This window comes from Trichomycterus rosablanca, chromosome 19, assembly GCF_030014385.1.
Source record: "Trichomycterus rosablanca isolate fTriRos1 chromosome 19, fTriRos1.hap1, whole genome shotgun sequence".
Classification (NCBI taxonomy): domain Eukaryota; kingdom Metazoa; phylum Chordata; class Actinopteri; order Siluriformes; family Trichomycteridae; genus Trichomycterus; species Trichomycterus rosablanca.
In genome coordinates this window covers 9,496,628-9,568,716 of record NC_086006.1, presented here as the reverse complement: position 1 = coordinate 9,568,716, position 72,089 = coordinate 9,496,628, and the positions used below count along the sequence as shown (strand labels likewise).

The 72,089-nt window shown below is 38.8% G+C and overlaps 2 protein-coding genes and 1 pseudogene across 7 annotated transcripts in view; 2 read left to right on the top strand and 1 right to left on the bottom strand.

Moving 5' to 3' along the window:
• Positions 1–14,815: 14,815 nt before the first annotated feature.
• On the bottom strand, positions 14,816–52,187 carry bcas1 (brain enriched myelin associated protein 1). Of its 6 annotated transcripts, XR_010015395.1 has the most exons (10): positions 52,076–52,187; positions 49,106–49,258; positions 48,160–48,219; positions 43,111–43,302; positions 39,599–39,637; positions 37,738–37,863; positions 37,565–37,648; positions 35,020–35,238; positions 27,079–27,256; positions 14,816–14,968 (listed from the first exon to the last, which is right to left on the bottom strand). XR_010015395.1 is itself a non-coding variant. In XM_063015751.1 (9 exons), exons 1-9 carry the CDS (start codon positions 52,169–52,171, stop codon positions 27,191–27,193), a joined length of 1,035 nt encoding a protein of 344 aa, XP_062871821.1. In that variant the 5' UTR covers positions 52,172–52,187; the 3' UTR covers positions 26,824–27,190. The 6 variants fall into 6 exon arrangements, 5 of the variants coding, with proteins under 5 accessions (XP_062871821.1, XP_062871822.1, XP_062871825.1 ...); XM_063015751.1 differs by lacking the exon at positions 14,816–14,968 and having other exon boundaries at positions 26,824–27,256; XM_063015752.1 differs by lacking the exon at positions 14,816–14,968 and having other exon boundaries at positions 26,824–27,256; positions 43,111–43,296.
• On the top strand, positions 23,146–23,265 carry LOC134334033 (U2 spliceosomal RNA; annotated as a pseudogene).
• An 18,497-nt stretch (positions 52,188–70,684) lies between the features above and the next one.
• Positions 70,685–72,089, top strand: part of pfdn4 (prefoldin subunit 4) — a 5,346-nt gene continuing 3,941 nt past the window's right edge. The window contains exon 1 of the mRNA XM_063015483.1: positions 70,685–70,772. Within this exon, the coding sequence (XP_062871553.1) occupies positions 70,746–70,772 (27 nt within the window). The 5' untranslated portion in view covers positions 70,685–70,745. The remainder of the gene's footprint in view (positions 70,773–72,089) is intronic.

Sequence of the window (72,089 nt, the reverse complement as noted above, 5' to 3'; positions counted from 1 at the left end):
AAATTGACGAGAAACGAACCAAACAGGAGGGTTAAACAATTAATACTTATTTTATTTATCATGGAGCCAGAGGATGAAGAGTAGCACTGTACACTTAACTTACATGCTAGTATTCTTAATATTGGGTTGCTATAGGGTGTCTGGAGTATAAATTGGTATGTTTACTTTTGATTTTTAAGTTTTGAAGAAACAAAAATTTTTGTATATTTAAATTAAGACTAAAATGCTCATCCAAATGCCCTGTCCTTGCTGATCTCCTTGCACTTATTTCAACAATATAATAACAATAACAAATCCATATATTAGGATATTGTTTCTCTTATTTTCAGATCAGAATCAGAATCAGAAATACTTTATTGATCCCAGAGGGAAATTGCAGTTCTTACAGTAGCACCTATTCATGCAGAAGAATAAACAAAGAAAAAAGAAGAAAAAATTGCAAATAGAAGTTAAAAAGTTTTCACACATAATTAAATCATTAAAATACTTACATTATTATTACTGCACATATGAATAACATATGAATTATTTTTAGTACTAGTTTACATGGATGTGTGCAGGTTGTGCATATTACAAAGCGGGTTGGCTGTGATTTAATTAAAGACGCCAAAGTTATTTGTTTATTTATCAATTTTAATTGTATTTATACTGTTAATATATGATTGCGAACTAAAAAAAACTACTTCTGCATTTGTCCTGTTTCATTTGTTTATTTAAAGTGCTTTAAATGCTTTACATACTTTGTTACTAATGCATGGAACATTCTGTAAAATTAAAACCTAATTAAAACATCTCGGTTGTTCGCTTTTTACTGTGACAAATCTGTGGCACTTTAACACACGAATGTTAATCCAATCATGGATTTTATGATGGTGAAACTAAACTTGTTTAACCGTTTTTTGTAGGTAGTTATTAAAAACATTGATCCTGAGGATATGGCAACCAGCCAAATATGGGTGTCACATTCGCCCTATACTTTGATTCAACAGTTATTACCATACCTTATTCAATTACCATAAATATGGGGTTTAACATATTGTACGGGAGTAATTATTTATTATTTATTTATTTATTTATTTATTTATTTATTTATTTATTTATTTATTTATTAACCAGCTGTTGCTTGTGGAACTCATTATGTGCTAATGCATGCGGCCATAGAAAACAGCCACCGTGGGAGAAACAAAGACACCTAAGTTCGTCCACTTCGTTGTTTTTACATTTTAAAACAAACAGCGCAAAAGGAGGACTGTCTATAGTTATAAAACACAACACATCTGAGCTAAAATAGCGTCTTAATGTAAAGGGAAAACAGTTGGGAGACATGATAACCTGGTTATGTAAATGAACCTCGCCCGTTGTATGTGCATAAAGTACCGAATATTCTGCCAAACGACTGTTTAAACTGATTTTCAGTCTTAAACTCGACAAACTAATAATAAGGATATAAATAACGTTTAATCGTGAATCTTTCTGAATCGTGAAAACTATTCAGGACGTCTTGCTTTTGTCGGTTACAAAACAACAGATTACTCAAAGAGAAAAATCAATATGACTCATTAAGGATTCGACTCATGCTTTTTACAAAAAAAGTTGCATTCACTATAGATCTTTCGCCAGAAAGATGAATATTCACCGACTGGGACTGATTAGACCGTATTAGGGGTGAAAAGTTATGACTGTATTACTGTGGCATGAACAAATACTACAGTAATACACCCACGAATAGAAAACAACAAGCAAACCAGATTCGCATTGTAACCATCCAAACTCACACAGTAGTAACAAAACGACTCAAGCTGTGTGTGGAAGCATCGGGGCCATAATTTCCTGACACGTGATCTTAAACCTGATCAGCAACTACTCCTCAAACTATGCATGTCCTTACAGAATAAAGGCTATAGATCGATACATAAGAGACACAAATACCAGACCTGTTTTGGACATTTCAATCAGTTTAAACCTGTTTAGGGATTTAGTGTTGCGTGTTTACATAATGATATAATGATCTATACAATAGGCGGATAATAAACTGGTTATTTTCCATGTGAATTGTTGTACATTTGCACAGATTACTATTATTATTCTGAATGTATATGAATTACTTCTCTCTTGGGTGATTTGCAAGAACTGCAAGCCTGCAATTCGGACCAAAGTTACATAATCTGTTGTACTAATACACATGGATTGTGTTTAATGTATGTATTTGGCATAAAAACAAAAAAACAAAAACAGGACTAAGTGAGCTGAGTGCTGCTGTAAAGCGGTTGTTCAGGTGGAAAGTATCACACGTTAAAAGCAGGTTGGTTTCAATTCACCATTCCTCATGGGCAGCATCAACTGTCTTCTATGCAGTTCCTGCCTTAACCTTAACTTTAAATAAGATAAGTTTCCGACGGCTCACCACTTCCTTACATACACTTAAGAACACGTTAATATACAAGCTAACCTTCCGAACGTGTTAAACGGCGTAGCAAAACGTGTTAAAGTTAGTACGGGATAGCTCAATAAACTAGCTAACGTTAGCCAAAAAAATAGGGAACTCACCAATACCTACCAATACGTCCATTCGTCAGGTACTCTCAATCTATTCTCAAGCTATTTTAAGTTATTTGCTAATATAGAGATAGGAATGTGTCTGACTCAAAGTCAGTGTAATGTTTTTTTTCTGTATAATAACTACTATTATAAGTAGCTGCGTTAGCCAATTGTTCGCTGGCCAAAAAGCTCGCTTTCAATGTTTGCAAATCTCGCACACTATGCAGCTGTTGCATTCAGAGGCGCGCTCCCGCTTTGCTTCATGGAACGTCACAGCGACAACGGGGGCGCGTTCACATAGAGGGCACCTCCAGTCACGTGCTCCAGACCCCTTTCTTCACCAAAACTATAGTGATTTTTCCCCATCGCATGAACCAGATTGTTTTTATTGTTTTTGATATAATATGAAGATATAATATGAATTGTATGAAGTAATACATCTAATAAATCAACAGTAATGATCAAAACAAACCAGATAGTCTTAGCAGCAGGAGGAAGCTACAGTTAACTTTCAAAGATTGCTAAGTCTTTTAAGGCACTCATGTCAAAGCAGTCTTGGGATTTTAATGACTTTTTAAGCTTATGTTTGTGGGTTTTCTAAAAGTTCCACTTTTAGTAACTCACTTTGTGGCATGGCCTTTTAATTCCTTGTGAGATATTTTGATTGACTACAGCTGGTGACTTCAGTGTATACTAGGGTTGCCAACTTTCAGAACTGGAAATAAGGAACACCCTGGGCTGGCAGGTTGGCGGAAGTCATAGGGTGGGGGTTGCTTTGGCGGGTGTATACACCTATAAAAAAAATATTACAGGTCTTACACCGTCACAGGAACATTATCAAAATGTTTAAAATAGGCTGTTTAACATATATTATTTTCGCTCTTTATAATAATAAATCAGAACCATATTTTAGGCAAAACAACATTCATGAAGAACATCATGTAACATTTTTTCTCAATAGTGCAAATAGTGCAACTATTGCAAATTTCACTTTAAAAAAAAAATAAAACAGACCTGGTATTATTAAAAATGCTGAACATTTCTCACATTTCTCTTTTTTTTGTTGTCTTGTTTAGTTTATGTATTACAGTGGGCACTGTTTGAAATAAACTCAACTGTGTGGCATCTTTTGCTGGCATGTTACTTTTTTGTATTATATTTTATTAGAATTTCATATCACATGTACACTGTCAATTTGATATTTTCTTCCACAAAGTAATTTTAGTTAACCAAACTAGATTTCTTCTTAGGGTAATTTTGCTGTAGTTCAGCTTCTTCCAGTGTGGAAGTCTCAGTCTAATCTGCAACATTTCTCTCCCATTGATAAAAATCGGTTCAATACGGAACACCACGTTTAGTTTCCAAATAAGGAACGATTCCGTATTTTACGGGACGGTTGGCAACCCTAGTGTATCCAGGCCTAGCATGACTGCACATGTTGAAGGTACATGGAACAGTGGTCTCTTTGCCAAAGCAGGACAAAAACCCAAAACCAAAAACTTTTACATTATTATGACAGGAATATTGGCCAGGTGTTACCATACTTAACAAGGACTATTCCCACTAGGGTTGCCAACCGTCCCGTAAAATACGGAATCGTTCCTTATTTGAACTGATACGGGACACGCTTTGTTCTGTATTTTTATTAATGGGAGAGAAATGCTGCAGGTTAGTCTGAGACAGGCCGATACGTATGAAACAAAAGGAAACTGCTGCTACCGTGGGAATTAGAAAGCGTTTGGTTATTATTTTAAGTAGTGTTCACTTTTAGTCTTAGCAATGCCGTGTGTGCGCAGGCATATCAGCATAACAACCTGTTCATTACTCTGTTGTTTGAGTATTTTCAGTGTGAAGATGGATTGTGTAAAAATGTTGTTTGCACTATTCAGAAAAAATGTTACATGATGTTCTTTATGCATGTTGTTTTGTCTAAAATATGGTTCTGATTTAGTATTATAAAGAATGAAAATAATATATGTTAAACATCCTAAATTAAAATTTTTGATAATGTTCCTATGACGGTGTAAGACCCTATGCCTTCCGCCAACACGCCAGCCCAGGGTGTTCCTTATTTCCAGTTCTGAAAGTTGGCAACCCTAATTCCCACATCCCTTGACTTTAACAGAATGCACATGGTTTTATCATACAGTCAATGCACATACACACATATGGACCTTACTTACTTAATAATCTTTATCGCACAATTTTTTACTTGAAGTTTGTCAACTCTACTGTACATCTACAGTATCTCCATTGCACACTTGTCTGTTGCTGTAGTGTTTATGTCGCTGTTGTATTGTTTATTCTGTGTTTCTTCCCACAGGCCATCTCTCTCCTAAATAAATAAATGACTGACAATACAGACTTAAGCGCGACAAAATTCACCTGCTGCCAATTGACTACACTTTGTATTACTCATCCCACATGCTGTGCACTTTTTACTTACATAACTTACATATCTGTATATTGCCTGTATATAGTCTTATTGTTTGTATATTTTTGTGTTTAATGTTTAATGTATACATTGCTTGTATACTGTATTAATACTAGAGAGATACCATCAGCCGGAAACAAATTCCTTGTGTGTATCCACATACTTGGCCAATAAATCTGATTCTGATATATAGTGTTCCTTTTTCTATTATTTAATTTGATATATATATATATATGTATATATTCTGATTCTGTTCAGATGTAACCCAGTTAACATGAAATAAAAACAGGCCTGCCATTAACTGAAAGCTTGTGTCACTATTCACAATAAAGTTAGCTTCAAAGCATCAAAATTGAGGTGTTGCTGTGCAAGAAATTTTTAAGGCTTTAAGCCTTTAAGGCTTTCGTTTTGTTGCTGACTACATGGAACAAGTGGGTGCAAAGGCTTTTTTCCAACATGTTCTTGTAGACATAAAGCATGACCGATGGTTGACAGTGTCACCTGTGTTTCAACAGTTTCCAATTCATGGCAAACAGTTTGTTTGTCTTTTGTTTTTCTTTTTAATGACTGCCTTGTGTTTGGCAAGATGACTACTGTTCCGTTTACTTTGTAAAAGAAACAGTAATAGCTCAGGCCTCCATGGACTGGACTAGTTTGTCAAGCACATACCACAGATGCTTGGTTGGATTAATATCGAGGAGAACACCTTGAATGTGTTTCTCAAATCATTCATGAACAACTTCTGCAGTATGGCAGGGTATATTATCATGCCATCAGAAAATATCGTTGCTATTAAGGGATATACTTGGTCTGAAACAGTATGTAGGTGGTAGGTGTGAAAATAACGTCTACATAAATTCCAGGACCCAAGGTCTAACAGCAGAATATTGCCCAGAGCACCAGACTACCTCTGTCGGCTTGCCATCCTCCCATGGTGCATTCTGGTGCCATTTGTTCTTCAGTTAAGCAGCACACACGCACCCAGTCGATCACACGAAAAAAAACATGATTCAGTTTTGATACTTACATGCACATTGTAGGTGCTAGTCAGTGGTCAGCATGGCTATGCAGCCCCCTATTTGGCATTATTTCAGCAATTTGTGCTACTGTAGCTCTTCTTTCTTTTATTCCTTTTGGATAACTATAAACATACCATACTGCATACCATGAACACATCACAAGACCTGCCACTTTAGAGATGCTTTGACCCAGTCGTTTACCACAATTTGGCCCTTGTCAAAGTCAATCAGATCCTTATGCTTGCTAATTTTTCTTGCCTCCAGCACATCAACTTTAAGAACTAACTGTTCACTTGATGGCTAATATATCCCAGCCCTTAACAGCTGCCTTTTGTAATGGGATTGTCAGTGGTTTTTATGTTGTGGCTAAACATAGTCCCATCCACAGTGTAACCTTTCCTTTTGTGCTATGCAAACTAAATTGACGGGGATATTATATTTATTTTAAATGACACCATAAATACTACGGCAGCCAGTAAATAAACACAGATACACATTTTAAAGCTCAGTATATCCAGTAACATAAAAAGTTGCTGCTGATGAACTTGAAATTTTCTTATTAAACAGTACAGAACAGTAAAATCTGGTAAAGACCAATTAATGGATACATTACAGCGCAAATGCAAATGTAATCTATCTATCTATCTATCTATCTATCTATCTATCTATCTATCTATCTATCTATCTATCTATCCATCTATCCATCCATCCATCCATCCATCCATCCATCCATCCATCCATCCATCCATCCATCCATCTACTATCTATCTATCTATCTATCTATCTATCTATCTATCTATCTATCTATCTATCTATCTATCTATCTATCTATCTATCTATCTATCTATCTATCTATCTATCTATTCAGTTGAGGCTTTCTTGACCAACTTCAGTGTCCAAAACATTCCCAAAGTCTGTGAAATGCCTTCTCAGAAGAGTGACTTTGTTATAGCTAAAAAAAGATCACTCTATTTTAATAACATTTGTTGTTTTTTTTCAGGCATATTGTTATTTTAGCAAGACAATGCTACAACATTGCGGCTTTGTTGACACAGTGTTTGTGTGCTTGACTGGCCTGCCTGCCAGCAGTCCACATCTGTGTCTGAATGAAAATTTATGGTACATAAAGAGAGGGATCAGACAATGGCAACTACAGACTGCTGAGCACCTAAAACTTTATTAAGCAAATAATAATGGGTAGAATACGTATGTGTAAAACTGCAATAATTAGTATTTTAGTCCCTAAATGATTACAAAGTGTAATTAATAAGAAACATGCTTTAACAAAATGGTAAACTGGTATCTGTCCCACCTTTTTTGAATGTGTTGCATGAATCAAATGCTAAATTTTGTTATATCCACTAAAAGTTGGTCAGTAAAATAATTGGAAATCCTTTCTTTGTACTTTTGTTAGTTCAATAAATGTTCAAGAGAGTTAACAAATCACAGATTATTGTTCATATTGTATTTTACTAAATGCCCCAATATTTCTGGGAAAGGGGTTTTGTACATGTTTTCACCTACAAATAAATGTGGTAGGTTATCTAAACCTACAAACATGCTAAACCTATATAAATCACAATATACAAATCACTGATGTACATCAACTAGAATTGTTCATTGTGAAGCCATATACATTTTAAAGTTTACATGTCAAATCAAATCAATGGAATGTGATGTAAAGTTGTACTGGAAATGCTAAATTATTAACAACAACTAGATGAACATAAATAGATCACCACAATATATATAGACTATAGACTTATTTAGCCAAAGGGATATGGGTTAAATAACAATAGAAAATAAACCTTGTCATATTGGAATGTATGTCAAATTAGATCATTTACACCCTTAACAGGGGTCCATTCAATCACAAAATAAATTTTACAGGTATATTATAAATACGTTGTACAATACCTATTCAAATAAGAGGAAGCAGCAGTTAGGTCATTTTCACACTTTTGACCATGAAGTAAAATAAGATATAGCGCTACACACACACACACACACACACACACACACACAGATAAAAGCTAACCATGAACAGATGACTATACATTTTTCTCTTGCATTTATATTACATACAGTAGGTGGGACAGTTGCTATCAATCATGAAGTTAGGGTTTTGAATCCTGGCTCTGTCATGCAGCCACTGTTAGGCCCTTGAGCAAGGCCCTTAATGCTGTCGGCTCCAGGGACGCAGTACAATGGCTAACCCTGTGCTTTTACACCAGCTTCCAAACAAACTGGGATATGTGGAAAAAGAATTTCACTGTACTGTAAACGTGTATCTGTATATTTAATAATGTAATTTGTGTCACATTATAGCTGATTTGGTAACAAAAACATCAGATATACCTGAACAAAAATAAAATATAGTAGATATACCTTAAGATACATTAAAAAATAAAGCTCTTTTGCATAATTAATTTTTATTATTTAAGTTACATTTGACAACAGATACAGCAATCTAATCTCAACAGCCATAAATGATTAAACATGAAATAAACCAGCAGGAAACTGGTGTTCCTTCTATGCAGGAATAAAATCTGTAACACAGGACATCATATTATGCAATTTATGACTTTTTAAGGTTTCATTTCCTGTCTTATGTACATCAACATACATGCCATACCGTGTCATGTTCAGATAATTTTGTTCAGGTCTGACTGATGTGGTTTTGATCACAAGGTGTAAGGAGCAGGAAGCTCAGCGGTTAAGGTACTGGACTAGTAATCAGAAGGTTGCTGATTCAAGCCCCATGTCTGCTAGGTTACAACAGTTGTGCCCTTAAACCTCAATTGCTTTGATTGCATTTATTATAAATGTAGGTCCCAAGACGGATGAAAGCTTCTGCTAAATGCTGTAAATGTACATAAGCCTATTATGTTATTATTGCAGAAGGACCATGTGTTATAAATCTAAGAAATTAAGTACGTATGTGGGGGTAATGTTCCATTATTCATCGTTTTGTCCACCCAGTATAAACTTGGCTTCAGAAAAAAGTCACGAATGAGCAGGAAACTGTTGTTTGCTAGACTAGAGCATGGACTGATGTGTAACATGTCTCCTGCAGTAGTCACTCACTCACAGTTCAGCAATGCCACACACACACACACACACACACACACACACATATACACCATGTGGGGCTGGGGGAAGGGGAACACAGAGGTAATAACAGCCCTTTGCAAATCCATGCAACCCTGTACTAGAGGTTTCTTTGTCAGTATGTTGCTGTTATTAATCTTTGACCTAAGAGCACTGCAGGGTTTTATCTAGAACTTAGATATACTGGTGGATTTTAGATTTAGTTGTTTGATTTAAATGTTAAACCTGTAAAAAAAACTGTATCATGTTACATCATGATCATAAAGTACATATTAGTCCAAACCAATAAGCAGAATTAATTCAAACTATTCTAATACAACTTTTAGTTCATATGTCTTATAATTTACTTACTTAACACTGGCTTAACATTTGTTTAAAAGGACCGAATATCAGTCATCGAATGTTTTAAAGCACTGTGAACAAAAGTAGGTGATGAGCTAAACTTCTAGACAGCAGTCTAAGAAGAATATATCTGTTAAAACAGGCATGTAACCTGACACCTCAAGGTAAAGCTTTAAATACCAAGGCGAAAGATTGAAACTGTTAGCTACTGTTACACAAAATAAAAATAATTTAAAAAAACAACAGACAATATTGATTTTCGGTGTTAACCCTACCCCCACCCTGTGTGCTGTGGTAGTCAGGGGGTTTTGTAGTTTACTCTACAGAAGTACAACTTGACCTACAAACATAGCCATGTAACATTCTGGTGTGATATTGCATTAGCTAAGAAAAGTGACATGTGCTGGCCATGTTTAGCCAATAATCACCTTGACTTGCCTCTTTAATATAATATGCATGTGAATGAAAGTGCACCCTCCCTCCCCCATACTTCCACCCCCGTGGGGCACAAGATGAAGCATTTTGGAATCTCCCTAAAGACCTTCTCCATTTCACTATTGTTCTACAGACAGCTCAAAGGGATTCAAATAGGATTCTCTTTTCTGTTACTAAATGTTCACTAATAATTATCTGCAAAATATTTCACTTCTAAACAGTAGGAACAAGCACTTGTATATATATATATATATAGTGTATAAGCAATACATGTTTTTCGTTACACAAATGGGTAGAATGTTGAAAATCTTTGGAACATATTGATAAAGTAGTTAAAATACATAAAGTACATTACTCTTTACTTTTGGTAAACAGACAAAGCAGAGCTACAGTATAGGTGGGGCATGATTTGCATAAGGGAGAAAGCATGTAGAAGGTGGCAAACAGAGTAGCAAACCTTTAAAAGACTCATTCATTAATTTATTCATTCATTAATTATCTTCATTTACCACTGTTTTATGCTGGTCATGGTCACAATCAATCTGATTTGCCATTGCTCCACCATGCCACTCACTTTTTAAGTAGATAAGATAGAAAAGAAGAACAGTTGTAGCCTAGAGGTTAAGGTACAGGACTAGTAATTAAAAGCTCACTGATTTAAGCCCCACCACTGCTAGGTTGTCACTGTTGGATCCTTAAGCAAGGCACATACAACCCTCAGTTGCTTAGACTGTATACTGTCACAGTATTGTAAAAAATGTAAATATATACAGTGGTACCTTGTAACTCAAAATCTTTGAAACCCATTGCCCTTCGTCAAGAAATTTGTACCCTTTAACTCAACGTTTCCCTTAAACTCAACATGTTCAGTTTGTTTTAAAAAAATTAATTTATTTAATTTCAAATGAACAATGAACAGTCGCTTTGCTCAGCGCTCGGCTTGAGCGGTGTGATAACTGTTAAATTCACTCTGAAAGCATCCACATGTATCTGTGTTTAGCTGAATTGTCCTCACTTTCACTTTTAAACTTGTATTGCAGCTCGGGGATCTGTGAAATTGTAAGAATCAGCTTTTTATTTCAGTGTTTTATTATTTTTTCATTAATAGTTTGATTTTATTTTATTATATTTGTGTTAGTTTCAGTGTATAAGTTTTAAAAACAACCCCATTATTTTACATTTGCCTAAAATATATGCAAGTCCACGGGACCATGGAACGCATTAACAGGTTTCCCATGCATCCTTATGGGAAAAAATTACCTTGAAACTCAACGCCTTTTAAACTCAATGCCAGTCCCAGAACCAGTTGATGTTGAGACTCAAGGTACCACTGTGATTTTCTTCACACACACTTGTGTATGTGTGTGTGAATAAGATTCAAGCAAACCATTAAGGCAGGTTATTATTGTATTACACAGTGACACAGTGGCTTAGTTAAAATGGTTATAAACAGTTTGCTATTGTTTGTTTGAGAACTGCTACAAAATGCACTACTTGTAAACCTGTAGAGCAGGTTTTTAAAGTGTGAAATTCAGATCTTATTTAACATATGAACATAATAATAAGAGCAAGCAGTTAATGCTTAAAAACACTGCATTGTGACAGTTGTTCAAAGAACAGAGGGCTTATCTTTCTCTACTTCTTATCAAGTGCTCCATCCTTCAAGGTCTCACTTGTTCCGGTTCCACCCAAAAACACTGGCCACAAGGCAGGAACACCCTGGACAGGGCACCAATCCATCGTAGCGTGTGTGTTTGACAACACAAAAGGTAGTTCAATGGGCTTCAAACAGCTTATCAAATTGTTAGGGTGAATGCTCACTAACATGACCTGATGTGGATTTGTTCTCTGTCTCCTCTCAGACAGCTGTGGCCATCGACTGAGAGCGTCTTTTTTCTTCAGAGGGAAGACTTCAGTGAGTCACTGAGTTGTAATGATGAATAGAAAACACACAGCATATAGTCTGTCTGGATGTTTTTCAATGGAATTAGTGTGGTGGAAAAAGACTCTCTGTTTTTTTATTTTCATAAAGAGACACTATATAACACAGCACAAAGGGTTTTATGTCTGTAAGTGAGACACCAGCAACATAGTAGGGATATAAACACTATGTAAGCAATATATATACACACGGTGACGCAGTGGTACAGTGGTCTGATATATATACGAATAAAAGGAAAAATACATAAAATACAATTGAAATATACAACATATACACAATGATATATAAGATATATAATACTATATATATATATATATATATATATATATATATATATATATATATATGTACACACACACACACATATATATATATATATATATATATACATTGTTCTTATTGTGAAACGCTGTAACTTGGATATATATATATATATATACATACATACATACATACATACATACATGTATACAACAAAAAAGCAAAAATATAAAAATAAAAATATTCAATATTATAAAAAGTTATATATTACATAAAAAATATAAGTATATATAAGTATAATATATATAGGTATAATAATATATAATATATACGTTGTTCTTATTGTTTTATATATATATATATATATATATATATATATATTATATATACACAAGAAAAAAATACTATATATACTATACTATATACTATATATGTGTGTGTGTGTGTGTATACACAAGAAAAATATATTATATATTACATAAAAGTATAAGTATATATAATAATATTTAAATATATATATGGAAAAAAACATAAAACAATAAACATTAATATATAACACATACTGTACATTGTTCTTATTGTTAAATGCTGCAAATATGTGTGTGTATATATACAAGAACAAATATGATAAAACATAAAAATATTTAATATTATAAAAAAGTTATATATTATATTATATAAAAAGTACATCTATGTTCTTGTCAGTAAAATTGACTTGTCCAGTATTTTCTAACAGAAAGTAAGAAAATAGCTAAAAACCTACTAAACATGCTTTTATTTCTGTTTGTCTGAACTAATTGTTTATTTTAAACCATGTATAGATCCCTTTCACCTATGGAGAATTCTAACTTCTTCCTGAGTCTCTGTCATACAAACAAGTCTTGAATGGTAATCAAAGGCACCTCATGTGACACGCCGAGGCCTCCTGCTTATTTCCTATTGTTATAGCACCACAAAAGCTCTTTGAGCAGCTAGTAATCTGGAACTGTGTTATTATGACTGGGAGAGATGAATCGTGCTGCAAACTATCCATACACATATAATAAAGAGCATGTCTCATTTTATAGCGAAATGCAATTGAGTGCAGTTTTTTTAATTCATGTAGTAGATCTTAAAGTTTTTGTACTAGCCACATGGATGTATGTTGCAGTATTTTAGTCTATTTTAGAATTACCTTTACAGACCCATAAATACTGTAGATATATGTTATTCTACACCTATGTGTAAGTCCTGAGAAACAAGCAGGCAAGAATGAGGTGTCTGTTTACCCTCCGATGATTAGCTTAGCAGATAAGAACTTACAAAACCCTCCCTGACTGGCGTCACCTACACACTCGAACACAAGATTAACCACGTCACCCAATCAAATCTAAAAAGTTTAAGGAGTGCCAATGACTTGTGATTTTACACATTTTAATGTGAGTATAGAATGTTAGGGCAGCAGAATGGTCCATTTCAACAAGTGTGTAGTTGTCACTGTTTGGTAACGGGGAGGGGGAGGATTCCCTCAGGAATTATATCAGCCTGAATAGCTGCTCAGATCAGTAACAAAAGCAGAGAAGGCCAGAAAGCATGCTTATCTGTCTTGATTAGTTAAATGTGCCGGTTCATATGTAAGATAAAATCATTGTATTCTGTTCTCATTTGTACAGCAAGTAAATATTTGAGTTCTTTTTGTTAAAACAGGCTTTTCACTTGAAGAAATATAATAATTAAATACATATAAAAATGTAAAGAAAGAATTAATACAAACAAGTTAAACTACTGGTGACTGTACATACATAAACAGCAATAAATATATGCATATATATAACTTGTGTGTACCTTCTGTTTACTAGTCCAGTACCTTAACCACTGAGCTATCACTGGCTAATAAATAAATAAATAAATTCTATTCTATTTTATTACAGTATTTACAACCAGAAGTCATTTAATCTGAATATATATATACATACTGTATATATATATATATATATATATATATATATATATATATATATATACAATATGATATGTATGTTATACAGTATATACAATATGAGCTACTGTTTTATATATATTATATATGCATTGTTCTTATTGTGAAATGCTGTCAATTGGATATATATATTTATATATAAGCTACTGTTTTTTGGGCAAAACTTTGTATATATATTGTATGTGTGTATATATACACACACATTAATTAATATCTATTATATATGCATTGTTTTTTTTTACTTAACACAAAAAGTCATGTAAAGATTACAAGTCTGTCTGTTGATGTAATATGACACAAAATGTTATTCTGTTCTATTTTATTTTATTATTTACAATCTGAAGTCATTCCATCTGAAGATAAATTATATACATTTTGATTAAAATCCTTGTAACAACTCTACACTATTCTATTTTTCTTACACAGTTTAGTTAAACATTTACATACATACATTATGTATGTTAGACATTTACGTACATATATTAAGGCACTCAGAATAAAGTCAGTTCTCATTATTAAGACAACATGGTTAGCATTCTAGTTACCGGAAATGCAATATAAAATAAAAAATCAAAAACTGTCAGTGTAATTTGCTAAATAAAAGTTAGGTCATTATCAACCAAATAAACGAATCGATCAGTTATAATGTATAGTATTGTGTTGTATTGTATTTTATGTAAGTAAGTTAGTTTTTAAAACTTGCACTTAACAGTTCTTGCACTTAATCCTAAAGAGGCAGTGAAACACTTGGGTGTAGTGTGATTGTCATTCAGTGCATAGTTTGGGTGTGTAATGGCCCCTTATAGTTGGGAGGATTGTCTGTGGGGTCTGGTTTTGTCTTGATGTGTCAGGAGCAGCTGACTTCATTGTTCTCCTATCAGCCTAGCTCAGAGCTTGGAATGGAATGTCTGGTGGACATAAAAACATATAGGTTGCATTATAGGTTGCATTATAAGTTGAATTAATTAAATTAATAAATTAATAACATTATTATTATTTATTCACATGGGGATAGCAGCATAGTAGTTTTAGCATTAGTGTTTAAACATGTAGTGTATACTGTAAGATGTGTTTAGAGAAAGTACACTAAAAAAATAAAAACTTATATAATTTATATAATGACAAATCAAGTTTATTTTGTTTAATTATGTTTTTTTTTTTTACTTTAAATGGTCACAGAAATCAGCAATAACTAAGAAGGGAATGCAGCCATAGAACAAAACAATGGGAAGTGCAGTGTGACATTTGAGGGGCCAAGCAGGTCCTTTGTTCTGCAAATCTGTCGCTGAAATTGTGTCTCAAGCCCAAACAGGAGGCTTTTGAAATGGAAACATTGCTGCTGGATGCACCGTGACATGACAAGTGGGGGTAAAAGGTGTAAGCTAAAAGGCAGGGCTGTTTAACTTTCCCCACCACGATTCACGCAGGCTTTAAATGAGTACTTTACCTGGAAGCACACAGTGTCTTTTTAATGGGCATGTCTTTTAGAGATGTGGAGAAATAGGAGGGAACGAAAATTAGGTTTAAGCTATTCTTGAATATTCATATACAAACACATCTTAAATAACTACACTGAATCATATATATATATATATATATATATATATATAAAAGAAATATGCCAATAATTTTAAGTTTTAACTGTGGTTGAATGTAGTGCAACTCGACAGGATGTGGTTTGAAACTCTAAGCCTTTCACACACCTTTTTATACACAGTGTGTGAAGAATGAGTATTTGCAGAGAATGTAGGAATACAGCTATATATATATTTTAATAGCTGATTTTGAATAAACCAGAACTGATACTGATATACTGTTTTAGCTGTGTCCCAAACCTCATTTAATGGTAGTAGGTCAAATGAACTCACTACCAGTCCTACCAGTCCAGTAAACATTGTGCAATTTGGAGTGCAGCCAAGATAAAAGGCTGATGAACTAACTCACACTGGTTAAAAGCTGATAAAGTTGAAAGCAACACAATCTCAAGTCTTTACTGGTAAAAAAAAAACAGCTCTGTGTCATTTACACATGCTGGTTTCAGCATTTAACATGCTTATACAAGTGAGGGTAAAAAATCTGGAACAAAACAATCCCACATACATTATATGTAGTGAAATGTAATTGTAAATGTTTATATGTTTAAATCTGGATATCAAAGTGATTTACTGATGATTCACTGAAATAATTCTGTATTACAGATGCATTGCTAGTCTTGTGATCAAGCCTTCACTTCTCAGTCATTCATATTTTCCGACAGTTGTGATTAAATTTAAATGAGAGGATTGAATCATTAGCTATCAAAGTTATTTTGTTTACTTAGTTTAGGGTCTGCACTGCTCTCTGGAATGACTAACATAATTAACAGCACTATTTACCTTTTAAAATCAATATAGTAAAATAACTATATGTAATGTGAAATAATATGTTAAAGAAGTCAAGAAAAAGAAGGTGTCGGTTCTATTGTGTCGGTTCCCCTTTTGCTGCCAAAACAGCCCTGACCCGTCGAGGCATGGACTCCACTAGACCCCTGAAGGTGTGCTGTGGTATCTGGCACCAAGATGTCAGCAGCAGATCCTTTAACTCCTGTAAGTTGTGAGGTGGGGCCTGCATGGATCGGACTTGTTTGTCCAGCACGTCCCACAGATGCTCGATTGGATTGAGATCTGGGAAATTTGGAGGCCAAGTCAACACCTCAAACTCGTTATTGTGCTCCTCAAACCATTCCTGAACCATTTTTGCTTTGTGGCAGGGCGCATCATCCTGCTGAAAGAGGCCACAGTCATCAGGGAATACCGTTTCCATGAAAGGGTGTACATGGTCTGCAACAATGCTTAGGTAGGTGGTACGTGTCAAAGAAACATCCACATGGATGGCAGGACTCAAGGTTTCCCAGCAGAACATTGCCCAAAGCATCACACTGCCTCCACCGGCTTGCCTTCTTCCCATAGTGCATCCTGGTGCCATGTGTTCCCCAGGTAAGTGACGCACACGCACCCGGCCATGTAAAAGAATATGTGATTCATTGGTGCTTTCGGCGGTGGACACGGGTCAGCATGGGCACCCTGACTGGTCTGCAGCTATGCAGCCCCATATGCAACAAACTGTGATGCACTGTGTATTCTGACACCTTTCTATCAGAACCAGCATTAACTTCTTTAGCAATCTGAGCTACAGGAGCTCATCTGCTGGATCGGACCACATGGGCCAGTCTTAATTTAGTGCAGTGTACTGAATAACAGATATTTCCTTATATTATAACAGATTTGTACAGATACAGAGCAGTTATATGTCTGGCACACAGTTTATGTTACGTTTATTGTATGGCATCAAAGCGACTAACAACTGTTAATGAATTTGATGCAACAACAGTAAAAGTTTGAGATCATTCCAGCTTTGCAATAGTAAAAATTATATATGAACACTTTTCTACATATTTCTACACATTTCATACCATATTATTAAGTTAGGTGAGTTTTAAACAACAGAGTGCCATAAACATATTATAGTATTAAGATAATATGAAAGAAAATAAATGCTAAATAAGAATTTAAGGGATAGGATTTACATTACACTAATTTACATAACCACATGCAGACACACCCTTTGTGGTTACATTTTCTGGAAGGCCCTTTTCTGACGGTGCACAAAGCAAGGTCCAAAAACCACAATCTGACTAATTTGGTTTGGAGAAACTCTAGTGGCCTGCACAGAACCTGACCTCAACCCTGTTGAACACCTTTGACAGGAATTGGAATGTTGATTGTGAGCCAGGCCTTCTGTTCCAACAACAGTGCTTGTTCTCACATATGCTCTTTAAACTGAGTAGACAAATTCCCATATATAGACCCACTTCAAAATCATGTGGGAATCCTTACAATAGTATTGGGGTCCTTTATAGGAACAAAGCTGTGAAGACTGTGTAGGGGGTGAGACTTGTTTTTTAAATAGGATCTCCAACAAGCCCATGGTGAGGTGTTCACAAACTTCTGGCAATATCAGATTTTCCTATTATAGTTTTGTTTGAAAGTGAAAGACTTGCTATACATTTTGCTGGTTGATTTTGAAACATAAACTGCTTCTTCATTTATGAAGTGACTTTAAAGGGCTCTGTAGAAGCCTTGTAATTTGATGTCTGTGGCCTCACTTCCTCTTTCTTTGCTTGTGTCTGTCTCTCTCTTCCTCCTTCTGTCTTTGTTTTTCTCTCTTAATTACACAGAGGTCATTGTGGCATCGCTGCCTGTCACTTATATTAATATTGACAAGGGGCCTCCTGCCTTACTGCATTGGGCAGTGATGGGCAGCAGCATGACTGCGAATAGGGAACCTATTAGTTTGACTACGTAAACTCAAAAAGATGTGGAAATTACAGCAGATTAAAGATGTAAATTATTTGTAGCTGTCCTTTCTGTGACTAAATTCAAGATTTAAAATGTTAAAAATTAAAAAAAAAAGATAAAAAAGATTTATTGTCACTATACAGAAACTAGGGATGTAACGATGCACTACAAGACAGTTAAAAATCGATTCACATGTGTGTTTACATGTATAATGAATCGATATTCACTTTAAACAGCAAAGGGGACTGGCTCTATTCACCTTGCCTGGTTGACGTCACTACAGGGTTGCCAGGTTCGGAAATTTCCAGCCAAATTTATTTATGTGAGGATTTTTACACAAAAAGGGAAATGTGCAGCATTGTTTTGCATAGTTTGTACCTACTTCAGAAATAAAAGGACATTCATTATTTACAGCAATCGAACATCTTATCACCTACACTTGACGAGTGCAGTGCAGTACAGCACTGTGTACGGACAGCCACACCCTCTACTGCACTCCTTTCCCATCTCCGTGCAGGCGCCACCAACCAGCCAGCAGAGGTTGTAATCGCACTAATCTGAGAGAGAGTCCCCATCCGGCTTAATCCCGCCCCTATCTGAACAGGCAGAGCCAGGATTCGATATGATGTATTCGAGATCTCAGCTCTGGTGAACAGCGTGCGTTTTTGCCGCTGCGCCACCCGAGCGGCACAAATACAGTATTTTATTTTATTTTTTAAAGAGAAATAATAAAAGGAAACTTCGTCATAATTTGTCTGCAATTTCATTTAGTTTCAAAAATCAGGAAAAAAATCGTATTGTGAACCCAGTATCGTGAATCTCATCACATCGTGGGTAGAGTGTATCGTTACATCCCTACAGAGTACAGTACAGGTCACACATAACATACAATAGATAAACCCTGTCAAAACAACTTGGCTTTAGCTATTACGTTTTCTGTAACTAAAACCCACCCCTATTCTGTCAAAATATATTATTAACTAAAGTTCTTTCATAAATATACTAGTCAAAATCCAAGACTAAATCATTTATAAGGTCTTACAGTCATCTGTGCAAACAACTGTCCATGTACAATGTGTATGTAAATTTTGGACCCAACAGAACTTGCCATATCAAAAAAATCAATAAACTAATGAAAGGACTTAGATTTCAATTATGTGCACCAATTGTTCAGTCAGTGAAAAAGAGGAATTGCAGAAATAAGTAAATTCCCAAGGTTTACTGTATATTTGTTGATAATAATCTGGTAGCACAGGTAAATTCAATACCTTGTGTAAGATTGTACATTTTAAACATGTACAAACTAATACAAACCCAATTCAAAAAAAGGCTGGGACAGGGACATACTAACCACCTTGTTACACCATTATTCCTTTTAACAGCATTTTGTAATCACTTGGAAACTGATTACACCAACTGTACTTGTGAAAGTGGATTTATTGTTAATATACAGTATAAACACTTAAGCTGCTGTAGACTGCGTTGTCATATATCGCACTTTATAATGTGGTCCTGGGTTCGATCCCCAGGTGGGGTGGTCCGGGTCCTTTCTGTGTGAAGTTTGCATGTTCTCCCCGTGTCAGTGTGGGTTTCCTCTGGGAGCCCTGGTTCCTCCCACAGTCCAAAAACATGCAGTCAGGTTAACTGAAGACACTGAATTGTCCTATAGGTGAATGGGTGTGTGTATGTGTATCTGCCCTGCGATGGACTGGCACCCCGCACAGGGTGTTACTGTGTGCCTTGCGCCCATTGAAAAGCTGGGATAGGCTAGGGCACCACTCCCCCCCCCCCCAACCCAGTGAGGTCTGGACTGCAGGCAGGCACCTGCACTCTCATAATATAAAGCTACACTGTATAAGGTGACATGGCATTGTCTGACTGAAACTGACCTACAATCATCTAGAAAGCAGTACAGCAGTAATATTTTAAACAAAGATGACAAACCTGGACAATGTACTACGTGTATAATTTATAGTATGCCACCAATGGTCCTTGCATAGCATAAACCTTCTCCATAATGCAAACAAAGATTATATATTTAAAATTAGGTAAAAAAAAAAACGTGGGATTTTCTGGACTAGTAATCAGAAGGTTGCTTGTTCAAGCCCCACCACTGCCAAGTTGCCTCTGTCAGACCCCTGAGCAAGGTCGCTTTGGATACAAGTATCTGCTTAAAACTGCACATGTAAATCAGACCCCCTGACTTTACCATACACATTATTGTGTCATAGAATTGATTTCAAATTGATATAATTGCCATTTTGCCCATAAATCTACGCTTAATTATCCCTAATGATGATGAAAATGTTTATTAAAAATCATTTAGTATAACTGTTATCAGACCTTTCATTCAATACTTTGTTGAAGCCCCTATGGCTGCAAGTCTTCTTGGATATGTCTCTAAAAGCGTTTCATGCATGGATTTAGGCAGTTTATCCCATTTTCATTGCAGATCTTCTTAAGCGTCATCAAATTAGATGGTGACCATATTTAAACTGCTATGTTCAGGTCTGGGCTTTGGCTGGGCCACTTAAGGACACTAACAGACTGGCATTGAAGCCACTTCAGTGTTATTTTTTTGGTTGTATGCTTCAGGTCATTGTCATATTGAAAGGTGAACTGTCATCCCTTAGAGGTTTTCACCAAGAGTGTCCCGGCTGCATTCATCTGTCACTCAATTCTTAAACGTCTCTCTGTTCCTGCTGCTGATAAGTAACATAGAACATAGCAATAGGGGTGTCAGGTAGGTATTAGTCAGGTGATAGAGTTACATTTTTGTTTAATCAAACCAGATAATCTTGTACGTGTTTACGAGTCATTTATATGCCACTTAGCTCAACAGTGGCTCATGTCTTGCCACTTTACATACCTGTCAAGTCTCCCGTTTTGGCCGGGAAACTACCGTATTTTACCCCTCTTTCCCGCCGTCTTCCCGTATTAGTATTTTCCTGTAAATTTCCCGTATTATATTATAATTTTAAAAAATATTCCTGTGCCTGTCCAAACTGAAATGTCACTAACCTCGCGAGAACTGCCACCCAGGCTGCTGCAAATGGCAGTTCTCGCGAGGTTAGTGCGGACAGCGGGAACAAACCTGGAACAGGGAGAGATGGATGGATGCAAGGAGAGAGAGGGCATTCCTGCCAAAAAAGTAAAGACTGCATGTAAATATCTAGAGAAATGGGACATCGAATATTACCTAGCAGTTATATAATTCTGATATAATCTTTTGACAGTATGAGAGTAAAGGCTGTTGTGGTTTTTACTCTTATGCTGTTTTTTCTCTTATGCTGTTGTAGATCCGTGAGAAGATTCTATGAAGCAGTGCTTCGGAAGATGTTCTCCTCCTTTCCTCTTGACCATCCACTCCTAAGGGACATGAAAGTGCTGGACTCTGCTGCTCGCCTCAACATTACTCCAGGGACAGGTAGATGTTAGTCAGTTGATAGAATGAATAAATTAATGGTTTAGTTTTGCAATGTTCAAACACTTGCTTTACTTTACAGTGGAAAGGCTAGGGGCCCTGTTCCCTCAGTTGAGCTTGAGTGAGGATAGGCTGAGACAGGAACTCATTGACTACCAGGTGACAGATAGCAAGCAACTCCCACAAGAAGACAAAATTGACAGATTCTGGGGCCTGATAGGAAAGGATGTGAGGTTCAGTGAGCTGCCAAGACTAATGAAGGCTTTACTATGCATTCCCCACAGCAATGCCAGTTCTGAAAGAGTGTTTAGTATGGTGAGAAAGATTGTTACAGAAAATAGGATGTCATTAGACAACAGCACTGTTTGTGTTTTACTCTCATGTAAAATCAACCACTCTGGCCCAGCCCACAAACACACTCCTTCCAAAAAAGTGTTAAAGGATGCAAAGTCTGCAACAACTCTGTATAATAAGTCAGTGAATGCCAGAGAACCACATGAATGTAATGAAAATAAAATGTGTTTCACTTTAAGACAAGCAATGTGTATATATGCTGAAAATATGTAAAATAAAAAAATGTGCTTCAATTCCCTTTTGTGTTTTCATTAAGGCTGTATTATAAGAATTACATATGTAGGAATGTCCACAGCATTTCAGTGTCAACAAAGGTAGGCCTATCAGATTCTGATCATCTAATTGTAGTTTGTAAGTGTTTCACAGGTGGTTATTTTAGATTTCTTGTAAACCTGTCTTAAAATGTAAGGGATACTGAACCTCGGTTGGGCTGGTGGGACGGCTCGAAGCGCGCGGCGGAAAATTTCCCTTATTTTTAAATCCAAAACTTGACAGGTATGACTTTATCATAAATGAGTGCTGAAAATATGGTTGTCTGTCAGGTTCTGTGATCTGTGCACACACCCTTTGGAGCTCTTGTATTGTAACCAATGGATTATTTCTTACCCCTGTGGTCAGAGTCCTTCTTGCCTGGATGGAAGGTTCAGTGTTGTATAAGGTTCCTCCATTTGAAACCACTGTGGTCTTGGGAACATTCAAAGCCTTACATATTATTTTATATCCTTGGTCTGGTCTACACTGTGACTCTATTTCTTTGTGAAGATTTAACAGACAGATCCCTGGATTTCATGGCTTGTTTTTATTTTGTTTGGATAGTGCAATGTAAATTTTGGGTCCTTATAGATCCAGGTGTGTCTTGATGTCCAAACCATTTTTATACTTTAGTTCTACAACCATTTTAATGATAATTAAAGCAGAAAAGATGCACATATCATTTGTATTTAATTAATTCATTAGAAAATCATCTATAACCGCTTCTCTGCCTTTTGGCTAAGATCAAGTGTAGTATATTATTAGTGTTCTTATCAGTTTAATATCTGATACGTCCTCTGCCAGAGGACCATATATTCAATGGATTTTTAGGCCTGTTTGGGACAGTGGTAGTCTAGTGGGTAGAGCTTTGGGCTAACCGGAAGATTGGAGGTTCAAATCCAGGCTCTGCTATGCAGCCACTGTTGGGTCCTTGAGCAAGGCCCTTAACCCTGTCTGCTCCAGGGTCGCTGTAGATGGCTGACCCTGCGCTCTGACCCCAGCTTCCAAACAAGCTGGGATATGTGAAGAAAGAATTTCATTGTACTGTACACCTGTATATGTATATATAACAAATAAAGTATATCTTCTTCTATATCTTCTTCTAACCATGTTTTTCCTTTGCCATTATGGACAAGTGTAAGATTGATGGATAAAAACATGGATTGAATGGATGCAAACCTTGTATTGTCAGTAATCATCCTTTATTAATGCTAAATTTCTCCAAATTGTTCATAATAATGCAGTTCAGTTTGTAACTATCAGATCATACTTTTATATTTGCATGTCACATCTGATACCGTAGGTGCCGTACAATACCATGGTCCTGGGGGCCTGGCTTTATCAGTGAGGACATTCCTTCCACCTCCCTAAACATTCTGAGGTTATATAGGCTAATCTGAATTGCCATTAGTTGTGGGTTAATAAATGGGTGCGTGTTGGATGCCCAGGAACAAATTGGCACCCTGTTCAGGGTGTACTCCTGCTTGACCACAAGCCGTGGAGTGGTTGCTGGAGTGGTTAAACATGTTTAAATAAAATGTATTAAAATAATGTGATTTATATCATACATGATGTTTTAATGTATTTTTTTAAATATTTAAAATATGTTGATTTTTTTAATGCATTTTCTCATTATTTTCCTCTCAATTTAGCGCACTCAATTTGTCTTCCGCTGCTGAGGGATACACGATTGCATCCAAGGAGAGCACGTCGCTGTACACGCCTCATCCGACACGTGCACACCCCTCCTCTTCTCGCCCCTGCATTCTGCACAGGTGTCTCTTCCGCCAATCAGGGTCCTTACACAGCATATGAAGACCCACCCATTTGGCTAATTAATATTTGCTGCAGGCACTGGCAATTATGCCCACCAGATGGCACCCAGCCGACCGGTGGCAACGGCAAGTTTCGGACCGAGGAGTTCAGAATCTCGGCGCTGGTGTGCTAGAGGAATATCCTGCTGCGCCACCTGGGCGCCTTGTTGTTGTTGTTTTTTTTAAAGAAAATGAATTAACTTTATTTCAAAAACTAAATGTCTATGATACTTAACTGAAAATGGTTTTCCACTGAATCTGAATGCAAGTAAATATTACAATTTAAAAATACACAGTAAGTACACTTTGGTAACACCAAAAGCCAATAATTAGAGGGGGTCCACATATGTTTACACTGTTTTTGTGTATCATTTGTGGAGTCATTTGTGTTTAAAGCTAAGCAGACAGGATCTGTGAACACAGCATGGATGATGTTGTACCCTTACATTTTATTAAAATGTATTATAAGGCTGGGTCATTTTACAGTGACATGATTTAGTTGATTACAAGCAAAAAAAAAGTTAAATTATGTCAGTTCAATTAAGCCAGTTCTCTATAGATCTGCATTAAGAGTACACTGAAATTCCATAACATTTTATTTAAAATGCATACCATCATAGAAAGTGATTATGCTGGATCCACCAGGAGCATGTAAGTAATTATTTAAAGAGTAAAACATGGTGAATATATATTATTACATTTATGAAATGAAAATGTCTATATAATTAGACAAGACTTTGTTATACATAACATGGTTTGACAGTAGTAGCAAAGTTCTAAAATCCTATTGCATTTACACTAATTAATCAAGCTTTATGCAACAGTGTGAGATGACAACAAAATATATTATAAAATATAGCATGTCATGACCCTAAGGTCTAAATCTTCTAAATATTTTATCCAGTCAGAGAAAGCACACCACCACAAAGACATGCAATATTGCTTAGAGACTAATGCTAATTAAATATGGCAGATTGTTTTATCGACATGTTAAACACTACTGTTCATGCATGCAAGCATCCGATGATCTACTTGCAAAATAATATGAATCTTGAGACGTTTGGCAGGACAGTATAGACAGGATTGACATTTAAATTACACTATTATTTTCAAATTAATTAAAACAGCATGTTTTCTGCTCCCCTTGATTTAATTTACCACAAACCTTTACAAAACTTGCAAGCCTTAATGCTTTACTGCATTTAAATATACATGTCAGCAGTAACAACAGGATGATCATTACAAATAGTATAAGGTGGAGAGGGAGTAAGTATAGTGAGTATTGCTTACATACAGTATAAATGTGTATTGAAGTGAAGAAATAAAATAAGCTGCATCAATTCAATGAGTAGCAATCGTTGTTAAGGTAAAGCATCAGTAATAAAGTTATTAGACAAGATTTATATGCAAAAGCAACAAAGCCACACACGCAAACACAAATGAAAAGTTAATGGATGTTCTTAGACTATTGATAAGGAAGTTAAGAGAGAAACTAGCAGTCACTTGAAAAGAGACATGACTTCTGATGTAATCCCGATGGATTTTCTAACTGCAGGACCATGGGCTAAGTTGCATGGGTCATAATTGATTTACAATGCTTCATACTTCATAACATAGAAACCTCCAGACTGTAACTGAAGTACCAATGTTATTAATGTTATGTTAAGGATCAATTAGATATCTCCGACCTTTTTTAAACATATATTTGTTAAAGCTGATAATAATACATAGTCATGGCCCTATTTGATGGTAATTAGTCGATTGAAGTATCTTAAACAACAAATAGTGGTTGAATACTAATCCCCCACTGTTGTCACTGTTTTACAATAGCATGAGTTCATCGCCCTTATTATTGCTTTATCTGCATTTTATCTATTATACACCGATCAGCCATAACATTAAAACCACCTCCTTGTTTCTACACACATTGTCCATTTAAGCACTGTGTAGTTCTACAATTACTGACTGTAGACCATCTGTTTCTCTGCATGCTTTGTTAGCCCCCTTTCATGCTGTTCTTCAATGCTGGTATGTGTGGATAAGACAGCAATGCTGATGAAGATTTCAAACACCTCACTCTCACTGCTGGACTGAGAATAGTCCACCAACCAAAAATATCCAGCCAACAGCACCCCGTGGGCAGCGACCTGTGACCAGTGATGAAGATCTAGAAGATGACCAACTCAAACAGCAGCAATAGGTGACCGATCGTCTCGGACTTTACATCTACAAGGTGGACCAACTAGGTAGGAGTGTCTAATAGAGCAGACAGTGAATGGACACTGTCTGATCCACTCATACCAGCACAACACACACTAACACACCACCACCATGTCAGTGTCACTGCAGTTCTGAGAATCATCCACCATCCAAATAATACCTGCTCTGTGGTGGTCCTGTGGGGGTCCTGACCATTGAAGAACAGGGTGAAAGCAGGCCAGACTGAAAAGTATGTAGAGAAACAGATGGACTACAATAATTGTAGAAATACAAAGTGCTCCCATATGGTAAGTGGAGCTGATAAAATGGACAGTGAGTGTACAAACAAGGAGGTGGTTTTAATGTTATGGCTGATCAGTGTATATTATCTATTATGTGCTCAGACCATTGCGCCACCTAAATTTGTTGGACTTTGGAATGCAAATACAACAGAAATTAATCATATTCTAATGCATGTCATTTAACTGACCCATATATTAAGCAAATTGCAAATCCTCACTAAATATACTTAATATAAACAAAAGATATAAGTATTAAGGACAGTTTCAAGAAATAGGAGAAAACTGAAAGTTAGAATTAAACATGGCAGTTTTCTGATACTTTAGTTCTCTGTTTACCCTGGTTGTAGCGGTTATATAAGAGTACATCTCTGGTCTCTGGACAAGATTTACACCAAGATACTTATGTAAATGCGACTGGTTTTCTATGCAGACAATAAAACCAAAGTTTTTATTTGGCCTTTTCAGGTGCTCCAGGCTCTGTTTGCACTCCTGCGTCAGAGTGGCGTTTCTGACCCTGAAAGACAATAAAAAAGCACATAAGACATTACAAGCCAAAGAAGATTCAGTTTTAAAACATGCCGTGAGCACAACTGATCACAACCAGTCTGACAACTAATTCTCATTTACATCTATTTCCCTGATTCATCTGGCTCAAACATGCCCCTACATAAACATATTTAAAGCTAGCACTACTGTATTATTGATGTATTTTTGTGTCAAGGTTCTTGGGTGACGTGTGTTTTCCATTGACTTGAAACTGGAAACAAAATATCACCACTTTGCAAAGGCTCTTATTGTGAAACACCTTTAGTCAAAGCCATAGTTTCTCTCACAGTGGCCATTCTAACAATAACTCTTTTATTTCATTGACTATGTTTAGGCTTTGTTTTCGTTGTTTTATTTCCTTAGGATAAACCTAACTGAGTTCCAGGGCATGTTAATTGCCTTTTTATGGTCTTGTATCCTTTTAAAGTCATGTACTCTTTTATTATTACAATTCTGAATTGTTTCAAGTGCTACTTTGACCTTATTTTGAATTGTTCTGTGACTGTGTGCTTTCATGTTAATCTCACAAAGAAATGGAATTTGTTAATATATTTTGAGCCAATAATTGATAACTTATGGACAATCTTTTTTGGTGTTAACTGTCAACAACACCTAAAGGGGCTTTCGTCCTTTTTTTTGTTTTCACACTGTAGTGTTTCATATATTATATTAAAAGGTCTTTTTTATTTTAAATAATCATAATAAAATATTACCTTTATAATTAATGCTCCCTGGACTCAAAATAAATGTCATTTTTTCATAGAACATATGTATTTTGGGTGCCTAACCTGGCTAGGTACCTGACTAAGTCTGGCTTTAACAAGATTTAATGAGGAAAATTCAGGTAACCGCACTGTGGAGCAGCAGTAAATTGTGCTAACCCACTACCACTAAGATCCAAGGTTCAAATCTCAGCCGTGCTATTGGTCGGCCAGCTTCTGCACAGATATTACTGGCTAGTCTAGCCGGTCTCAAACTGCCAAGTCTAATACGTGGGGCAGATCTACTGTGACGACCCTTAAATCGGGAGCCAAATAAAATAAGTAAAAAGGGAAACAAAAAAATTAGGGATGGAATTAACAGCATTGCTTACTGCTAATTGGCTACACAAAGCATTACGCAAATCATGTGTAACCATACACAGATATATACTCAGTGGCCACTTTATTAGATACACCATACTAATACTGGGTATTAGGTCATAACATGGTCATACCCAAGACAGACTGTAAACTGTAAACAATGTAAACAATGCTAAATTGGTATTATGGTGGCTTGGTGGGTAGCAATGTGATTATCACCTGACATCAAAAAGGTCTTGGGTTTGATTATAAGGTGGAGATAACTGGTTTTTTTTTTGTTTTGTGTTTGTATGCTCTCCCACTGTCCAAAGACATGCAGTTAGGCCAACTGGATCTGTTAAAATTGCCCTGGGTGTGAATGTGTGTGTGTGTGTGTGTGTGTGTGTGTGTTTTAGCCCTGTGATGGACTGGTGTTCGGTCTGGGGTGTTTCCTAACTTTCGCTGATTTAATGTGATGTTTTTCTGGTTTCCATACTTCTAATGGTGAGTTATTTGAATTACTGCAATTTCCCTGTCAGCTCAAACCAGTTTGGATATTCTCCTCTTAACCTATGTGTTAACAAGATGTTTCCACGCCAACTAATGCTAACTATACACTGATCAAGCACAACATTATGACCACCTCTTTGTTTGTACACTCACTGTCCATTTTATCAGCTCCACTTACCATATAGAAGCACTTTGCAGTTCTACAATTACTGTCTGTAGTCCATCTATTTCTCTACATACATTTTGAGCCTGCTTTTACCCTGTTCTTTAATAGTCAGGACCCCCACAGGACCACCACAGAGTAAGTATCATTTGGGTGGTGGATCATTCTCAGCACTGAGGTGACACTGACATGGTGGTGGTGTGTTAGTGTGTGTTGTGCTGGTATGAGTGGATAAGACACAGCAGCGCTGCTGGAGTTTTTAAACACCTCACTGTCACTGCTGGACTGAGAATAGTCCACCGACCAAAAACATCCAGCCAACAGCACCCCGTGGGCAGCGTCCTGTGACCACTGATGAAGGTCTAGAAGATGACCAACTCAAACAGCAGCAATAGATGAGCGATCGTCTCTGACATTACATCTACAAGGTGGACCAACTAGGTAGGAGTGTCTAATAGAGTGGACAGTGAGTGGACACGGTATTTAAAAACTCCAGCAGCGCTGCTGTGCCTTATCCACTCATACCAGCACAACACACACTAACACACCACCACCATGTCATTGTCACTGCAGTGCTGAGAATGACCCACCACCTAAATAATACCTGCTCTGTAGAGGTCCTGACCATTGAAGAACAGAGTAAAGGCAGGCAAATACAGTATGTAGAGAAACAGATGGACTACAGTCAGTAATTGTAGAATTACAAGGTGCTTCTATTTGTTAAGTGGAGCTGATAAAATGGACAGTGAGTGTAGAAACCTGGAGGTGGTTTTAATGTTATGGCTGATCGGTGTATGTTTTTATGTTGTTGTTTTTCAAACCATTATGTGTAACCTCTAGATACTTTTGCATCAGCAGTTTCTGGCATACTTAAACCAGTCAGGCCAAACCACACCACAAAGTTACTCAGATTTCATTTTTCCCAGTTCAGATGTTTATGTGTACATTATCTAAAGCTCTTGACCCATGTCTGTATGGATTTGTGCATTGTGCTGCAGTCACGTGTCACGTGGTTGAGTTCACGTGAAACTACATGAAAGCGCAGGTGTACGCAGGTGTTTCTATTCATAGTGGCTGGTAAGTAAAACATAAGAGTAACTTTAAGTAAACAGTCTGGTTTATTGGAGCTGTTTTTTTAGCATCAAAGAATGTCATGCTATTTAATTCATAACCTTTGGAAACATTTATGTTTAATGTCTCAAATAGCACATCTGCAGTGCTTTTATGTCCAAGATGCAGCCCAAACAAACAGAATGTTTTGAGACGTTGTCAGAATCTCAGTCTGCATAAACATTCATTCATCTTTAGTAAACACTGTTCTGGTTGGGTCAGGGTGGGTCTGTGCTGGAAACACTGACTTATATCAGTCAGTCATTTACACTTAGGGGCAATTAAAAATACAATCCATACTGTGACATGTGACAGGTTTTTGGTAAGTAATAAGATCCCAAAAGATCCCACTTAAACATTAAATTGAGGCAGCGGTGGAACCTCGGTCACTAGAGCATGATGTAGTAACTTAATAGTAGTGAATGCCAAAACTGTACAAACACAATTACTGGTGCACTAATTTGACATATTGTTCAGTACGGTATGTGGTTTGAGACACAGCCTTTCACTTTCCTATTATACAGGGTGTAACTACATACACCGATCAGGCATAACATTATGACCACCTTCCTAATATTGTGTTGGTCCCCCTTTTGCTGCCAAAACAGCCCTGCAACTGCGATGCACTGTGTATTCTGACACCTTTCTATCAGAACCAGCATTAACTACTTCAGCAATTTGAGCTACAGTAGCTCGTCTGTTCGCTCCCCACGTGCAACAATGAGCCTTGGCTGCCCATGAGCCTGTCGCCGGTTTACCACTGTTCCTTCGTTGGATCACTTTTGATAGATACTGACCACTGCAGACCCACAAGAGCTGCAGTTTTGGAGATGCTCTGACCCAGTCGTCTAGTTATCACAATTTGGCCCTTGCCAAACTCGCTCAAATCCTTACGCTTGTCCATTTTTCCTTCTTCTAACACATCAACTTTGAGGATAAAATGTTCACCTGCTGCCTAATATATCCCACCCACTAACAGGTGCTGTGATGAAGAGAGATAATCAGTGTTATTCACTTCACCTATCAGTGGTCATAATGTTATGCCTTGTCGGTGTATGTTTTAGTGTATTTGTAACATTCTTGTGGTGTTTCTTAATCAAACCAGTTGCTGTTTCCTAGTTTATCATTAGATGAAGGCACAATTGTGCAGCAGGTACTTTCAGTACTACATACTGTTCAGTACTGTGGTTTGAGACACAGCCTTTTACTTTTTTTATTACACTGGGTGTTGCTACATGTGATTTTAGTGTATTTGTAACATCTTTGTAGTGTTTTTTAATCAAACCAGTTGCTGTTTTCTAATTTATCATTAGATGAAGGCACAATTGTGCAGCAGGTACTTTCAGTACCACATACTGTTCAGTATTGTGGTTTGAGACACAGCCTTTTACTTTTCTATTATACTGGGTGTTACTACATATGATTTTACTGTATTTGTAACATCTGTGTGGTGTATTTTAATCAAACCAGCTGCTGTTTTATAGTTTATCATTAGAAGGCACAGTGGTGCAACAGGTGCTTTTGTTACCACATACCTCTGGCGATCCATTTTTCGCTATCATACTGTTCAGTATTGTGGTTTGAGACACAGCGTTTCAGTTTCCTATTATACTGGGTGTTACTACATATGTTTTAGTATATTTGTAACATTCTTGTGGTGTTTTTAAATCAAACCCTGCTGCTGTTTTATAGGTTATCATCAGAGGAAGGCACAGTGGTGCAGCAGGTACATTTTGGTAATCCTTTTCTCCAGATACAGATGTCTTTGTGCAGTGTGCTATTCTCTCAAAGTGATTTTTTCTCCCAGTTGAGTGGTCTAGTTTTATTTCTCTTGTTGAATTAGAGTTCGAATCTGCACCCCAAAGTTCCTTGATAGGCTCTATACTCTCACAGCTCAGTCTTGGGCTGCTCACTGGTCAGACAGTACTTTCAGTCACAGACTCATTCAGCTCCGCTGTAAGAAAGGAACGATACAGGAAATCGTTTGTACCAACAGCGATCTCACTGTATAACTCGTCTCCACTGTGCCGGGACATCATAGCACACTGAGTCACTACCAGGACTATCAGGACAGACTCATGAAGCATGATCTGTCACCCTGTTAATGGAACTTACATTGCACATTTGTGAATATTTACTGCACAGGACCCTTTAATAATTGTCTATTATCTCACATATTACATATCTTTATTTTATTTATTGCCTACAAATATTGTACAGTAATACTTACCTACTTAATTTTTTTTTCTAATGTACCTTGAGCTGCTGTAATGCTTGACTTTCCCTTTGGAATTAATAAAGTGATCTATCTGTCTGTCTGTCTGTCTGTCTGTCTGTCTGTCTGTCTGTCTGTCTATCTATCTATCTATCTATCTATCTATCTATCTATCCATCCATCCATCCATCCATCCATCCATCCATCCATCCATCCATCCATCCATCACTGCAAAAAGCAGTTACAAAATAATTTACTTATAAATTTACTTATAAAAAAGTTTGGACACCCCTGGTCAAATATCATGTTCACATACTCTATGGGGAACAATTACTGTTTATCTGCTAAATTTAATTAATTATAAAAAAATAATAATAGTAAAAAGGTTCAATATTGTCTGTGGGAAAGTTGCGCATTTAATATGTGATGTTTTATTTTTTAGTATGTTAAAAAAAATCATGAAGTGTGTCCTTTATAGAGATTTCGCCAACCTATTTTACCTAGAAATTCAGAATAACAACTCTTTTGGAATAACATTGTAAACTGAATAGCTGTATATGTTTGTTCAAGCATGTTGCACTGATGTTAAGTGCCAAAATAATGATGCAGTAACATTATTATGAACATTCCAGTTGTTTCTAAGACTAATGGAAACTCATTACAACCAGAACAAGTTCCACTGGTTCCTGATTAGGGCAGCCCTTGTTGTTGTTGGATGTTCATGCCCCTTTCGGTATGAGACAGAACTAACAGTTATATGTGAAATCTTTTTATTTTGCCAAATGACGTCTCCTAGTGGTTGGGACCTGTAACTGTTGGTCAGAGGTTCCACTTCTCAACAAACCACAGTGACAATCAAGATATAGGGTCAGCCCACAATACTAAACATATTGTAGCGTCGCTACTGGGGGCCGGCACAGGCTTTACCCAGGAAGCCTTGCGGCAGTGGTGTCTAAGCTCACCGTAGCCGTGTATCCCGTTGTTGGGAGTGGGGTGGCTGCGGTGAGGGATGGGTAAGTAGCCTTTATGTTTGTCTGTTGTATGATTGTATGTGTGTATGAATGGGTGTCTGTCCCTAAACCACTGAATGAACTGCCAAAGGCAGCTCACTTGCGGCCCTGACGCTATCCTTCCTGCTCGCCGGTGCCACAATATAATGTAAACAAATAATATCTAATTAAGATAAGTAATAAGGTAATTACGAAATTTGTCAACAATGAAAGTGGGATTCTATATTTATTTCATTCTTTTAAATTTAGAATTTAAATAGCCAGTGATAGCTCAGTGGTTAAGGTACTGGACTAGTAAACAGGAGGTTGCCGGTTCAAGCCCTGCCACCACCAAGTTGCCACTGTTGGGTCCCTGAGCAAGGCCCAAGTCCGCTCATTGTGTAAGTCGCTTTGGATAAAAGCGTCTGCTAAATGCTGAAAATGTAAATGTAAATGTAAATAAATCTCAGGGCGGCACGGTGGCTCGGTGGGTAGCACTGTCGCCTCACAGCAAGAAGGTCCTGGGTTCGATCCTCAGGTGGGGCGGTCCGGGTCCTTTCTGTGTGAAGTTTGCATGTTCTCCCTGTTTCTGCATGGGTTTCCTCCGGGAGCTCCGGTTACCTCCCACAGTCCAAAAACATGCAGGTTAATTGAATTGCCCTATAGGTGAATGGGTGTGTGTATGTGTCTGCCCTGCCATGGACTGGCGCCCTGTCCAGGGTGTTACTGTGTGCCTTACGCCCATTGAAAAGCTGGGATAGGCTCGAGCACCCCTCCGTGACCCTGATTAGATAAGCTGTTAAGAAAGTGAGTGAGTGAGTGAATAAATCTCTTTTTTTTTTGCGTACTTAAATGTATTTAAGTAATTTTTATATAGTTATATAACATAATTATCATTAATATTAATTTACATATTATTATACGATATTTTTATATTTTATTTTATTTTATATCTTTTGTATTTTAAGCTTTCTCTTAACTTTTTTGTCTTTTATTTATTTCTACCAGTTTTTGTGTGTCCTTTTACTTTAGCTTAAGTAATTTAAGTTCTGGAAACAGAGTGAAAATGTTTATCTATGTTTTCATTTTCAGTCAAACGCTTTAAGGTATTTAAGGGCAGCACGGTGGTCAGGTGGGTAGCACTGTCGCCTCACAATAAGAAAATCCAGGTCTGGGTTCTTTCTGTGTGATGTTTACATGTTCTCTCCGTCTCCACGTGGGTTTCCACCAGGAGCTCCGGTTTCCTCCCACAGTCCAAAGACATACAGGCAGGTTCATTGGAGATATCAATTGAATGAATGCTTAAATCAAAGGTAAATCACAATTAAAATAAACATAAATGCATTTGTGTTGTTTTTGCTCTTTTTCTCAGATTTTTCCCCAATTTTGTCCCCTAATCTAGTCGTATCCAATTACCCTGATTGCATTACGCTTCACCTCTACCGATACAACCCTCCACTGCAACTGACACACGCCCCCTCCGACACGTGTGCAGTACTGACTGCATCTTTTCATCTACACGAGGCGTGTTCATATGCGGATCAGCATTGTGTACGGAGAGCCACACACATTTTATAGACTTATTATCTATTATAGACATCTCGGTGCCAGCCTGGGCACCTACTAAATTAGATTTGTGTAAAAATAATAATGTTTTTATTATTATTATTATTATTATTTTACCAGGTTTTTGAAGAAGAGCTGAATGGAGTTCCTCTTCTCTAGCTTGCGGGAGACGCTTGGTGAAGAATTATCTGCACTTTCCACTGATTTGTCATCCAGAGATCCTGCAGCAGCAGCCACAGCAGCGGCGGGCTTGGGCTCTTCTTTCACCTTGGTGCTTGATCCAGCTTCAGGTGCTGCAGCATGGGTGGCAGGGGATTCCTTCTTTGGCTCTTTAGCCTTGATTAAATCAAAACAAAGCAAACAATCATGCTACATGTTTTACAAGTCTATCACTTGTTAACTACAATGCAAAGGCTATGCAAAGATTGCAAGCAACATACAGAGGCTTGAAAACAGCAAATAAAGGGTTATTTTGATGAAAAGTAAGCAGGGCCATTACTCCACCACAAAGCTCTACAACACCATGACCAGGTAGGACAGGTCTCAAACACACAATTATAGTTTAGTGAAGAATGTGACAACCTGTAATTCTGGTGAGTATAATTATAACACAATACACATAAAATATAATAGCACCCATGTTATGTTCAGGTCAACATAAAATACAACCAGGGTCCAAGCACTAGGAATTGAATTAATTGTTGTTAAATTGTTGTAGCTGTAGTCCCCATTATTTTACTCTGATCTGATAATATTACTATAATTGAAGTCTAAATACTGTATTTCATACACGTCCAAAAAACTTGGGAACAAAAAACCCCACACTGTCACCTAGAATATGACATCAGCATGGGCTTCCAGGCTGCCACGTAATGAGAAAGCAGGAGCGAGAGTTCCTGTAAGACCATGGTGATGTCAAGCTTGCTTGACTGTCAATAGCAAACCACGAAGTGAAATAATATACACCAATCAGACATAACATTATGACCACCTTCCTAATATTGTGTTGGTCCCCCTTTTGCTGCCAAAACAGCCCTGACCCGTAGAGGAATGGGCTCCAATAGACCCCTGAAGGTGTGCTGTGGTATCTGGCACCAAGATGTCAGCAGCAAAGCCTTTAACTCCTGTAAGTTGCGAGGTGGGCCTCCATGGATCAGACTTGTTTGTCAAGCACATCCCACAGATGCTCGATTGGACTGAGATCTGGGGAATTTGGAGGCCAACTCGCTGATGTGCTCCTAAACCATTTTTGCTTTGTGGCAGTGGATAGATACTTCCACAAAGAAAGGACCCGGACCGCCCCACCTGGGGATCGAACCCAGGACCTTCTTGCTGTGAGGCGACTTAGCCACCAAGCTGCCGGTATAGCATTTTGAAAATACAACCTATAGTGTTAATGTTACTATTACAGTGCCACCTTTTGGCAAACGTTAACAACTCTTCTCTTTGCATAAAGGCAAATGTCAAACATGAACAGATAGACTAGTTGTGTGGCTGCCACTGATGCACAAATTTAGCAAATTAATTTGGATTAATGAATTCAGCTATCAGGTTCTGTGAAAATCTAACTGTTTTGTCATATTTGCATTTTTTAAACAATTTATTCTTCAAATAATTTGCATGAAGCTAGAGACAAAGTCTTGGTACAGGAGCCAATCTGTAAAGATCGTCAACAAGACTGGAATATGCCGTGAGCAAGACACCATTCTTCTGCAGATCAACGTGTTCACCTATTTGCTTACTCCCCACGCACATGGGAAATTAGGGGTAGCCAGTTCACCTTCTGGCACATGTTTGTAGAGTTGGGAAAAAAATGGATCACCTAAAGCAGCATTTCCCAACCTTTTTTGCACCACGGACTGGTTTCATATAAGATATAATTTCACGGACCAGCGGGGAAGGGAGAATTTAATAATATTGCTCACAAATTATGTAAAATGGTCTGTGGCCCAGTGGTTGGGAAACCAATGTAAATTAGGAAAAATATACCAAAACTGTATACAGAGTGACCAAAGGTGGGAATTAAACTCAGGTCCCCAAGATTCTAGTGCTATGTGACACACACAACCTGCTGTGTCCCTAGGCAACAATTTCTACGAATCATTTGCTTTGTTTAGGTTCATGTCGGGTCCTGTGCCACCCGGAAACATTGTATATGAGGCAGGATTACACGCTGGATAGGAGGCCATTTAATTAAAGAGCCACTCATAGTCCATTACACCAAGGGAAAATGTATAATAGCCAATTCCCCTTCTACAAACTTTTGGGAGGTGGGAGTACCCAAAACCGGAGTACCCAAAGGAAGAATGTATAGAACTCTGTATAGACATGAGACAAAGATTGGATCCAAACCCCAGAACCCAAAAGATAAAGGATTGATTCTATATCAAACATAAGCATGATTACCATCAGTTAGGTATGTGGCATTATAATTGACCTAGCTGGTAATTAGCTACCGAGCTATGCATCCTGAGTTGTACTCCTTGATACATTTAGTGAACAAAAGAGACACAAAGAAAAGCTTGAAGCCCAAATTATTTAACAATAAAAATCAGACCAGAGGTTAATTTAGCACAAAATCAGTATATTAGCAAGTCTCAGCTCAGTCAGTGTAGTTAATAGAACACAAATATCCACCCAGTATTTGCAACACATGTATTACCGCTCCTCTGGTACCGATGGCGATGCTGGATGCGGCACTTGACGCAGCTGCCTGGATCTTAGAGCTCATTTGGTTTAGCAGTTCCTCAAATTCACACAAGACTATTTTAATTTTTGTTCACTCATACAACATACAACATGATTTGATCAGTGATTCCATTCGAGTGTGTTTACCTTTGGTTTGAGCAAGCTGCCAAATGCCGAGGACTTCTTCTCTAGTTTCTTTTCTTCCGGTTTGGGTGCTGGAGGAGGTTCAGGTCTGGCGGCAGCTTCGAGAGTGCTGGCCTTGGATGCGTCTACCTTGAATAGGGAGCATAAGAAACGTGAACTGGACAAGTAATGTAAATATGAAGGAAGGAAGCGTGTCGAGGAAGTGATGACAGTGCAGCAAGATGAGAAAGACAAGAGGAACAAGAGACTTTTGGGAGAGGAAATCAAAGCAGCTTAATATGGTATTAGTAACACAAGTTGGTAGATCTCAGAGTACCGGTTAAGTGACGTAAAGGAATACTTCAGAGTATATAAATATATAATGTACTTTTCATCAGTCACCTGACCTATACCTCATTAAGCTCTACTGGGACATTTAAATCCACAAAATGCTGTGTGGAATAGTCTAAAATCATACTGGGATAACATGGATTATCAGATTTGAGAAGTTTTAAATTCACATCCACTTTTTAAAGGTACAAGTTTAACCTAACTTCTCCCATTTCCTCCCAATTTAATGTAGCCAGTTAGTCTTCTGCTGCTGGGGACCTCGATTGCATCCGATATGAATATATCCGATGCATGCACAGATCAGCAACCCCTTCTTTTTCACTCGTACTTTGGTGGATTTGTGTGTGGGGCCGGTCTTGCACATGGAGAGTCACTCACTGATCTCCTTGTACCTCCACTTCTCAACAGGCGCCTTGGGCTACTAACCAGGGTCCTTACACAGCTTCAAAGACCCCACCCCACATTTTTGGTCGGGTCTTTTCCCACCTATCCTGCTAGGGGGTGTCCAGCCGGCCAGTAGGTACAAGAGCTAAGATTTAAACTGCACTGGTGTGCTAGAGTAATATATTGCTGCACAATCTGGGCGCCCTATTTCACCTATTTATACATTTTATATATATTTTATGCATTTTCTCCCCTTTTTTCTCCCGGCTTTTTTAGCGCATCCAATCGCCTGCTTGCGTCATGCTTCCTCTCCACTTGAGGAGAACGAAGCTAACCTACGCCCCCTCTGACACGTGGGCAGCAGCCGTATGCATCTTGTCACCTACACCAGACGAGATCAACTGCGGACCAGCCCTATGTACGGAGAGACACACCCTGATCCGCACTCTCTCCCCGTCCCCGTGCAGGCGCCATCATTCAGCCAGCGGGGTCGTAACTGCATCAGTCATGAGAGAGTCCCTATCCGGCTCAATATCCCATCCCTATATGAACAACAGTCAATCGTTGTTCATTTGGCTGCTCAGCCCAGCCAGCAGGCAGAGCTGAGACTCGATACGATGTATTCGAGATCCCAGCTCTGGTGTGCTAGCGTGTGTTTTTATCGCTGTGCCACCTGAGAGGCATATTTATACCTATATATCTATTATGCCACCCAGTGCTGAGATCTGGGTTTGAATCTCAGGAGTTCTATTGGCTGGTCAGGCGTCTACACAGGCATAATTGGCTATGGCTGAAGAAAGGTGCTAGCCGAGGCCCTGAGATGGATATGCAGCCTGTCCAGGGTATTCCTGCCTTGCGCCCAGTGCTTTAAAAATGCATTTACCATCACCACATATTACCACTGCATATTAATTCAACCCATAAAAACATAAATTTTTAATAAAATGTACATCTACAAGGTGGTGATATTATACTACACATGTCCTGCATAGAGATTGGATGTAAATAATGCTGAAGTATTCCTTTCGTAAAAGTGTGACTGGAAAAGACAACATCTCATTTTTGGTTCAGAAGACAGACCCATGCACTGAAAAAGAGTATGAGTTCAAGATGTGATCATATTGAAACAGCGTTGAACAGTTTTATTTACCTGTACCACAACTGGCTTTGCTTCCTCCTTCACCGAAGACTGTAGATAAGCAGATATCTGTGTTAACTAGGCAAGAAAACTACAGATCCCATAAGCCTTTGCTTTGTGAACAATAGCCCTAAAAAGGCTGAACAAAGATGCCATCAGTAATGAAGTGATGAGAGAGCATGAATCAGGCCCGGCGCTGATGGTTTAAGTGACTGACTGTGGTAATATGATGTAAGAGCTGCTGTCAGGATGAGATCACTTTACTTCCCATCATTGCAACATACACTGATCAGCCATAACACCATAACCTCCTTGTTTCTACACTCACTGTCCATTTTATCAGCTCCACTTACCATATAGAAGCACTTTGTAGTTCTACAATTACTGACTGTAGTCCATCTGTTTCTCTACATACTTTTAGCCTGCTTTCACCCTGTTCTTCAATGTTCAGGGCGCCCACAGGACCACTACAGAGCAGGTATTATTTAGGTGGTAGATCATTCTCAGCACTGCACTGCACTGACACTGACATGGTGGTGGTGTGTTAGTGTGTGTTGTGCTGGTATGAGTGGATCAGACACAGCAGCGCTGACAACTCACTGTCCACTCTATTAGACACTCCTACCTAGCTGGTCCATCTTGTAGATGTAAAGTCAGAGACGATCGCTCATCTATTGCTGCTGTTTGAGTTGGTCATCTTCTAGACCTTCATCAGTGGTCACAGGACGCTGCACATGGGGCGCTTTTGGCTGGATATTTTTGGTTGGTGGACTATTCTCAGTCCAGCAGTGACAGTGAGGTGTTTAAAAACTCCGGCAGCGCTGCTGTGTCTGATCCACTTATACCAGCACAACACACACTAACACACCACCACCATGTCAGTGTCACTGCAGTGCTGAGAATGATCCACCACCTAAATTATACCTGCTCTGTGGTGGTCCTAGGAGAGTCCTGAACATTGAAGAACAGCATGAAAGGGGGCTAACAAAGCATGCAGAGAAACAAATGGACTACAGTCAGTAATTGTAGAACTACAAAGTGCTTCTATATGGTAAGCATGGTAAGTGGAGCTAACAAAATTGGCAGTGAGTGAAGAAACTAGGAGGTGGTTTTAATGTTATGGCTGATCAGTGTATATTCTACAGCATATGGCCAAAAATATGTGGACACCTCATATAATTTGGTTTTTCTGTCAAACCAGTGGTTACAGATGTTTAAAATCAATTACAAATCCAAATCAGTAAAAACTGGGACAGTGACATTGGGACAAAAATGCAGTGTTCCTTACATTTACTTTAACTTTTACTTTATTGCATACAGTATGAACTTGTTTTGTTTGGTTAACTTCCTTTCATTCGATTATATACATTCATTTTTGCATTTCAAGCCTGGAACACGTTCCAAAAAAGTTGGAACACAGGCAATTTAAGATGAGTAATGAGATAAAAACTAAATAATAAAGATATTTCAAACAGGTGATTGTGTGTGATCATGCTTTGGTCCAAAATCAGTATCCACAAAAGTGTCTCTGAGGAGCCAAGACAGGCAGAGGATCTCCAGGTTGTCAACAAAAGCATGAGAAAGTTATTAAAATGTTTAAAAACAACTCTTTCTGAAAGAAAGATTGGAAGGGATTTACATATTTCTCCCTCTACAGTACATAATATTATTAAAAGATTCAGGAAACCTTAAGGAATTTCAGTGCATAGAGGTCAAGAGCACAAGTCTAAGCTGAACACCCATGATTTCAGATCCCTCAGACTGCACTGCATCAAAAAACGTCATTCATTAATGGCTGATATAACCACATGGGCAAGGGTTTACTTCAGCAATCCTCTCTCAAGCACTATAATACAAAGTTAAAAGTGTAAAATAACACCTGAAACACTTCATCGCTTGGTATCCTCAGTGCCAAAACATCTTTTAAGTGTTGTGAGAAGGAATGACAACTTTTAATAGAATGTGTTGCAGGCCTAAAATGCAGGAATGGATGTTTAATAAGGTTGACCAGACAAAATATGAAATAACTTGGGTTAATACTGTATGTAATTGAATAAAAATTAAAGTATGAAATGTACTAAATAGTATTAAATAGTATGTTTGTCTGATTTGGGGTTGTATATAAAACAATAGACAGTCCATCACAGGACACACACACACACACTTACACCTAGGGCAATTTTAGTAGCTTTAATTGGCCTGACTGTATGTCTTTGAACTTGTTGGAGAAAAACTAAGCACCTGGAGGAAACCCAAATGGACACGATCCAAACCCAAGAACATGATCCACACAAATGAGATCCTGGCTATGGAATCAAACCCAGGTCTTTCTTGCTCTGAGGCGACCTTTTGATCTCTACCCACTAGGCTACCACTGTCCCAACCACTGTCTACTACCACAGTCCCACTGTTATGACTTCTAAAGCAGTAAATTCCAAGACTTAAAGAAGTATGTAGGGTAGTTGTACAAATCACACTGTTAAAAACTAAGGACACTCATTTGGTGCAATACAGTGTGGTTTGGGTTGTAGCCAAAATCTAAGATACTGATGATAATGTAGGCTTTGCTCTGATACTAAAATTCTACTTATGCTTACCTGACACAAATGTGAGCTTAAGTAATGTAATACAAGTTGGCCTGTGAGTATTGAATGGCAGGAAGCGTGAGGTGATTTCCACTTTGATGGGTGTATCAGACACCAGTATCAGACACAAAACCCAACTGGTAAAATAATGGCATAAGTATCATAATGGTATGAGTGGTGACAAAGCATTGGAAGTGTAAGCCTTGTTAATTTTGAAATTTCAAATCCATGTTGATGTTTACCGGCGCAGATGTCTTGCCAGGCGTACCAGCTCTGCTCACTTTTGAAAAGTTTGATGCCATCTTGCCTAGTAATAACTTCAATTCACAACATGGTGTTATAATGTGCCAAATTGAAGTCTATGAAACTGCTTTTACAATATCATGCATGCTAAATAGAGAAACATTAGCAGTTGGAACTGTCGTTGGGTACCCTAGCTGTCATCTAGGAGCAACCACAGCTCAGCTACAAACCTATCAGCCATTGAACTTACATAACTCAGTTGCAGCATTTACTACTTAGTTACAAACTGTTTCTGGAGGTAGTATTAACTCTAGAACTGTTCTTAGAGAGCTTTTGGTTTTGGGTTTCCTTGACCAAGCTGAAGTGCTATAAAACAAACAAACTTTGGACTCTGGAGCAGTGGGAATACATTCTATTTTATGCTTCATCAACTGGCTGACAGATGAATAGGGGGTTTGCAGACACCAAGGGAATTCTAAGTACCCAAGGACACTGGGCCAAGTTTTGGTGGATCGTGGACTGGAATTGTTTTTACTGGTATGGACCAGACTGTAGTTGTGGTGGATGTAAATCTTAACGCAAGACCATATGATAAGTTTGAAGGTAACCATGTGCCTCCAAATTCAGAGGAACTACATGGAAGCTAGGACCAAGCATCCGCATAACTTTGTATAGTGATATTCGATGGGTGCCTACCTTTGAACGAAAGAGTTTGCCAAATGTGATCTCTTTAGTTTTGGCTTTGCCGGGGGTCTCTGGTTCTTTGGCCTTTGCTGCTGCTGCTGCCTGTGGTGCCTCTTCTTTCTTCACAGCCGGCTCTGCTTTACTCTCCATCTTTGGTGGTGCTGGAGGCGGAGGAGGAGGTGGGACCTTTGACGTATCCTGTGCCTTACAAGAGGGACAATCAGAGAATTAGAATAGAATGCATTTTCTCCCTTTTTTTTTCCCTGAATGAGGAGAGCGAACTGACACACGTCCCCTCCGATACGTGAGCAGTAGCCGACTGCATTTTTTCACCTGCACCAGTTGAGTATGCGAATCAGCCCTGTGCACAGAGAGCCACACCCTGATCAGCATTATTCCTCTACTCTAAGCAGACGCCATCAACCAGCCAGCAGAGGTCGTAATTGCATCAGTTATGATGTCCCCATCCGGCTCCCTAATCCTGTATGAACAACAGCCAAACGTTGTTCATATAGCCGCCCAGCCCAGCTGGATGGCAGAGCTGAGATTCGATATGATGTATTCGAAATCCCAGTTCTGGTGTGCTAACGTGTTTTACCGCTGCGCCACCTGAGCGGCCTAATCGCTTCCATTTCTGACATATTTTATGGTTAGCGCCATAGCTTACATTTACTGCTAGAGCTGATGGGGTCTCCTTTTGTGAGTGAGCATTAAAAGAAAGGGGATTTTCAAATTCTCAGGTCTTTAGTTAGAGATTAGAGGACATATTGGGAGGACATGTGAAGGCATCTTTTGCCAGAGACATTAATAAAAACAGAAGCCATCAATAAAAAAAGACACAAATGCGACTTCAAGTACAGTGCTCTAGTTGAAGCTTGACAAGTAAGTCATAAAACTTGCATTTTTCTCTTAATAAATAAACAGTCAGCTGAGGAAGATAAATGACTATGCAGAAACAAATGGCTTTCTTTAGACTGCTGTCTGTCACGATGCATTAACTTTTCTGAATGTAACTGTAGGAAAAATGAGATCTGACTAAGCAGCTGCAGAATATTAATAGTATTGATACTTCTCTGCACTGAGTACAATTCATTTCACCGAAAGAGTGCAGTGCACAAATGAGAATCAGACGCACCATCACAGAAGCTGCTAAGACTGACTACTAGGACTTTATTTATGCATTTTCTCCCAATTTAGCATAGCCAATTAGGGACCCTGATTGTGTCTGAGGAGGGTATATTTGCCTGACACATGCTCCCTCCGGCGTCTATGCAATCCACCGACCTCCCTATTACTCGTCCATACCTCATAGATTTACGCATAAAGCCAGTCTTGCGCCCTGAGAGTCACACAATGATCTCAGCAGTTCTCCACTTCTGTACAGACGCCTCTGGCTACTAACCAGGGTCCTTACACAGTGTTGAAGTCCTCACCCCCTTATTAGTCTGGTCTTTCACACCCAGCAAACTAGTGGCCAATTTTGTCTGCTGCAGGCACTGCGATAGCAGAGCTGAGATTTGAACTCTTTGAGATTTGAAATGTTGTGTTTATTCATTAATAAAAAAGTATTTAGTCAGCCACTGATTGTGCCAGTTCTCCTACTTAGAAAGATGAGAGAGGTCTGTAATTTTCATCATAGGTACACTTCAACTATGAGAGACAAAATGAGAAAAAAAAATCCAGGAATTCACATTGTAGGATTTTTAAAGAATTTTTTTGTAAATTATGGTGGAAAATAAGTATTTGGTCAATAACAAAAGTTCAACTCAATACTTTGTAACATAACCTTTGTTGGCAATGACAGAGGTCAAACGTTTCCTGTAAGTCTTCACCAGGTTTGCACACACTGTAGCTGGTATTTTGGCCCATTCTTCCATGCAGATCTCCTCTAGAGCAATGATGCTTTGGGGCTGTCGCTGGGCAACACGGACTCCACAAATTTTCTATGGGGTTGAGGTCTGGAGACTGGTTAGGCCACTCCAGGACCTTGAAATGCTTTTTACGGAGCCACTCCTTCGTTGCCCGAGCGGTGTGTTTGGGATCATTGTCATGCTGGAAGACCCAGCCACGTTCCATCTTCAATGCTCTCACTGATGGAAGGAGGTTTTGGCTTAAAATCTCACGATACATGGCCCCGTTCATTCTTCCCTTAACACGGATCAGTCGTCCTGTCCCCTTTGCAGAAAAACAGCCCCAAAGCATGATGTTTCCACCCCCATGCTTCACAGTAGATATGGTGTGCAACTCAGCATTCTTCTTCCTCCAAACATGACGATTTGAGTATTTACCAAAAAGTTCCATTTTGGTTTCATCTGACCACATGATATTCTCCCAATCCTCTTCTGGATCATCCATATGCTCTCTGGCAAACTTCAGACGGGCCTGGACATGTACTGGCTTAAGCAGGGGGACACGCCTGGCACTGCAGGATTTGAGTCCCTCTCGGCGTAGTGTGTTACTGATGGTAGCCTTTGTACTTTGGTCCCAGCTCTCTGCAGGTCATTCATCAGGTCCCTCCGTGTAGTTCTGGGATTTTTGCTCAACGTTCTCATGATCATTTTGACCCCACGGGATGAGATCTTGACCCCAAGGGAGATTATCAATGGTCTTGTATGTCTTCCATTTTCTTACAATTGCTCCCACAGTTAATTTATTCACACCAACCTGCTTGCCTATTGTAGATTCACTCTTCCCAGCCTGGTGCAGGTCTACAATTTTCTTCCTGGTGTCCTTCGACAGCTCTTTGGTCTTGGCCATGGTTGAGTTTGGAGTCTGACTGTTTGAGGCTGTAAACAGGTGTCTTTTATACAGATAACGAGGTCAAACAGGTGCCATTAATACAGGTAACGAGTGGAGGACAGAAGAGCTTCTTAAAGAAGAAGTTACAGGTCTGTGAGAGCCAGAAATCTTGCTTGTTTGTGGGTGACCAAATACTTATTTTCCACCATAATTTACAAATAAATTCTTTAAAAATCCTACAATGTGATTTCCTGGATTTTTTTTTCTCATTTTGTCTTTGATAGTTGAAGTGATGAAAATTACAGACCTCTCTCATCTTTCTAAGTAGGAGAACTTTCACAATCAGTGGCTGACTAAGTACTTTTTGACCCCACTGTACATTATATTTTAATGACAAATTTAAAATCACTTCATCACAACCTCGTCTTTTGTCTTTTTTGCTTTCAGTAACAGTCTAATTTATACATTTTAGATCGTTTATCTACTGCACATTCACTTTTAATGGTAGCTCCCTTAAGTGAATGCCCCCTAAGTTTAATACTATTTAGTACAATGGTAGCTCCCCTAAGTGTACAATGGTAGCTTCCCTAAGTGTACAATGGTAGCTCCCCTAAGTGTACAATGGTAGCTCCTCTAAGTGTACAATGGTAGCTACACTAAATGTACAATGGTAGCTCCTCTAAGTGTACAATGGTAGCTCCTCTAAGTGTACAATGGTAGCTACACTAAATGTACAATGGTAGCTCCCCTAAGTGTACAATGGTAGCTCCCCTAAGTGTACAATGGTAGCTCCTCTAAGTGTACAATGGTAGCTCCTCTAAGTGTACAATGGTAGCTCCTCTAAGTGTACAATGGTAGCTACACTAAATGTACAATGGTAGCTCCTCTAAGTGTACAATGGTAGCTCCTCTAAGTGTACAATGGTAGCTACACTAAATGTACAATGGTAGCTCCCCTAAGTGTACAATGATAGCTCCCCTAAGTGTACAATGGTAGCTCCTCTAAGTGTACAATGGTAGCTCCTCTAAGTGTACAATGGTAGCTCCTCTAAGTGTACAATGGTAGCTCCTCTAAGTGTACAATGGTAGCTCCTCTAAGTGTACAATGGTAGCTCTCCTAAGTGTACAATGATAGCTCCCCTAAGTGTACAATGGTAGCTCCTCTAAGTGTACAATGGTAGCTCCTCTAAGTGTACAATGGTAGCTCCTCTAAGTGTACAATGGTAGCTCTCCTAAGTGTACAATGATAGCTCCCCTAAGTGTACAATGGGAGCTCCCCTAAGTGGGTGCCCCCCTGAGGTTAATACTATTTAGTACATTGCATGTGGCGTGGGTAGAAATAAACTTCGCACACATACACACCAGCACACGTCTTACCAGTGTCAGAAATCCATGCAAATGCCCCCAAAAATCCAGTTAGCCCTAATGATTACCTTTAACAATCAAAAATACAGGCCAAACATGACCAACAGGGATGCAGGACATAAGACCCCAATGCAGGACACCGTAAGTAAACCCCCTCACCAAAATAAGGTTTTTCAGTCAGCTAGGGATTTAGTTAAATCACTAACTAGTTACATAAATTTTGAGAAATAATTTTTGGCTCTTTATTAAAGGTGGAGTTTCCCAGTAGTACAACCATCTAGATTCAGCTTCACTGCAATAAATCTAGATTCATCAGACCAGGCAATGCTTTTCCCAATCATCATCAGGCCAGACAATGCATTCCCTAGTCATTAAATGTCCAGTGTCAGTTGCCTGTGGCCACTCTAGCCTTAGATGTCTGTTCTTGGCTGACTGGCATAAACCCAAATAAGGTTTTTTGCTGTTTTAGCCTGGCTGCCTTAAGGTTTGACACGTTATAGGTTCTAAGGTGTGTTTCTCCGATCGCTCACCACAATTGTGAGGTGTTTGAGATACCAGTCTTGCTATCTGTTCAAATCAGTCTGGCTTTTCTCCTCAAAAAATTTTCATAACAAGACATTTCGACTCATAGAACTGATGCTCACTGGATGTTATTTTGTGTTTTTCACCATCATGTGTAAAAATGCTATGAGATTAACAGTTTCAGAAATACTGAAACCATGCCGTCTGGCAACAACAGCTATTCTACAGGCAATACCCGTTTTACACCTCATGACTGGCTGATATAATTACTGGGACATTACACAAAGCTATTGAGTACAATATGTTCATTTTCAAATGTTTCATCAGTATATGATCAGTATATTGCTCCTTCCTTCCAACTTCCAAGTTAAAGAACTAGCATATATAATTAGAACCTTTCATGAACAGTGTTGTTATGGTAAAGAGATGTGCTTACCTGATCTTTTGAGACATCAGGATTAGTTGTTGGTTTTGTTGGTTTGGTCGGAGTCACCCTCTTATGTAAAAAAGAGAATGGAGACATAGAAATGTTTGAGTGGCTGTGAAAAACTACGACATATTTATGATTTATCTTATATTCCTCCTTAATAAACTCCATCTACACAGTATATCTCCATCTGAATAGTACCCCAGGCCTATGCAATCAAGATACAATAAAATACAAAATATATACAGTATCTGATATGTTTGAGTCACAAATTCTTGCTGACAAGCCTTGCTAGCTATGGCACAATTACACAAAGGACTCAGTGGCCCATAGTGAACACGTTCTCTCATATTGAGTCGTCCATTGTCCTCTAGAGATGGCGTAGGCCTGCCCATGCGTTATCGCTGCCCATCACAACTTGCAAATACACAGGCCTCTCTTGTAAGCACACATTATGCAGCAAAACAAAAGGCTGCCACATTCTGACATGTTGAAAGGCTTGGTTTAGCGCTGTGCCAAGGAATAGTTGAACTACTGAAACAGATCAACTTCAGGGCACTAAGGATTTTTTTAAAGGAGATGTCAATTTAACTAGGGGTCTGTTTACAGTCTATTGATATTTATTATTAGGAGATATTACTACGGTTAAATATAACTGACTACTGATGCCAACTGAAATTTAAAAATAAATTTCATGCATTTATTCATGTTTTGTACATGTAAAAGCATTGGCATCACTATTAATGTTGGAAATGAATGTAAAATGTATGGTATGTATTTTATTTATGTCAAATTTAGTGGATTATATTTAAAAAGCTGTAATCAATGCACTTGGCCCATTGAAGACAGTTTCACATAATAACAGAACATTTCATCAATTGTATAATAATTAAAACAGCCTTCACATCCCAATAAAACAGCAGTTCCAATGAAAAACAACCTTAAATGTACTTACAAGTGTTTTGAAAAAGTTCATAACTGGACGTTCCTCTTCGTCGGTCTTGTCGAGTTGAGCGTTCTCTGGTGCGACCTCGCTGGTGCTCGGCTCGAGCGGTTCCCCCTGTGGCTCTTTCTCAGCCTGCGCACTCGCCCTTATGTCTGGAAGCTCCTATAGACGAACATAGAGAATCAGCCCTTGCGAATGTGATGCGGGACTCCAGCTGATGTGCAGTGGCTGTTAATCGGTGCATTGAAGCCCTGCACAATTCCAGCCATGCCTCTGCCTACTCGGGACTCCGGCAACAATTAGGCTTTCATTATTACTCGCTTTTTCCCCCTCACTCATTGATATTCAGCAATGTTCTGGACTTAAGGCCTGTGTTTGACCCATGCTAAGCAGCTACTGTATAGAATTTTTTCTTTCTCATTTGCAGTTGTATTATAGCAAAATAAATCATATACATATATCATTATGAAAATATATATGCTTGGTTTACTGTTACTCTTTAAATCAGCCATAACATTTAAACCACCTCCTTGTTTCTACACTAACTGTCCATTTTATCAGCTCCACTTACCATATAGAAGCACTTTGTAGTTCTACAATTACTCACTGTAGTCCATCTGTTTCTCTGCATGCTTTGTTAGCCCCCTTTCATGCTGTTCTTCAATGGTCAGTTCTCTCCCAGGACCACCACAGAGCAGGTATTATTTAGGTGGTGGATCATTCTCAGCACTGCAATGACACTGACATGGTGGTGGTGTGTTAGTGTGTGTTGTGCTGGTATGAGTGGATCAGACACAGCAGCGCTGATGCAGATTTAAATACCGTGTCCACTCACTGTCCACTCTATTAGAAACTTCTACCTAGTTGGTCCACCTTGTAGTTGTAAAGTTAGAGACGATCGCTCATCTGTTGCTGCTGTTTGAGTTGGTCATCTTCTAGACCTTCATCAGTGGTCACAGGACGCTGCCCACGGGGCACTGTTGGCTGGAAGTTTTTGCTTGGTGGACTATTCTCAGTCCAGCAGTGATAGTGAGGTGTTTAAAAACTCCATCACCGCTGCTGTGTCTGATCCACTCATAGCAGCACAACACACACTAACACACCACCACCATGTCATTGTCACTGCAGTGCTGAGAATCATCCACCACCTAAATAATACCTGCTCTGTAGTGGTCCTGGGAGAGAACTGACCATTGAAGAACAGCATGAAAGGGGGCTACAAAGCATGTAGAGAAACAGATGGACTACAGTCAGTAATTGTAGAACTACAAAGTGCTTCTATATGGCAAGTGGAGCTGATAAAATGGACATTGAGTGTAGAAACAAGGAGGTAGTTTAGCACACAGCACAAAAAAGTGTGCAAAAAGTCAAGGAGTCTAAATAGTTTCTGAATCTGCGGTACGTTGTATTTACAAATCCAAAGTCACACGATGTAGTAACTAATATGTGCACTAAAATTACATTAATAAGTAAACAAAAGTGGTTGAATACTCTTGAATACTCTTGAATGCACTTGTATACCTGTAACCACTTTAGGTCATTTACACTTCTCAGATTACAAAGTCAACAGGGATTTAGCACTGAAACTAACACTGTTTGCTTAAGTTAAATGTTTAAACCAATGTTAAATGTTGAAATATGAGGTGTCAAATTTGCACCAACTGACAGTAACCTCCCGGCATTCCCAGCTCACAGTTACCTAATGCCAAGTTCACACTACATGACTTTCTGAGTTGTCGGGTCACTGTACAGTTCCCACTACACGACTGAATCTTTTGCACTCGGGAGTCTTTCAGTCAGTGTATATTTCACACTACACGACTGATCAGCGATAGGGGGTTTCACACTACACGATCTATCACCAACTGGAATCACAGACGAGCTTCTCTGATCTCCCAAACTACGTTGTTTTTTTTTGTTTTTTTTACAAAAACACACATGAGAAGTGACGAGGGGTTTAATGATACCACGTGATACCACGAGTGATCAAAGTGTTTGTGCGCTGATGTGCAGCGTAAAATCAAAGAGGAAAAATAAATGAATCTGAGTGGATTTGGCAACACGAACAGTATGGACCGTTCTATAGTAAATTGGAGGTTAAGTAATATTTTTGCAATGCAGTGTTATGTTTTGTAGAGGATCAAGTCAGAAATACTGTAAAACGTGTGTTTGCCGGTGTATTCTGATATAAACTATATTGTCCCCCTGTCCCACCTGTTTACACTCCTCTCCTGCGTTTCCCCTCACACCGTATCCTGTGTTTTCATTGGCTGTTCTACACAGCACTCACTGCCAGTCGCACAACTCGGATCAGATATCTGACATGCTAGAAAACTCGATCCGGTCGCCGAGCAAACGCCGAGTTGCTCCCGAGCCGGCAAATCTAGCGCCGACCAGTCGCCGAGCGAAAATCAGGGCAAAAATCGTGTAGTGTGAACTAGGCATAAGTACTAACATCTAAAGCTAGAGTGGCCACTTCCATAACCCCAGAAAGGACATCAGAGCCCAAAAGGAGGGCATGACAGTGGGTAGTCAGGATAGAGTCACAAAATTAAAACCTTAAATTACTGTATATAACTCTGATGAAAATTGCTATATTAATGGATGTTCTACTCACAACATTAGAGTCTAGTCTTTAAGACTAAACCAATGTGCAAATTGTATTATTTCCAGATTTAACAAGCCTAATGTAACATTAACGTTCTGTATAAGTAAAACAATGACAATTAATACTACAGTGGTAGGTAGGTGCTAGCTCAGCAGTTAAGGTACTGGTCTAGTGATCAGAAAGTTGTTGCTTTAAGCCTCACCACTACCAAGCTGCCACTGTTGAGCTGCCTTGAGCAAGACCCACACAATTGCTAGGATTGCATACATTCATAATTGTACATCGCTTTGAATAAAAGCATCTATTAAATGAAGTAAATGTACTATAAATATACTCTGGAACTCATGTAAGAATGTAAGTAATGCACTTACAGACTTTGCACCATCGGTCTGTACTTCAGGGATAGTCTCCTCTACAGGCACATTTTGATTTGCAGTAGAAACGGGCTCATTCTTCTTTTTAAACATCTTGAACCTGCTGGGTTTCTCGACTGGTTTTGGTGCCTCCTCTTTGTCTGGCATATTGGTCTCTGTTGCTATCTGCTCAGATGAAGGAGTTGTATCATTGACGTCATTGATATTTGCTTGCAAGGACTCTAGTAATTCTAGTGTTGGTTCATTCTCTGGTTTAGGAGGTACTGGCTCAATATTTTTCTTGAACAACTTGAACCTGCTGGGTTTCTCGACTGGTTTTGGGGCCTCCTCTTTGTCTGGCATACTGGTCTCTGTTGCTATTTGCTCAGATGAAGGAGTTGTATCGTTGACGTCATTGATATTAGCTTGCAAGGACTCTAGTAATTCTAGTGTTGGTTCATTCTCTGGTTTAGGAGGTACTGGCTCAATATTTTTCTTGAACAACTTGAACCTGCTGGGTTTCTCGACTGGTTTTGGTGCCTCCTCTTTGTCTGGCATACTGGTCTCTGTTGCTATTTGCTCAGATGAAGCAGTTGTATCGTTGACGTCATTGATATTAGCTTGCAAGGACTCTAGTACTTCTAGTGTTGGTTCACTCTCTGGTTTAGGAGGTACTGGCTCAATATTTTTCTTGAACAACTTGAACCTGCTGGGTTTCTCGACTGGTTTTGGGGCCTCCTCTTTGTCTGGCATACTGGTCTCTGTTGGTATTTGCTCAGATGAAGCAGTTGTATCGTTGATGGCATTGATATTTGCTTGCAAAGATTCTAGTGTTGGTTCACTCTCTGGTTGAGGAGATACTGGCTCAATAGTTTTCTTACTGAACATCTTACTGAACCTTTTGGATTTCTCAGCTGGTTTTGGTGCCTCCTTCTTGTCTGGCTGTTTTTGCTCTGTTGATGAGGTGCCATCCGGTTCTATTAATTCTGCTGTTGGATCGGCGTTGATAGTGACAGTCAGTGGCAATGAATTGCTGATTTGCTTCTCTGAAACCTCACCGTTTACTAGAAATAACAACAAAACAGAGAATTTATCAGATTTTTATTAGCATTTAAACAGTTTTCTCTAAACAACATTAAAATAACAAGTGCTTTACTGGTACTTTCTGGTGTAGGAGAAACCGGCTCATTCTTCTTTTTAAACATCTTGAAGATGCTGGGTTTCTCGACTGGTTTTGGTGCCTCCTCTTTGTCTGGCATACTGGTCTCTGTTGGTATTTGCTCAGATGAAGGAGTTGTATTGTTGATGTCATTGATATTTGCTTGCAAAGACTCTAGTGATTCTAGTATTGGTTCACTCTCTGGTTTAGGGGGTACTGGCTCAATATTTTTCTTGAACAACTTGAACATGCTGGGTTTCTCAACTGGTTTTGGTGCCTCCTCTTTGTCTGGCATACTGGTCTCTGTTGGTATTTGCTCAGATGAAGCAGCTGTATTGTTGACGTCGTTGAAGTCTGCTTGCAAAAACTCTAGTGAGTCTAGTGTTGGTTTGCTCTCTGGTTTAGGAGGTTCTGGCTCATTTTTTTTCTTGAACAACTTGAACCTGTTGGGTTTCTCGACTGGTTTTGGTGCCTCTTCCTTGTCTGGCTTTTTTTTCTCTGTTGATGAGGTGCCATCTGGTTCCATTAATTCTGCTGTTGGATCGGCATTGATAGTGACAGTCAACGGAGATGGCTCACTGATTTGCATTTCTGAAACTTCACCGTTTACTAGAAATAACAACAAACAGATAATTTTGCTTTGTATATGCATTAGGTATCACTAAACAACATTAAAACATATAATTTAATAATTTCTGTGCTATTCCATTACTTTCTGGTGTAGGAGAAACTGACTCATCCTTCTTTTTGAACATGCTGAATATGCTGGGTTTGCTGGCAGATTTTGGTGCCTCCTCTTTGTCTGGATTATTCGTCTCTGCTGGTGTTTTTTGCTCAGATGAGACAGTTATTGCTGTTGATTCTTGTGTTGGCTCACTGTTTTTCTGCACCAAAACCTCACAGGCTACTGAAATTATAATAAAAAAAAACAATACAGCAGATGCCTACAAGGTTATAACCACTAAATTACATTTGTAAAGAATATCCATTGCTGTACCACTACTTTCTGGTGCGGGTGGAACTGTCTCATTCTTCTTTTTGAACATCATATTGAATATGTTGGGTTTCTCAACTGGTTCCTCCTCTTTAGCTGGTTTCTTGATTTCTGATGCCACAGACGAAACATTCGCGTGGGTGCCATTTGCTTCTACTAATTCTGGTGCTGACTTGGCATCACTTGGGACAGTCACGATAACCGGATCAGTGTTTTGCTCCAACGAGACTTCACAGGTTACTTTAGATGAAAGACAACAACGTATTAAAAACAATTCAGCAAATTAATGCCAGTTACTAAGCAGTTATATATACTGAACTATGTATGTATTTACAATTTAATTTTATGGACTCAGGTTAATCTAAGTCACTCATACCCACTCAGAACCGACGCGCATTTCCACCAGTTTTTGAGAACCAAGCAGCGTCATCATCGGTGGGTGTTACTTACTAAGAGTTAAGAGAAGTGATATCATGGCAGAGTGTGTGGATTATGTGCGAGCATTTGTGCTGCTGTTACAGATGTTTGTTTTTATGTAAAAAGCAGCGATCTAACTATCGGTGATAAGAAGACGTGATTTGTTTGTCTCAGTTGTTGTTTTCTTTAGTTTATTTCACCGCGACTCTCGGCGCAAATAGCCGATTTGCTCAGCGCTCGACTTGAGCGGTGAAACATCATTAAAGTTCCACAACATGAACATTAATCTGTGTGAAATAAACATCAAATCCACTCTAAAATACCACATGTATCTGTGTTTAGCTGGATTTATTTCACGTGTGTTTATGCAGCTCGGGGAGTTGAAAAAGCTTCACGCTTTATTTTTCACATTAAGCGTTTTTCGTTCTGTCCGGGTCACTTTTATCTCGTAATATCACACAATTCACCTTTTTAAAGGCGCTTTGAAAATATAAGCGGCAAACTGGTTCAAAATGTAATCAGGTGAAGTTTAAAAGATAAAAATGCAGCATTAAGCTCCATATGAGACTCCAGCGGACGGCATTGTTGCTAACGCGCTATGCTCTACAACATGACACGCCCACAGATGGACGTCACGGTTCAGGCTGAAAAACCAAGTATTCCGTGGTGCCAGATTGGCCCGCTAGTTCACTGTCTGGAACCTCTTTTTTCCGGTGGAAACATGCGGAACCGGTTCAAAATCAAGTTCGGGAACCGGAACGGGCTCCGTGCCGCGTCGGTGGAAAAGGGGTATCAGTAATGTGATCCGGTTCACTTCAGTCACTTGGGTCCCGCCCCCCACCCATCCAATAAACAAAATCAATTACAACTGTAAGGATCCACAGACATATTATTATGTTACAGATGTTTATTTTAAATTTTAACTTTAATTAAAATTCCACACACCAAAAGACAAACAAACAAATACAAATAACAACAAATGGATCATGGGGGAGAGGGACAAGGATGGGGGAGAGGGGGTGGACTCACCTACCAATGAGATGGGTATATTAATGGGTTATGGGGGATAATCAACAACAAATTGCCATGGTAACTTGACCCAGTCAGGCAGCCACAGTGGCACCAAAACAAACAGTTAATAAATTACCATGGGGGAAGGGCTTTGATACTCCTTAAGTGGTACAGTACTAAAGTAGCCTGTAAGCATTTGCATTTATGTTATATTATGTTTTGCTTACAAGAAAATACGCTGCATTACTAATCTATACAACTACTGCTGATAATAAGAATAATATTAATAATAGCATGTGCATAAAATCAGCCCCATAAGACCAGTGTGTTTAACTGCTTGTTTATTGGAATATTTAACTTATTACTTAGATTCACTGACTGGAGTGGATTCAGAGGACTCATAGGATCCGGGTTAATTGAGATTTCGGACTCGTGATTCCTGATTCAGTACGAAGATTCGAATCATTAACCCAGGTGATTCAGGAACCGCCCAGCTCTAATCATTACCATCTGGTGCAGCAGAAATTGGCTCGTTCTAATTCTTAAACATCTTATTGAAGACTGTACCTGTCTCAGCTGGTTTTTGTACTCAGATGGGGCAACTGTAGCAGTGACCTGGTTAGCATTAGCTAAAGACTCACTATGGGGGGCATTCATTTCTGCTGATTCTGGTACTGGCTTCGTATTAATTATGAGAGTCGCAGGAGGCTCTCCAGATCTCGCAGGATACTAAAAAATCAGTAAAAGCAATAAATTATGGTAATCCAACTGGGATCTGTTACTTTCCAAGGTTACAATTTTTGGGCTACATAATAAAAAACTCAAGTACATTCACTGGCCCTACATGGATTGAGATTTAGCCAAATTCCCTTAATCTTTTCACAAAATTATGTACAGTGGATGAGACATTAAGGTTGCAGTTGTGCAAGTTGTTCAAGCAGCAAAGATGAGCAAAGATGAATTTATTATTAATGCCCATGGGTTTGGTTTGAGATCTTTATTGAGTGTGTATACAAGTGTTCATATATACATTATATGAAGGACAAAAGCCTTTTATCATTCATTCAGTCCTTTTGTCACATGTGTATAAAATCATATTAACATCAGCACAAAAATTGTGCACCAAGAGCTTCATGCCATGTGTTTCCATGGCCGAGCACATCACCACATCCTACATCACCAAGGACATGGCCAATCATCTGACAGGATGGTGTAAAGCACACTGCCACTGGACTTTGAAACAGTGACCAATCACATTTCTCTGTCTGGAGTCTAGGGTTGGTGAAAGCCAGGAGAACATTACCTACCTGACTGCATTGTGCCAACTGTAAAGTTTGGTGGAGGAGGGATAAAGCTGTGGGGTTGTTTTCCAGGGGTTGACCTAGACTCATTAGTTCAAATCTTAATGATTCAGCATACCAAGGCATTTTGGACAATTGTATGCTTTTAATTTGTGGGAACAGTTTGGGGACAGCCAGTGCAGAAAGCCAGGTCCATAAAGGTATGGCTAGGTGATTTTGGTGTGGAAGAACTTGACTTGTCCACACTGAGCCCTGAACTCAACCCCATTGATCACCTTTGGGGTGAACTAGGATGAAGAGATATGAAATATTGCCACAGACACACCCTAAAATCTTGTAGAAAGCCTTTCTAGAAGAGTGGAAGCTCTTACAGCTGCAAAGGGGGACCAACTCTATATCAACGCGTATTGATTTAGAATGTGATGTCATAAATCTCCTGTAGGTGTAATATGTTCATGTCCTAATACTTTTGTCTGTATAGTGCATGTTCATGACTAGTGAACCAATGTGTTTGGATTGCATTCTTCCTTTTTAAATGCATTACTAATAAATGTAAATATAAATTAATATGACTTTCTCATAACTGCAGAGCTATTCACTAACCACACCCTAGAAAAGCTTTGTCAAAGGTGTAACCAATAGTCACGAAGCGCAGAGCCAACAGTACCAAGTGTACACAAACTTTGGACATGGACATGTACTGGAACTTTTCCCAGTACATAAGCTAACTCCCTGCTTGTGAGTAATCTCTAATGACCTGTGAAACGTTGCCCGTATCAGTCATTCACATCATCGTCATTAATATCAATATTTTCTCAAGGAATCATCTGTGTGTTCTGCTAATTATACACAGCCAGACTTTGTATGTACAAGAAAACAACTTAAACACTTTTACTGTGCTCTTACCAGTCTACGCCCAAAGTTACACTTAGGTCAAAAGTATGTGGACACTACTGCTACTTGTGTATTGCAATACAAAATAAATAAATTGCCACAGTGTGCACAAAGCGAGGTCCAAAAAGACATGGATTGATGAGTTTGATGTAAATGAACCTCCGTGTCCTTTTTATGTTCCTTTATATTTCTATATTTTTATATCTTTACATTAACATTACATTGCACTTTGATTTTTTATTTATTTATTTTTGTATTGTTATTCTTATTCCTATTTTATATTTATTAAATATAAACTGGGGTGACACGGTGGCTCAGTCAGTAGCACTGTCGCCTAACAGCAAGAAGGCCCTAGGTTCGATCCCCAGGCGGAGAGGTCCGTGTCCTTTCTGTGCTGAGTTTGCATGATCTCCCCGTGTCTGCGTGGGTTTCCTCCGGGAGCTACGGTTTCCTCCCACAGTCCAAAAACATGCAGTCCGGTTAATTGGAGACACTGAATTGTCCTATAGGGGAATGGGTGTGTATGTGTGTTTGAATGTGTGTGTGCCCTGCGATGGACTGGCGCCCCATTCCGGGTGTTACTGTGTGCCTTGCGCCCATTTAAAAGCATAATTGGATAAGTGGTTGAGAAAGTGAGTAAGTGAGTAAATATGAACGGCCTTTAGTCTATTTTGCACAACATTGATTTATTTGATTTAATTTCACAGCTTTATCCTGGTCAAGGTTACGGTGGGTCTGGTTTCCCCAGAATCACTAGGTGCAATGCATTAAAACACCTCGGACAGGACACAAATCTTTCACAGGCCTGAATCATATCATGCCTGAATGTAGACGCCTGATTGGCTAATAGCACAACTGGGGATTAAAGTCCTGGATCTCAGCCGTAGCGACCTTGTGTGATTTGCGTCTGTGCAATTCAGGTGTAGGAATGAGGCTGATTCCATTGCTGCAAAAGCTTTACATGATATCAGATCATCATGTAGAATAGACAGTGTCGGCTGGGTGGGATAAAGTACACACTGCTGGACTGCTGGAGAAAGTCTGAAAGTCAGACAGGTGCGATAGAGAAAGAGGAATTCTATTGCTTCATCATACATTGACAAGTTGTGCTTCTAATTTTGTGGCAGCTATTTGGGAAAGGTCCTTTTAACATGACATTGGCACTGTTTGCACAGATCTTTAATCTATCTCATTTATTTAACTCAATGAAACCAAGCTTACTTGTCCTTTTTGGCTGGATTAAATGAATCAAAATCTAGTATGAAGTCTTTCAGGAAAATTGGAGGCTGTTATAGCAGCATGGGGATTACTCCACGTTAATGCCAATGGTTCTGACATAACAAATTTTGTCCATTGAGTGTATGGCATATGTTATAAAAAAAAAGAAATGTACGAAGTAAAAAGGGTCTTTTTTTTATAGCTGCAGATGTTTATGATAGATAGATAGATAGATAGATAGATAGATAGATAGATAGATAGATAGATAGATAGATAGATAGATAGATAGATAGATAGATATCTAATCAGTGGCTTTTAATAAAATTCCCACCCATAATCCAGTCCAAAAACATAACAACACAAGACTCCATAGCAAGTGCTTACCTGCATCGGTCTTATCCAAATTAGAGATTGCATGTCCATTTGCTGCATTTTTATCAGCTTTTTCGGCATCATGTGGTTCCTGGAGATAAACCAATATTAAAGACCATTTTTTGAGTGTTTTGACTGAAAATGGGTTGGTTTTGAATAAAAAAAAAAAATAGTATTGCTCACCAACAATCTAGAGATAACTTATAAAGATAAAGTACAAGTTGTTTGATTAGTACATTGTAATATATACTTTAGTGTCACTGTAACATTTTCAAAAGTTTTTAGAGGCAAATTTTGATAAGTTCAGAAAACATTCAGAAAACATTTCATAACATTCAGAAAAAGTCCCAAACATCAATCAAATTTTCAAAAACAGGATTATTTACAAAACTGGGTCACTCAGGTGTACCACTGCACTTACAAAAACTAAAAATGAACCCAATGTGCAGGATGCTTAACCCAGGTAGAACAATACTGTAACTAGAAAGCCTCATACAAAAGAGGGTAATGGCACATAAAAGTAATGTCCAAAATCATGTAAACAAACACAGTAAACACAAATTAAACACAAAAACATCTCAAGCCTGCAATGGAGTAAGTAGACTGCAAAGGGATAGAGCAGAAATGAAAAAATGGTTGGCAAATCAGTGAGGAAGAAACTGTGATAAATAGAAACACTTCCACCTGGAGCCAATTAATGCTCAGCAAGAAGCAGATGACAATGAAGATGAACTGTCATGTCAATCATCTGCACCACTATGCCCCATCCATATCTATCTATCTATCTATCTATCTATCTATCTATCTATCTATCTATCTATCTATCTATCTATCTATCTATCTATCTATCTATCTATCTATCTATCTATCTATCTATCTATCTATCTATCTATCTATCTATCTATCTATCTGTCTTTAATTGAGTTCCAGTTTGCATTTCTTGATGCAGTGGTGGACTGTGTTAAGTGACAATAATTGTCTGAAGTACTCCCCAGCTCATGTAGCTATATTTATGTAATGTCATCTGAGAGCACATTTAACAGTGATTTCAGGCTTTCAGGCCAGATACAGACCATGACCACTCAGATTCCTTGAATCTTTTTTACAATATTATGAACGGTAGATGGTGAAAGACTAAATTGTTTGTAATATTGCATAAAGAAATCAATTCTTTTAACTGGCAATTCGCTCCTTAAAAAGCGGTGAGCCAAGACCTATTATTGCTTGTAAAGACCAATCCTTTAATGGATCCTCCTTATATACACAATCATGATTCCTTCACCTGTTACCAATTTACCTGCTTATTGTAGAACACTGTTACTTCAATATACTATAAACTTTTCATATATATATATATATATATATATATATATATATATATATATATATATATATATATATACAGTATATAAACCAGGCATTAAAGTCAGCCGTGTTAACAAAAGCATATAGAAGGTAGTACCTGTGGTGTTGTTATTTCAAAAGATTGGCTAATCCCCATCTTGAGGTCCGCAAATACCAAAGGCCTATAAGGAACACACAGTCTCTTAATCCATATTTTGCACATGTTTTATAATACATTGTAAATATAGTTTATTTTAATTGTATAATCAAAAGAAAAATCAATATTTGTTTAAATTCTTGAGAGCATATAATAATTTGGTATGTTTTACAGAATTGTTGCCTTACGTAGAAGGATCTATATGACTTTCTATATCTATATGTGTTAGAATTTGATAACCTAATAGACTTACCTATATAAATAGATTTAAACTGGTTCTACCACATGGCAAATAGATAACCAGTATAATTTAAAGAGGCTCTTACCTTTCCAATGTTTAACTGGCTTTATTCCCACTCAGGTAGAAGTAGTTCCTGACGCTGCGCTCACTATTTCCAGTTCTGATAGCAAAAACATCAATGTGTTACTAAATCTACCTGTGTGAATGCATATACCTATCTAGAAATAGGTGTGGCTCCCTAAAGAGTTCTCGCAGCTTGGCCACCCAGTGGCTTAATCTCACACCGATGAGCAGTTGTTAATAACTGTTTCTTTCCACTAATGCGAATTAGTGTGGTTTGGAACATGCATTGTAAATGCATTGTATCACAAGTTTCATTTAAATCTAAAATACACCTGGTCTGGGATCAGTGTTTTCTTCATTGGTAATGAATTTCACTAAAGCAAATCAAGCTGTTCAGAGAGCTGCTGCTCATAGGTGTGGCTGTTTTTAAACAGGATGTGTGAAGGATATTCATGTGATGGCTGAGCCACTGACAACAAGCTGTATTTACTCAATGTAGCTCTCATCCAAAACCTAAATTTGTATCTTGACCTTTAATGTTATAGTGATGTCACTATCTATCTAAAGTCCCAGTGTTTGGAACTGACAGTGTCTGCATTATCAGATCATTTAATTCTATTTAAGTCTATTACGCTAGCCCAGCACTATAGGCCGGCTGTGCATCTACAGAGACATGATTGACTATGTCTTAGTAGGTGATGGCTGGGGCCCAGAGATGCATTGGCGCCCTTTTTCAAGGACTTGACACTGTTTCTGTCTTGCTCCCAGTGTTTCCCAGTGAAACCAGACCTGCCACGACATCTACCATGAGAAATGATAAGAAAGAAATGTAATAATTAAATAAATATTTAATGAAATGAAATGAACTAACCAGCTTATTGTCTGTTTTGAAATGGTGTAACTCCAACAGTCCATAAACCTTTCAGTGTTTGTTTCAAGTGTGTTGCAGGAATCAAACTTTGATCATATTCACAAATTACAGTCAAGTTGGTGATCCAAAGTATTAAAAGTCATTTATTTGTGGTCTTGGCAGTTAAGAATCCAGGATAAGGTGAAAGTGCTTGGTCTAATGACCCCAGTGGGAGCTGTGAGCTCCCAGCAGGGTGTTATCGTTCTTTAATTTAAAATGCTTGTAAATACTACAGTGAGTCTGTAAAAAGCACCACGACCATATACAGGGGTTGGACAATGAAACTGAAACACCTGGTTTTAGACCACAATAATTTATTAGTATGGTGTAGGGCCTCCTTTTGCGGCCAATACAGCGTCAATTCGTCTTGGAAATGACATATACAAGTCCTGCACAGTGGTCAGAGGGATTTTAAGCCATTCTTCTTGCAGGATAGTGGCCAGGTCACTACGTGATGCTGGTGGAGGAAAACGTTTCCTGACTCGCTTCTCCAAAACACCCCAAAGTGGCTCAATAATATTTAGATCTGGTGACTGTGCAGGCCATGGGAGATGATCAACTTCACTTTCATGTTCATCAAACCAATCTTTCACCAGTCTTGCTGTGTGTATTGGTGCATTGTCATCCTGATACACGGCACCGCCATTGGATGCACATGGTCCTCCAGAATGGTTCGGTAGTCCTTGGCAGTGACGCGCCCATCTAGCACAAGTATTGGGCCAAGGGAATGCCATGATATGGCAGCCCAAACCATCACTGATCCACCCCCATGCTTCACTCTGGGCATGCAACAGTCTGGGTGGTACGCTTCTTTGGGGCTTCTCCACACCGTAACTCTCCCGGATGTGGGGAAAACAGTAAAGGTGGACTCATCAGAGAACAATACATGTTTCACATTGTCCACAGCCCAAGATTTGCGCTCCTTGCACCATTGAAACCGACGTTTGGCATTGGCACGAGTGACCAAAGGTTTGGCTATAGCAGCCCGGCCGTGTATATTGACCCTGTGGAGCTCCCGACGGACAGTTCTGGTGGAAACAGGAGAGTTGAGGTGCACATTTAATTCTGCCGTGATTTGGGCAGCCGTGGTTTTATTTTTTTTGGATACAATCCGGGTTAGCACCCGAACATCCCTTTCAGACAGCTTCCTCTTGCGTCCACAGTTAATCCTGTTGGATGTGGTTTGTCCTTCTTGGTGGTATGCTGACATTACCCTGGATACCGTGGCTCTTGATACATTACAAAGACTTGCTGTCTTGGTCACAGATGCGCCAGCAAGACGTGCACCAACAATTTGTCCTCTTTTGAACTCTGGTATGTCACCCATAATGTTGTGTGCATTGCAATATTTTGAGCAAAACTGTGCTCTTACCCTGCTAATTGAACCTTCACACTCTGCTCTTACTGGTGCAATGTGCAATTAATGAAGATTGGCCACCAGACTGGTCCAATTTAGCCATGAAACCTCCCACACTAAAATGACAGGTGTTTCAGTTATTTTGTCCAACCCCTGTATGTATTAAATGATAAAGCACACTTGCCCAAACTTAGTTCACAAGCTTAATTCAGTCCAGTCTAGTTTTCTTTGCTGTTTCTTTTGGACACTGTCACAAGGCAGCTCTTCATGGATCCATGTACAAAACCCAAATGCTTAAGCCAAGGTAAATACTGTAATGTCTGTAATGCTGTCATCTGAGTGTTATTCTTGGATTACACAACTAAGGCCACAGTACATTTATTTGGGAACCATGAATGAAAGGCAAAGAATAATTTGCAAGCAGTGAAGAAATACCCAGAGCATAGTATGATCCTCTGTACATATTTGAACTCTCGCTAGAAGTTTGTTGCTGGATGGTGAAAAAAATAGTCACACTTTCAGTTGAAACTGGAAATAAATTGGACAAAATAGCACACAAACAACTGTACTTATCACAACCTCATGGGTGAAGCAGTGGTCTATTAAGCTACCCCATTATCACCGTGGTCCGGGTTCAATTCTCACAGGTGCTAGTCGCCAATCGAGTCTTTACGCAGACATGATTAAGTCCTGTAATTGATTGTATTCCTGCCTTGTGCCCAGTCATTCCTGGTGAGAACTGACCCGCCGTCACCCTGACCAGGATAAGTTGATTTACAGTCCAAGCTGAAAAAGGTGCTAAACAAGGACCCCTGTTTTAACCCTTTGATGCACAACCTGGGTCAAAAGTGACCCAACTGAGTTTTTATTTTCTATATCTTTGCAATAAATTAATTTCGTCATTCAAGCTTCCATGAATTTTTCAATTAACTTGTTTTTGATCATCACAAATCCTTATTTCAGTTTTATATTTTTTGCTTTTTTAATAAAAATCATTTTTGTATCACTACCCTTCTAATGCACAACATGGGTCAAAAATGACCCTTATGTATTTACTATGGAATTTGACAGAAACTACTGACATTTGTAAGTGTTCGTAGTCAAAAACATATTTACTGATCTTTTGAAAGACAACCAAAGATTAGGCTCTTGAATCTTGAATATGTCCAATACTATTTGCTTGCTAGCTGTTTACATATTCTAGTATAGATAGCTTTTATTAGCTAAGACAGTAAACACATGAATAATTGACAAATGTGCATATGAAAATATTCTTGAATGGATGAATATGGGTCATTTTTGACCCATGTTGTGCATTAGAAGGGGTTTGCTTAGCGTGTGCATCAAAGGGTTAAAACCACCTCCTTGTTTCTACACTCACTGTTCATTTTATCAGCTCCACTTACCATATAGAAGCACTTTGTAGTTGTACAATTACTGACTGTAGTCCATTTGTTTCTCTGCATGCTTTTTAGCCTGCTTTTACACTGTTCTTTAATGGTCAGGACCCCCACAGGACCACTACAGAGCAGGTATTCTTTAGGTGGTGGATCATTCTCAGCACTGCAGTGACAATGACATGGTGGTGGTGTGTTAGTGTGTTTTGTGCTGGTATGAGTGGATCAGACACAGCAGCGCTGCTGTCAACTCTATTCGACACTCCTACCTAGTTGGTCCACCTTGTAGATGTAAAGTCAGAGACGATCGCTCATCTATTGCTGCTGTTTGAGTTGGTCATCTTCTAGACCAGACCTGGGCATTGTACGGCCCGCGGGCCACATCCGGCCCGCGAGACATCCCCAACCGGCCCGCGTGAGGTTCGTGGCAATTAAAAATTAGATGTAAATAAATGTACATCAAACATGCAATATAACTTTGACGAGAGCGCTGTGTCTTTAAATATCCGTACGTTTTGATTTGCGTATGCGTGTGTGTGCGAGTGTATCAGCTTCACTGTAATGCGAACAGAACTGAGTGTGATTGACGGTGGAGTTTTTAACAAGACACGAACTTCTGAATTGTTTATTTACTAAAGTCAGATGTAACGCTGGTTAAGGATCAGAATTTAGGCTCTAAATCGCTGTACTACACAGAAACATAAGAACATGAACGATGCGGAGCGTCACACCTGAAGCTTCTCTAACTAAATTGCAAAAGCAACAAAGACTGTTTTATAAAGTTTAACACATCCAGAACTGAAGCAGTCAGGACCAGCTCTGTGATTTTAAAAATAATATTAAACAATAACAAAGGACTGAAAAACAAATGAGGTAATTAGACTCAAAACAAAATAGTGTAAAGTTTAAAAACCTGCACATTTTGTTCACATTTGTTTTTGCATTTGTTTGTTTAAATAGTAAAATAATGTTGATGTTTTTACTCTGCCTACTTCTAATGTTCTAAATGTAACATCAAAACATTAACAGCTTATTAGAACTGTACAATTCACTGCTTTTCATAAAGAGTTGACAGTTGTAGCCTAGTGGTTAAGGTACTGGACTAGTAATCAGAAGGTTGCTGGTTCAAGCCCCACCACTGCCAGGTTGCTGCTGTTGGGCCCTTGAGCAAGTCCCATAACCCTTAATTGCTCAGACTGTATACTGTAACTGTATTGTAAATCGCTTTGGATAAATGCATCTGCTAAATGCTGAAAATGTAATGTAAATGTAAATAAAAAGATAAAATTAATATTGAGCAGAATTAAGTTCACCTTATTGGTCCGGCCCTCCACAACAGTCCGAGTTTCTTATGTGGCCCCTTGGAAAATTTAATTGCCCACCCCTGTTCTAGACCTTCATCAGTGGTATCAGGACGCTGCCTATGGGGCACTGCTGGCTGGATATGTTGATGGACTATTCTCAGTCCAGAAATGACAGGGAGCATTGCTGTGTCTGATCCACTCATACCAGCACAACACACACTAACACACCACCACCATGTCAGTACATACTTTGACAGTACCTTTTTGCACTTATTATTTGCATCTTACATCTATTGTCAATTCTGCCTATTTAATTTCTGAATTTGAAATGCTCTAGTAAGGCTTGTGGCTGACAGCATGAATAAAGGCCTGAAAAAACACACCACCACAGTCTTAGCTCAGTTCTGTTCAGTCACAAAGCAGCTCTTCAGAGGCCCATGTATAAAACCCAAACACGGAAGCCAAGGCAAATACTGTTATGGTTGTAATACAGTACAGTGATCTTGGATTCTGTTAATCTTGGACATACAACAAAGTTAATTCAGGACCATGACTGCAGATACAAACCTCTTATCTGAAGAAGTTGGAACATTTACACATTTTTTGGCATTTAGCAAACAGTTTTATCCAAAGCGACATTATACAGTCAAAGCAATTGAGGGTTAAGGGCCTTGCTCAGTCTTTGCAAGCAAACATGGATCATGGCTTATAACTTTGTGCAACTGACTGGCAATACATTATAAATAATTTAGGTCTTTCCCCATCTACCATACATAATACTATAAAAAGATTCAGGGAACACAGGGAAATATCAGACCAGCAAACACTGATCTTTTAGACAGCATTGCATGAGAAACCTCTTAGCTAGTGTGATAATTATAGCCACATGTTCTTAGAAATACTTTGGAAGACGCCGCTCAGGTGGCGCTGCGGTAAAAAGACACGCTGCAACCAGAGCTGGATTCTGAGTATGTCGTATCGAATCCAGCTTTGCCTTACCGGTTCGAGGCTGAGTGGCTGTATGAGCAACGATTGGCCGGTTGCTCAGTTGGGGGGTGGGACAAAGAACCGGATGTGGGTCTCTCTCTCTGTCAGAATGCGATTACGACCTCTGCTGGCTGATTAGAGGCGCCTGCACAGAGATGAGGAAGAGTGCCCTTAGGGTGTGTCTCTCCGCATGCAACGCTAGGTGGCGCCACACTCATCAATGTGTGGGTGGCAAAAATGCATCCGGCTGCTGCCCATGTTTCGGAGGGGATATGGGTTAGCTTCGATCTCCTCGGTCAGGGCAGGGTTCGGCATAGACAGAGAGGAAGCATGATGCAAAATTGAACAACTGAATGCGCTAAAGGGGGAGAAAAAGGGGAAAAATTTAAAAAAAGAAAAAAGAAATACTTTGGAAAACTGTTGTTACATAACCCAGTCTATCACTGCATCAAGAAATGCGAATTCTCAAAGAGAAAACCATACATCAATTCTACACAGAAACACTGTCGAGTTCTCTGGGCCCAAGCTTTTCCGAGATGGACCAAAAACAGATCAAATGTGTGCTGTGGTCAGTCCAGGCTCCAGCTTGAAATGTTGCTGTTGAGTTCTATGTGCCAAAGGTCATGCTATCTATCATGCTGACTTGCATATGTGCAAAGGTACTGTTGATGCAGAGGCCTATATTGGAATGTTGCAATCTGCTAGACCATGCCCGGCTTTATTCTGTAAATACAGACGTGATTGGCTGTGTCTGAGAGTGGATGGCTGAGGTGATGGATTGGCTACATTGCGTGCGCACAATATACTTTTGTTAATGCACGTGTGTCACTAAATTATTTACTATATGTCCAAAAGTATGTGTTCACCCCTTGTAATGATTACGTTTAGTAGTTTCAGCCACATACTTTAGACCATGTGGTGTACATAGGGTAACGTTTATAACCACATTAACAATACGTTACATTGTGAGCTGATGTCCATGAAAGAAAGCTTAAATAGGTTGTTGCGCGTGTAGCTGTGAGTCAATAATGTGGTAAAACATACACAGTGTACACAGTGTACACAGTGGGGGTGGAAGAGAAATTCCTTCAGGGTTACCCTTTGCCTGCTATTATGAAAGGAATTTTTGTGACACTCCAGGCATAGAAAACCTCAAAGGACCTGATAAGGATTTAATTGTATACTGGTTTATTTAAATTTAATTTAAATGTATAATACAATATATACTATATACACCGATCAGCCATGACATTAAAACCACCTTCTTGTTTCTACACACATTGACCATTTCATCAGCTCCACTTACCATATAGAAGCACTTTGTAGTTCTACAATTACTGACTGTATTCCATCTGTTTCTCTGCATGCTTTGTTAGCCCCCTTTCATGCTGTCCTTCAATGGTCAGGACCCCCACAGGACCTCTACAGAGCAGGTATTATTTGGGTGATGGATCATTCTTAGCACTGCAGTGACACTGACATGGATGTGTGTTAGTGTGTGTTGTGCTGGTATGAGTGGATCAGACACAGCAGCGCTACTGGAGTTTTTAAACACCTCACTGTCACTGCTGGACTGAGAATAGTCCACCAACCAAAAATATATCCAGCCAACAGCACGCCGTGGGCAGCGTCCTGTGACCACCGATGAAGGTCTAGAAGATGACCAACTCAAACAGCAGCAATAGATGAGCGATCGTCTCTGACTTTACATCTACATTTACAACTAGGTAGGAGTGTCTAATAGAGTGGACAGTGAGTGGACACGGTATTTAAAAAACTCCAGCAGCACTGCTGTGTCTGATCCACTCATACCAGCACAACACACACTAACACACCACCACCATGTCATTGTCACTGCAGTGCTGTGAATGATCCACCTCTTTAATAATACGTACTCTGTGGTGGTCCTGACCATTGAAGAACAGGGTGAAAGCAGGCTAAAAAGGTATGTAGAGAAACAGATGGACTACAGTCAGTAATTGTAGAACTACAAAGTGCTTCTATATGGTAAGTGGAGCTGATAAATGGACAGTGAGTGTAGAAACAAGGAGGTGGTTTTAATGTTATGGCTGATCAGTGTATATACAGTATATATAGTGTGCAGCATTTCGTAGCATTTTGGAAAACTTCAAGCTGCTATTTAATATTTTCCTTTTACAGCTTTGTGATATGTGATGGTATTTACTGGATTGGCCCAGTCTACATGGCAGTCATGAATCTATATCAATAGAGCAATCATCACAAAACAGGCTGTAAGCATTGAGCTAATATTTGCCTATGGGTGCAGCTAGCTTTTAGTTTACAAAGTGGATGTTTACTAATGAGACAGTGATGATTATATTCAAACCAAATCCAAAAAATAGAATTTGAAATGTAAAATATATCTTAATGCCTTCAAACCCTCAAGACCTGACTTGGTGTTTTCTATATTCACTGACCATTTTATCAGCTCCACTTATCATATAGAAGCACTTTGTAGTTCTACAATTACTGACTGTAGTCCATCTGTTTCTCTGCATGCTTTTTTTAACCTGCTTTCACCCTGTTCTTCAATGGTCAGGACCCCCACAGGACCACCACAGAGCAGGTATTATTTAGGTGGTGGATCATTCTCAGCACTGCAGTGACAATGACATGGTGGTGGTGTGTTAGTGTGTGTTGTGCTGGTATGAGTGGATCAGACACAGCAGCGCCGCTGGAGTTTTTAAATACCACTCACTGTCCACTCTATTAGACACTCCTACCTACTTGGTCCACCTTGTAGATGTAAAGTCAGAGACGATCGCTCATCTATTGCTGCTGTTTGAGTTGGTCATCTTCTAGACCTTCATCAGTGGTCACAGGACGCTGCCCACGGGGTGCTGTTGGCTGGATTTTTTTTAATTGGTGGACTATTCTCAGTCCAGCAGTGACAGTGAGGTGTTTAAACACTCCATCAGCGCTGCTGTGTCTTATCCACTTATACCACCAGCACAACACACACTAACACACCACCACCATGTCAGTGTCACTGCAGTGCTGAGAATGACCCACCACCCAAATAATACCTGCTCTGTAGTGGTCCTGGGAGAGTCCTGACCATTGAAGAACAGCATGAAAGGGGGCTAACAAAGCAGATGGACTACAGTCAGTAATTGTAGAACTACAAAGTGCTTCTATATGGTAAGTGGAGCTGATAAAATGGACAATGAGTGTACAGTAGAAACAAGGAGACAAGAAGGCCTGTAAAGTGTTTATTAGCTCGACACCAAAATCAGTCCAAAAACATGCAGCCAGGCTAATTGGAGACTCTGAATTAGGAGACTAGCAGCTAGGACGCATGAACCAGTGCATTGTAGAGCCGGTCCCAAGCCCGGATAAATAGGGAGGGTTGTGTCAGGAAGGGCATCCGAGGTAAAAACTGTGCCAAATCAATAATGCGGACCACGATCCGCCGGCGACCCCTAACGGGAGCAGCCGAGGAAATAGAGATGGTTGTATTTTTGAGGGTTGCCATTCAATTGTGAGTACTGAGTAAAACTAGATCTGGCAACCCACCTCTGAGGCGTTCTCCTTTTTCAACATGTCAGCCACCGTGAAGAAATCAGTCGTAAGTCTGCATGTACCGGTTTTTGCTTCAGTTTGTAAATTAAATGTCTGACTTATGAATTTTAGAGTTTTATATTTATGGGTTTGGTTCGCAAATGTGTAAATGTTGTGTGTTGGGTGTGTAGGTGGTGCGTAGTGCTTAATTAGCTAGCGCATTGTTGCTAGCTAGCCTGGTAGAACGCCGTGCACACTGGATACATTTCATTGTATCTCTGGGTGTGAGCTGTACTGCTCTGTTTAATATGTAGGAATTATTATTATATTTAATAAAAAGTGTATTTTTACTCATAAAACTGGACTTTCGGTCACAAACGATTATTTTTAAGCATTTATTTATAACGCGTTTTAGGGCTTGAGGATGTGACGTATGCAGGATCACTTATGTGCGCTACATGCAGGCATACCCAAACAGATTATACAATTTACTTATTAATTAATTATTGGGTTTTAGATGCATTTTAGTAATCTAACTATTGGAAATATTTGTATTCACAGGAGTTAGCTACTTATCTGGTTTCCCAGTGTGACTACCTACATTACATTGCCTTCTTAGGAGCCCTAGCAGTCAATGATGGGGTTGCCTGCAACCAGATACCTATTAGTCCAATACATTAAAGACTAGTTACTGTGTCTTAACTAATTTACTAACCAATAAGTGTTGGGATGAAAATGTAATTTATATATAAGTGCTTAACAGACCCTCATGTGGCTAAAATATACACATATGAAGCAAACATTAGATCCACCTGCATAAATTACTGCCATAATAGCAAACTAGACTTAAAAGGAGATGGCAGAGGTAAAAATATAGACTTATCTACATTCATTGTCAATATTACCACTGCTTCATCCAATGCAGGGTCGCGGTGGGTGCAATTCACTGGGCGAAATGCAGGAAAAACCCTGGACAGGTCACCAGTCCATCACAGGGCAAACACACACCCCCCCTTACATGATTGTTTGTTTGTTTACTAGGATTTTAACGTCATGTTTTACACTTCGGTTACCTTCATGACAGGAACGGTAGTTACTCATTACACGAGGTTCATCAGTTCACAAGGTTATATTGAACACAGTCATGGACAATTTAGTGTCTCCAATTCACCTCACTTGCATGTCTTTGGACTGTGGGAGGAAAGCGGAGCACCCGGAGGAAACCCACGCAGACACGGGGAGAACATGCAAACTCCACACAGAAAGGACCCGGACCGCCCCACCTGGGGATCGAACCCAGGACCTTCTTGCTGTGAGGCGACAGTGCTACCCACTTAGCCACCGTGCCGCCCCCCTTTACATGAAAATGTAATTTATATAAGAG

Excerpts from the sequence above, each read along its gene's own strand:
- bcas1 (XM_063015751.1), bottom strand. The coding sequence starts at position 52,171 with ATGTTTAAAAAGAAGAATGAGCCCGTTTCTACTGCAAATCAAAATGTG. Across the intron at positions 49,259-52,075 it reads AGACCGATGGTGCAAAGTCT|GAGCTTCCAGACATAAGGGC; the intron begins GTAAGTGCATTA and ends GTTCGTCTATAG. Across the intron at positions 43,303-48,159 it reads CTGATGTCTCAAAAGATCAG|GCACAGGATACGTCAAAGGT; the intron begins GTAAGCACATCT and ends CCCTCTTGTAAG.